Source organism: Mauremys mutica, chromosome 20 (genome assembly GCF_020497125.1).
Source record: "Mauremys mutica isolate MM-2020 ecotype Southern chromosome 20, ASM2049712v1, whole genome shotgun sequence".
Taxonomy (NCBI): domain Eukaryota; kingdom Metazoa; phylum Chordata; order Testudines; family Geoemydidae; genus Mauremys; species Mauremys mutica.
The window spans coordinates 10,825,730-10,897,351 of NC_059091.1; the positions used below are offsets into that span (position 1 = coordinate 10,825,730).

Consider the following 71,622-nt stretch of genomic DNA (forward strand, 5'->3'; position numbering starts at 1 on the left):
GGCATCCGGCTGCAGGTGCAGACGCCACCCAGCGGCGAGGGCGGCGTGATCTGTGCCCCGGCACCAGGAGGGGCAGGCAGCTGCCCAGAGAAATCCCCAGCAAGGGAAGGCCTCAGTTCTGCGAGAGATTGGAGCCGCCCTGCCAGGCCGATGCCCTGGCCGTTATCACCATCCTGTCCCCGCCCCTTCCCTTCTCCAAATGGCTCCTGTTTTGTGACATGGAATCCCCACCCCTACGCGTGAATGGTGCACGTGGACCGTGCGTTCCCTGGGGCTCTACGCTCCCTTTGCCAGTATTCTGGGCCCTGCCCCTGGTGGCAGCAAGAGCAGCCTCAGGGCTGCTCTACTGCTGCTCCGCCCCCGAGAAGCGGAGAACAGTATAGGGCCTGCTGGCCATGCCCCCATCGGCCCCTTACACCGGGAGCAGGGCTGGTGCATAGCCCTTGGGGGGGGGTCAGAGAGACCCATCCTGGAATGGGGGAATCTTGAGGGGACCCTTAAAGGAAGCTGAGTGTAGAACCAGACCCCATCACTTTACACTTGGCCAAAACACTGCACGGCTGGGGCACGACGAGAGTGGCGTTGGTGTCCAGGCTCTCGTTCATCTTCTCGCAGATAATGTCCACCAGGCGCTCAAAGACCTGCTTGACGTTGATGCATATATCTTTTTCCATAGAGAGATTAGGCCTCCATTTTTACAAGTGCTGGAGCCAAACATCATTGCAGTCTCTCCTGTTTTGGATTCGTTCCCAGGTTGTTAGTGAGTACTTTCCCCCAGAACAGGCCACGGACTTTATTGAGGCCACAGTGGATGGTATGCTGTCTGCCAGCCCCACCTGTGCCACGGCAGCTGGACTGTGGATGAAGATCATCCTAAAGGAGTGTGGAGATGCCATGCTGGACCAGGTAAAACGGGAAACTGGAGAGGTTTTCTGCCTAAACCCAGAACTGCCATGTTTGCACAGTGTTTTGAAGATGTGAAGGGCTAGGAATGAATATGAGAGGTCGTCACCTGTTCATAGTCCCAGGCATTTGCACACTGTGTTTAAAGCACTTGCATATTTTGTGCTTGTGGTTGTTTATGAACTGTGCATCCTTCGAGGCAAATGGTGGTATTTGGCTGGTTAAATCACAGCTGCAAAATCTGGGCAAGCAAAGCCTTCTTTTGTGCATGCCAGCTGGTTTATTTAATGCATAGCTGGGCACCACCCCATTAAATTACCTGGTAGGTACAGGGAACCCCGCTCAGGGGCGGCTCCAGGCCCCAGCACGCCAAGCGCGTGCTTGGGGCAGCATGCCGCGGGGGGCGCTCTGTCGGTCTCCTGTGGGAGGTCCACCGGAGCCGCGGGACCAGCGACCGGCACAGCGCCCCCCACAGCATGCCGCTGTGCTTGGGGCGGCGAAATGGCTAGAGCCACCTCTGACCCCCGCTATAATGCACCCCGCAATAACACGAATTTGGCTATAACGCGATTGTAGGATGGCTGGAGCCACCCCAGGCCAAAAAAAAAGTGGCTGCAGCACCACGGAAGCGCAAAAGAAATAAATAAATAAAGCGGCATTTGTTGTGGGTTAAAGTTACACAGACATATTTGAACGTTTGTTTCTTGAGGAATTTCTAAAAAAGCAGCAAATGGCTAAATAAAGGTTTTGATTCTGTAGAATGAATGGAGAGAAAGAAAAAGGGACATTTCTTTCTGGTTTTGTTCCTTCCAGGTGCCAGCTATCCTGAATATAATATATAGCTACATGCCTACTATCCAAGAGGGCATCTTGAGGCAGTCCCTGCTGGAGGCAGTGTCCATTCTAGCTCACCATCACGTAGAAGCAGTGATCTCCAGCCTACTCAGCAACCATCTGCTGATGGACAGGTATATACCGCTACCTATTGCATTCATCTTGGTAAAACATGGATCCCACAGCTTTACTGGGAGATGTAGGGCTTTATTTAAGCAGCAGACATTTTGGGATAATTCCTGATGGTTACTAGCCTGGGTCTTTCTCCAGGAAGGTCCCAGAGCATGTTAAGGTGGGGTGTGGAGAGAAATTAAGTGTCATTCTGTTTCCATTAATTCATAACTGCTTTGACATCCTAAAGACCTAACTTTACTGGTATAACTGGAGTGTATTGTTGGAAACATCGACTTCTCTAGCAGGGCTGGCTTCAGGGCTTTTGCTGCCCCAAGCAGCAAAAAAACCAAAAAACCCTCGATTGCGATGTGCAGCTCTACCACCGCCGCTTCAGTCTTCGGCGGCAATTCGGCGGTTGGTCCTTTGCTCTGAGAAGGAATGAGGGACCAGCCGCCGAATTGCTGCCGAAGACCCAGATGTGCCGCCCCTCACCATTGGCCGCCCCAAGCAGCTGCTTGCTGGGCTGGTGCCTGGAACCGGCCTGGCTCTCTAGACACCTGAATTGACCTCACTTGGGAAATTAGCAGTGGCTGTTGGTTTCCTGGTAGCATGACAGCTTCAAGTCCAATCCCTGGCTGATTACAAAGAATAGGGCCAATATTGTCATCAGACCGCCGCTTGGTATCGGTGAGGGTGTGGCTGCTAGAATAGAGTTGCCGTCCTTGGGACTTAAAACTGGACTGGAAGCAGATCCATCATTTCATTTAAAGATCCCTAACTGAGTTATCAGTTATCAGTGCTGGAATCTAAGACCATAAGAACAGCCATAGTGGGTCAGACCAAAGGTCCATCTATCCCAGTGTCCTGTCTTCCGACAGTGGCCAGTGCCACATGCCCCAGAGGGAATGAACAGAGCAGGTAACTGTCAAATGACCCATCCCTTCTTGCCCAGTCCTAGCTTGTGGCAAACAGAGGGTAGGGACACCCTTTGTGAAGGGGACCTAGGATGGCCATGAATATTTGTTCTCATAATTGTATGTCCAGTTAGTAGGAATGTGGCTTTTCTTTCATCAACTTGCCTTCCAAACCCTGGATCTTTGGGAGCCTCATGCTCATGAGTCCATATTTACTGGGAAGTGGGAAAACAGGAACTGAGGTTGGCGCTCTGTGTCCTGTCCTCTTGCACATGTGCTTTATGGCCCTGCCTGGGGATGCCCTCATGCCTGCGTGTGCCCACGTGTCCTCGGGCATGCGTGGGCATGGTCACGTGCAAGCGTGTGTGTGCCCCCGTGCACACTTTTCTGTGCCGCTAGGCGGCCCTATCTGCCAGGCCCACCCTGCAGCGGCTGGGGGTGAGGAGCAGGCCTCGGCAGGGCTTTTCCAGCTTGGATTGACCCTGGAGCAGGCTGGATCCATTCTGCGCCCCCAGTTCTGCCCCCCCGGCTCCAGCCAATGGGTTTGGCAGGAGTGGCCGGGGGCCCCTCTGCTTAGGAAGCCCAGTGTCAGGGGAAACGGAGCTGGGGGGGTCTGAATGAAACATACAAACATGGGGAGGAATAAATAGGCCCCGACTCACGTCTCTGGCCTTATGTTTAGTCCATTGCTCGCAGGGCCGGCTCCAGACCCCAGCGCGGCAAGCACGCGCGTGGGGCGGCCCTTTCCCGGGGGGGCGGCAGGCTGGGCCGGCGGACCTGCCGCAGTCATGCCTGCGGGAGGTCCACCGGAGCCCCGGGACGACCGGACCTGCCGCAGGCATGACTGCGGAGGGGGCGCTCGTCCCGCGGCTCCAGTGGACCTCCCGCAGGCATGACTGCGGACGGTTCGCTGGTCCCGCGGCTCGGCTGGACCTCCCGCAGGCATGCCTGCGGCAGCTCAAGCGGAGCCGCCGGACCTGCGAACCGTCCGCAGCTGCGGGAGGTCCAGCCGAGCCGCACAACCAGCGGACCCTCCGCAGTCATGCCCGCGGGAGGTCCGCTGCTCCCGCGGCTCCAGGGCGCCTCCCGCGCATGACTGCTTGGGGCGGCCAAAAAGGTAGAGCCGCCCCTGATTGCTCGTGGCCTCTTTACTATCACAGAACTGCAGAGGCTGGGGAGCCGCTGGATTCCCCCCCACCCCGAACCGTGAGCTCACGGAGCATTCTGCCAAAGTCACACCGGGAGTTGGCGGCAGCAATAGGACTAGAACCCAGGAGTCCTGACTCCCAGCCCCCTGCTCTGACCACTAGCTCCTACTCCCCTCCCAAAGCTGGGAATCGAACCCAGGAGTCCTGACTCCCAGCCCCCTGCTCTAACCACTAGACTCTATTCCCCTCCCAAAGCTGGGAATAGAACCCAGGAGTCCTGACTCCCCATCCCCTTACTCCAAGCCCTGGATTACCTAATTTCCAGCCTGTTGTGATTGCACGTGCCTGGAAATGCCTCACGGAACAAGTGCCCAAGCTGTGCCCTCACATCCGCCCCCGCCCCGCCGCCCGGCTCCTCCTCAGCCTCTCACATGAGCGGCTGGGACGTGCAAGCGCGCCGGACCGGCATGTGGAATGTAAACAGAACAAGGCGAAAATAGCTGGGCCCGATCCAGGCCTGAACCATGTCCTAATAACAAGGGACACGTGGCAAAGCCAGAGAGGCCAGCGCGGGGCTCTTGGTTCCGGTCTCCTGGGCCAGGGACCCCCGCCCCGCCACAAGGTCCCGGTGGGGTGTGGGAGGAGCACAGAGGGCTCATATCCGAACCCCCTTTTGGACACTGGTGCTTGGGGCCCAGTGGAATCCAGATCCAAACCAAACCCAGTTCTGGAGTCCTGGGCAAGGGGCAGTATGGGCCAGCAGTTAGGGCACAGGACTGACGGCTAGAGGAGGGGAGTCTGGGAGGCAGGACTCCTGGGTTCTATACCCAGCTCTGCGGGGGGACGGACTGGTGATTAGAGTGCAGTTTGGGGTTGTCTGGGAGTCTGGACTCCTGGGTTCTCTTCCTGGGCCAAGTCCCTGCCCCACTTTGTGCCTCAGTTTCCCTTGGTGGAAGTAGGGATCCTGGCACTTTGTAGAGCTGGGTTTTGTGTGGTGGTGGAGACCTCCCCTGCGACGCTGGGAACATTTGGGCTGGCCAGAGGCCAGGTGTGTGAGAGGTGCCATCAGCTCAGGTACAATAACCGCTCTGTCATTGTCAGGGGGAGACATTCCCAGGGGCACACGGCCTTGGCTTTTCCAGCACCGGCCCCGGTCCACCCCTCTGCCCGGCACACATCAGCCAGATGGGGCTGCCTGGAGCTCCCTACGGGTGGGTAACGCCACCCCCCAGGGCAGGGGGGCAATTCCCTGCAGTTGGCATCCCGGCGCATGGGAATCTGCCCTGCAAACTCTCTGCTCGCACAAGCACCCTTGCACACTCAGCTCACTCACAACCTTGCACGCTCACCTTCCCGCCTACATGCACTCACACACAGTAACACATGCAACCAATCTGATATTTCCTCGGGGGGATACACACCCTCCCCCCATGTGTGTGTTCTGCCACAAACACACCTTCTCCCACAATCCAAGTGTCACACACAGAGGATGCCCCCTTCCTCCTTCCCCCTCTATCCACTAGACCCCCCCTCCCCTCCCAGAGCCAGGGATAGAACCCAGACGTCCTGCTCCCAGCCCCCTCCTCCGCTCTAACCAGTAGACCCCACTCCCCTCCCAGAGCCTGAGATAGAACCCAGGCATCCTGCTCCCAGCCCCCTGCTTTAACCCACTAGACCCCACTCCCCTCCCAGAGCCAGGGATAGAACCCAGGCATCCTGGCTCCCAGTCTCTCTCAGCAGTGGAGGTGGGATGTCGGGCAGCAGGTCCTCACGGCCGCTCTCCCCCCAGGAGATCCTGCGCGAGGGCGACACGGACCGGGACGGTGAGCTGGACTTCGAGGAGTTTGTGTCTTACCTGCAGGAGCGAGAGCGCAAACTGCGACTCATGTTCCACAGCCTGGACCGCAACAACGATGGTACGGCCCCCTGCCCTCCCCCGCCGCCTCTGCCCCTCCGCCGCCTTCCTTCCCTCCGTCCCGTCCCCCTGCCCCCCACCACCTCACTTCCCTGCGTCCCCCACCCCACTGCTCCCCCAACCTCCCCTCCCTCCTCCATTGCCTCCACTCCCACCCTTCTCCCTCCCTCCATCCCCCTCCTCACTGCTCCCCCAATGGCCCCTCCCTTCCCCTTCCATCCCTCTCTCCACGCCCACCCCCCTGCCGCCTCCCTTCCCTGTGTCACCCCCCCGCCATCTCCCCTCCCCACTGCTCCCCCAACCTCCCCTCCCTCCCCCATCCATCCCCCAATGGCTCTTCCATCCCTCCCTCTGTCCCCCACCCCACCGCTCCCTCTCCCCCTTCAATCCTGCCCTCCCATCAGCCCTCCTCTCCCTCTTTCCCCTTCCTTCTTTCCTGTTTCTTCCCCCCAAGCCCTGCCCTCCTCCGGCCTTCCTCCGTCTCCGCTCCCCCCTTCTCTCTGGCCCCGGTTGCTCCAAGCCCTACGCTCAGTGATGGGGGCCAAGACGGCTTGGAGCTTGGGGATCTCCTTGCAGCTGCTCCCTGCAGGGCAGAGAATAGCCAGGGCACAGAGGAATCTGGCCCCACACCTCCCCGCTCCCCAGGGCCACCCGGCCCCACCCCCTCATGCTCCCCAGGGCCACCCGGCCCCACAGCTCCCCGCTCCCCAGGGCCACCCGGCCCCACCCCCTCATGCTCCCCAGGGCCACCCGGCCCCACAGCTCCCCGCTCCCCAGGGCCACCCGGCCCCACAGCTCCCCGCTCCCCAGGGCCACCCGGCCCCACCCCCTCATGCTCCCCAGGGCCACCCGGCCCCACACCTCCCCGCTCCCCAGGGCCACCCGGCCCCACAGCTCCCCGCTCCCCAGGGCCACCCGGCCCCACCCCCTCATGCTCCCCAGGGCCACCCGGCCCCACAGCTCCCCGCTCCCCAGGGCCACCCGGCCCCACCCCCTCATGCTCCCCCGCGCCACCCGGCCCCACAGCTCCCCGCTCCCCAGGGCCACCCGGCCCCACAGCTCCCCGCTCCCCAGGGCCACCCGGCCCCACCCCCTCCCGCTCCCCAGGGCCACCCGGCCCCACAGCTCCCCGCTCCCCAGGGCCACCCGGCCCCACCCCCTCATGCTCCCCAGGGCCACCCGGCCCCACCCCCTCATGCTCCCCAGGGCCAGCTAGTCATGCCCCCATCCAGTCCCTGACGCTCCCCCATCTGTCCCCTGGGCATGGGGCTGGGCATGGGGCTCAGATCTGCCGCCTGTGCCAGGGGGCTGGGAGCAGGGCCCATGCGCCAGCTCTACACCAGTCGGGGGGACCCTTCGGGGTCCCCTTTGCACTGCTGGAGGGGCCCGAGTGACGGAGAATCAGGCCTGTCTCGGTCAGTTCCAGCTTCCTTCCCTGGCTCCCTCAGGCCGTCACCAGCCGAATCTGGCTCCAACGAGCCTCCGACCCCACCCAGGCTCCTGGGTTGCTCCCTCAAGCAGCCCATTGTGTTTGAAAGGACGATCCTGAATGGGACGGGGCCCGGTGCCAGGCTCAGCCCCGCCCGGGGCTGCTCCCGTCCCTGTTCGCCTGCTACCAGGTGATGAGCCCCTGACATCAGCACCTCGATCTTTGCTCATTCTGTCTCTAAAAGGAGGGAGTCTAGTGGTTAGAGCACAGGGAGCTGGGAGCGAGGATTCCTCAGTGCTGTCCCTGGTTCGGGGGGGGGGAGTGGGGTCTAGTGGTTAGAGCAGGGGGAGCTGGGAGCGAGGATTCCTTGGTGCTGTCTCTGGTTCGGGGGGAGTGGTGTCTAGTGGTTAGAGCACGGGGAGCTGGGAGCGAGGATTCCTCGGTGCTGTCCCTGGTTCGGGGGGGGGAGTGGGGTCTAGTGGTTAGAGCAGGGGGAGCTGGGAGCGAGGATTCCTCAGTGCTGTCCCTGGTTAGGGGGGGGGAGTGGGGTCTAGTGGTTAGAGCAGGGGGAGCTGGGAGCGAGGATTCCTCGGTGCTGTCCCTGGTTCGGGGGGAGTGGTGTCTAGTGGTTAGAGCACGGGGAGCTGGGAGCAAGGATTCCTCGGTGCTGTCCCTGGTTTGGGGGGGGAGGGGGGTCTAGTGGTTAGAGCAGGGGGAGCTGGGAGCCAGGATTCCTCGGTGCTGTCCCTGGTTTGGGGGGGGGAGTGGGGTCTAGTGGTTAGAGCAGGGGGAGCTGGGAGCCAGGATTCCTCGGTGCTGTCCCTGGTTCGGGGGGGGGGGAATGGGGTCTAGTGGTTAGAATGTGGGGCTGAGAGCCAGGATTCCTGGGTTCTACCCATGGCTCTCGCAGGGGAATGGAGTCTAGTGGTTAGAGCAGGGGGGAGCTGGGAGCCAGGGCTCCTGGGTTTTATCCCCAGCTCGGGAGAGGTTCTGTCTGTCTAGGAGCTTCTTCCCCTCTCGGTTCCAGACCAGTTTCCTGTTGTGTCTGGCTGCTCGGGGGGTGGCAGGTGTCCAATGCTCCCTGTCGCCGGGGGGATGGGTGCGGAGCGCTGGGCATGGATGAGATCTGGCTCCCAGAGAGAGACGGGGTTGAGGGTCAAGTCCAGGCGGGTCTAAGGCCTGAGGCTGCGTAATGAGTGAGATATAAATATGGGGGCTCAGTTACCTTGGGTGTAAACCCGACGGAGTGGAGCGACTCTGCGTTTACACTGGTGGTGGTGAGAAGGGAATATGTCCCAGTAAGTCTAGTAGTGGTGGGGCGGGGGCTGGGAGTCAGGACTCCTGGGTTCTATCCCTGGCTCTTAGAGGAGAGTGGGGTCTAGTGGTTAGAGCAGGGAGGGTCTTGACTCTGGGAGCCAGGACTCCTGGGTTCTCTGAGAGCCAGGACTCCCGTTTCCGGCACCATGGGCCCCCAGTCTCAGTTGAAGGCTTCTGGGCACTACCATAATAACACACACCGTGCCCCCAGCTTCAAGGGTCTCGTCATACCCCTCGTCCATGGCCTCCTTGCTGGGACTGCCAGCGCATGGGGCCCTTCGATGGGGCCCTGGGGTCAGGAGCTGGACTGAGCCCCAACCCACTCGGCCCACATGGGAAGTGGTGGGCGGGGGCGCAGGGCGTTTGACTGGAAGCCGCTTCCAGCCTGAGACGGGGCTGGATCCGGGCTGGTGCCGGGGAATTAAACGACTCCCGGCCACTTGATCCCCACCCCCACCTTTTTAACCCCCCCTTCTGAGCCGGGAGCTTGTGTGGGGGGGGTGTCTCCCTCAGCCCCATATCAAGGATGAAGCTGGAGCCCCTGCTCCCCGCTCTGGCCCTTGGGATCGGTCCCGTGTGGTGGGCGCCAGCCCATGATGGGGAAGGGGGCAGGGATGCCGTGCCGTGTGTGGGCAGCGGGGAGATGAGAAGCAGGCGCAGCTGGCGTCCCTCCCTGGCAATTTTTAGCCTGGAGGGTGGGTGGCTTTTCAGTCCTCCCTCTGCTGGCGCTGTCAGCTCGGAGAGACACCTATGGGGGGATGGCCCAGCCTGTGAGCCAGCGCCCGCAGGGCACGTCTGCTGCCGCCGGGCCTGTGCCAAGCAGGGCCGGACTGGGTCAGATCTGCTGCCACCGGGCCTGTGCCAAGCAGGGCCGGACGGGGTCAGGTCTGCTGCTGCCGGGCCTGTGCCAAGCAGGGTTGGACGGGGCCGGGTCTGCTGCCGCCGGGCCTGTGCCAAGCAGGGCCGGACGGGGCCGGGTCTGCTGCCCCCGGGCCTGTGCCAAGCAGGGCCGGATGGGGTCCGGTCTGCTGCCGCCGGGCCTGTGCCAAGCAGGGCTGGACGGGGTCAGTGCTTGGATGGGAGCCCTCCGAGTAGCAGGCGGTGATGTTGGGGGGCTCCCTGGGGGCTTTTTTTCCTCCTGGGTCAGGAATGAGCCAGTCCCTTGGGGCGCGCACTAGGGGGCGCTCTCCCCAGGCATGCCGTGTGAACCCCCGTGTGGCACAAGGGGGCGCTGTGCTTCAGGGTGCGGGGTGGCTCTCCCCTCCCCGTTGAGGTCTGGGCAGCGACTGCCGATTCTGTAGCACTTTTGCAAGTGACAGGGATATTATTGGCTGCATTCCCTGATTAAATTCCACCGACCTCAGCTCCCCCCTGCAGTTTCTTCTTGGCTCAGGATTATCCGGCACAGCCCTGCCTATGCTGCAGTGCAGCGCTGGCCTGTGCTGGCAGGCGCCCGCCGCGTCCCACCCCAGAGGTGGCTGCCTCTCCAGAGCAGGTTGGAAACAATCCCTGCGTCCCCCCTGCGCAGAAGTGTCTGAGCACCTCACAAGCCCCATCTTCCTGATAGGGGAAACTGAGGCACACAGCACTACAGGAATCTATAGCAGAGCAGTGAATTGAACTCAGCTCTGCCAAGGCCCAGGCCTCTGCTCTAACCCCTGGGCCATCCTTCCCGCCTATGTAGGGGGTGGGGGATGGGTCTGGATAGGTTAGCTCTCGTCTCTCTGGTTCAGGGGTTACTGGGATAGTAGTGGATGGATGAATGATCTTGGGATGGGAGTGGCACAGGATGGGTGGATGGGGCTGGCGGAGGATGGTTGTGTGGATGGGGCTGGCTGAGGGCAGTGTGTAGATGGGTGGATGGGGCTGGCGGAGGGTGGGGGGGTAGATGGGGCTGGCACAGGATGGGCGGGTGTGTGGATGGGGCTGGCACAGGATGGGTGGATGGGGCTGGCGGAGGGTGTGTGGATGGGTGGATGGGGCTGGCAGAGGGTGGGTGGGTGGATGGGGCTGGCACAGGATGGGTGGATGGGGCTGGCAGAGGGTGGGTGGATGGGTGGATGGGGCTGGCACAGGATGGGTGGGTGGGTGGATGGGGCTGGCACAGGATGGGTGGATGGGGCTGGCAGAGGGTGGGTGGATGGGTGTCTGGCGCTGGCACAGTGTGGGTGGGTGGGTGGATGTGGCTGGCACAGGATGGGTGGATGGGGCTGGCAGAGGGAGGGTGGGTGGATGGGGCTGGCACAGGATGGGTGGATGGGGCTGGCAGAGGGTGTGTGGATGGGTGGATGGGGCTGGCAGAGGGTGTGTGGATGGGTGGATGGGGCTGGCACAGGATGGGTGGATGGGGCTGGCTGAGGGTGTGTGGATGGGTGGATGGGGCTGGCAGAGGGTGGGTGGGTGGATGGGGCTGGCACAGGATGGGTGGATGGGGCTGGCGGAGGGTGTGTGGATGGGTGGATGGGGCTGGCACAGGATGGGTGGATGGGGCTGGCAGAGGGTGGGGGGTGGATGGGGCTGGCACAGGATGGGTGGGTGGGTGGATGGGGCTGGCACAGGATGGGTGGATGGGGCTGGCAGAGGGTGTGTGGATGGGTGGATGGGGCTGGCACAGGATGGGTGGATGGGGCTGGCAGAGGGTGGGTGGGTGGATGGGGCTGGCACAGGATGGGTGGATGGGGCTGGCAGAGGGTGTGTGGATGGGGCTGGCAGAGGGTGGGTGGGTGGATGGGGCTGGCACAGGATGGGTGGATGGGGCTGGCAGAGGGTGTGTGGATGGGTGGATGGGGCTGGCAGAGGGTGGGTGGGTGGATGGGGCTGGCACAGGATGGGTGGATGGGGCTGGCAGAGGGTGGGTGGATGGGTGGATGGGGCTGGCACAGGATGGGTGGATGGGGCTGGCAGAGGGTGTGTGGATGGGTGGATGGGGCTGGCACAGGTTGGGTGGATGGGGCTGGCAGAGGGTGTGTGGATGGGTGGATGGGGCTGGCAGAGGGCGGGTGTGTGGATGGGGCTGGCACAGGATGGGTGGATGGGGCTGGCGGAGGGTGTGTGGATGTGTGGATGGGGCTGGCACAGGATGGGTGGATGGGGCTGGCAGAGGGTGTGTGGATGGGTGGATGGGGCTGGCAGAGGTTGGGTGGGTGGATGGGGCTGTGCGAGGATGGGTGGGTGGGGCTGGCGGAGGGTGGGTGGATGGGGCTGGCACAGGATGGGTGGATGGGGCTGGCAGAGGGTGTGTGGATGGGTGGATGGGGCTGGCACAGGATGGGTGGATGGGGCTGGCAGAGGGTGTGTGGATGGGTGGATGGGGCTGGCAGAGGGTGGGTGGGTGGATGGGGCTGGCACAGGATGGGTGGATGGGGCTGGCAGAGGGTGGGGGGTGGATGGGGCTGGCACAGGATGGGTGGATGGGGCTGGCAGAGGGTGTGTGGATGGGTGGATGGGGCTGGCAGAGGTTGGGTGGTTGGATGGGGCTGGCACAGGATGGGTGGATGGGGCTGGCAGAGGGCGTGTGGATGGGTGGATGGGGCTGGCAGAGGGTGGGTGGGTGGATGGGGCTGGCACAGGATGGGTGGATGGGGCTGGCAGAGGGTGGGGGGTGGATGGGGCTGGCACAGGATGGGTGGATGGGGCTGGCAGAGGGTGGGGGTGGATGGGGCTGGCACAGGATGGGTGGATGGGGCTGGCAGAGGGTGGGTGGGTGGATGGGGCTGGCACAGGATGGGTGGGTGGGGCTGGCGGAGGGTGTGTGGATGGGTGGATGGGGCTGGCACAGGATGGGTGGATGGGGCTGGCAGAGGGTGGGGGGTGGATGGGGCTGGCACAGGATGGGTGGGTGGGTGGAGGGGGCTGGCACAGGATGGGTGGATGGGGCTGGCAGAGGGTGTGTGGAAGGGTGGATGGGGCTGGCACAGGATGGGTGGATGGGGCTGGCAGAGGGTGTGTGGATGGGTGGATGGGGCTGGCAGAGGGTGGGGGGTGGGTGGATGGGGCTGGCACAGGATGGGTGGATGGGGCTGGCAGAGGGTGTGTGGATGGGTGGATGGGGCTGGCACAGGATGGGTGGATGGGGCTGGCAGAGGGTGGGTGGGTGGATGGGGCTGGCACAGGATGGGAGGCTGGGTCTGGCGGAGGGTGTGTGGATGGGTGGATGGGGAAGGCACAGGATGGGTGGATGGGGCTGGCAGAGGGTGGGGGGTGGATGGGGCTGGCACAGGATGGGTGGGTGGGTGGAGGGGGCTGGCACAGGATGGGTGGATGGGGCTGGCAGAGGGTGGGTGGATGGGTGGATGGGGCTGGCACAGGATGGGTGGATGGGGCTGGCAGAGGGTGTGTGGATGGGTGGATGGGGCTGGCAGAGGGTGGGGGGTGGGTGGATGGGGCTGGCACAGGATGGGTGGATGGGGCTGGCAGAGGGTGTGTGGATGGGTGGATGGGGCTGGCACAGGATGGGTGGATGGGGCTGGCAGAGGGTGGGTGGGTGGATGGGGCTGGCACAGGATGGGTGGGTGGGGCTGGCAGAGGGTGGGGGGTGGATGGGGCTGGCACAGGATGGGCGGGTGGATGATACCACAGCAAAGCAGACAGCGCTGAGCCCTCTCTCTGTGCCTCGTAGACCAAGAACTTCCTAGGGCCGGATCCCGCGCCGCCCCCCCCCCGTGCTCTGCCCCGGCTGCTCCATGCCCTGGGATCTCAGCCCGGCCCCGCTGGGCCCCATGCCGGGCTAAGGGCCTGGCCAGGAAATCAGCTGGGGATTAATGCTAAGGACCTTAGTTCCCCGAACTGAACTGAGCCCCTTATGTAAGAGCCCCACAGAGGCCCCTCGCGGCTGGCACATGGGGGTGGCTCACGGAGGCCAGCGGCTGTTTGATCTTGGGGATCCCTGCCCAGGTCGGGTGAGGGCCCCCGAACCGAAGCCTCCGTGGGCCCTGGGCCCCTCCAGGCATGTGCAGGGGGTGAGTGGCTCCCGTCAGCACTGGGCCGGGGAGACCCATCGGCTGCCCCTCCGCTCCATTCGCCTGGCACAGCAGCGCGTTGGCAGAGCTGGCAGCTGCAAGGGCTGGTCCCCCTGTGGGCACGGGCTGTGCCCAGCTGGGACCCAGCAGCTGGCTGCCCCATGGGTGGCTTGGGGCACCGCCGGCTGGTCCCTCAGGGTGGCGTTAATCTCTGCGCCAGGGTGGCCAGTGAATTGCTTCACCTAGATAAATACATTTCTCTCCACTTTCCCCTCTGTTCCCTTTTTCCTTCCCTTCCTCCGTTCTCCCGTTCCCTTTTTCCTCCTCCGCCTTTCCCTAGGGAGGGCGTTTTCTCAGTTATTCTCCATCCCCCTCTCCCCTCGCACGCTTTCATTTTCTTTTTCTCTCACTCTTTCTTCCAGACAGGATTTTCTTTGATTTGCCTTCCCCTCCGTCCCACTCCCTCTCTCCTCCCCTCCGTCCCACTCCCGCTTTGACCTCCTCTCCCCTCTCTGGTCCGACCCTCCACCTTTGACGCTCTTCCACCCCGCCCAGAGTGGTGCCCGCCGGGCAGGAAGCAGCCCACAGATCCGCGTGCGGGCACAGACACAAGCACAGACGTCTCACCGCGCAGGGCCGGAGACACGCGTGTGTTCACACTCCTTGTGCACACACACGCCCGTGCCCACACGCACGCACGGCCCCACGTGCCCGCCCGCAGATCCAGACCTCGCACCCGGAGCCCAGCTGCCCCCATTGGCGTTCCCACCCGCTCGGGACCCCCTAACGACACCAGCTGCGGAGCTCAGGGCAGACTGGGGCTGGGGCTCTGGGGGGCTGAGCCAGGGTGGGTGAGTGCCCCCAGTCTCCCTCCTCCCCCTCTGGGCAGACCTGGGGCTTTAAGGAGCTCCCAGCCCCTGGCAAGCTCACTGACTGCAGCCTGGATTGGCCCCTCCCCGGCTGCCCCCTGCCCATGCCCCAACCATCCCAGCCTCAGCTCTGCCTGCTGATCTCCCTGGGCCTGCAGCGTGGGGCGGGGGGAGGCGTAGACCCCCCCCCCCCGTGTCGCGGTTCTGTTGATACCCCCTGTGTGCAGCTCTATAGCCCAATAGGATCCCCCCCTCCCAGCCCCCCCCCCGCCGAATCCACTCCCCCCACGGTCCCTGCTGACCTGCATGGTCCCTGTGCTTGTGCCCAGGCCAGATCGACGTGTCCGAGATCCAGCAGACATTCCACAGCCTCGGAGTCTACATCTCTCTGCAGCAGGCAGAGAAAATCCTCCAAAGGTGAGACCGGGGCCCCCCGTTCCCCCCAGCACGGCCTGTACGCCCCCAAACCCTGCCCCGCCCCGCGAGATCAGCCTCAGCTGTGCCACGCAAGCTGCATTCGTTACTGCTGCAATCTAGTGGGGTAGAGATGGGAGGCTGGGAGCCAGGACTCCTGGGTTCTCGCCCCAGCTCCGGGAGGGAGTGTGATCTAGTGGGTAGAGCAGAGGGGCTGGGTTCCCGGACTCCTGGGTTCTCTCCCCAGCTCCAGGAGGGAGTGGGGTCTAGTGAATAGAGCAGGGGGCTGGGCTCCCGACTCCTGGGTTCTCTCCCCAGATCCAGAAGGGAGTGTGATCTAGTGGGTAGAGTAGGGAGGCTGGGTTCTCGGACTCCTGGGTTCTCTCCCCAGTTCCAGAAGGGCGTGTGATCTAGTGGGTAGAGCAGGGAGGCTGGGTTCCCAGACTCCTGGGTTCTCTCCCCACCTCCGGGAGGGAGTGTGATCTAGTGGGCAGAGCAGGGAGGCTGGGTTCCCAGACTCCTGGGTTCTCTCCCCAGCTCCGGGAGGGAGTGTGATCTAGTGGGCAGAGCAGGGAGGCTGGGTTCCCAGACTCCTGGGTTCTCTCCCCAGCTCCGGGAGGGAGTGTGGTCTAGTGAATAGAGCAGGGAGGCTGGGTTCCCAGACTCCTGGGTTCTCTCCCCAGCTCCGGGAGGGAGTGTGATCTAGTGGGCAGAGCAGGGAGGCTGGGTTCCCAGACTCCTGGGTTCTCTCCCCAGCTCCGGGAGGGAGTGTGGTCTAGTGGGTAGAGCAGGGAGGCTGGGTTCCCAGACTCCTGGTTTCTCTCCCCAGGTCCGGGAGGGAGTGTGGTCTAGTGGGTAGAGCAGGGAGGCTGGGTTCCCAGACTCCTGGGTTCTCTCCCCAGGTCCGGGAGGGAGTGTGGTCTGTGTATAATTTGCTCTTGAAACCAAAGATTATTTATCTATAAAATAATCTAAGTACAATTCTACAGTCAGGTCTTTCCATATGACTTGCCTGCTCTGAAGTTACTTAACATGCCAAGAACAAAGAAAATTCTTGCTGTAGTCTCCCTTGCCACCTCCACCCCACACACTGTATTACATAACTCAGAAAATTCCATTGCAGTTTTAAAAGAATATTAATATAATGCAGATGCTAGATTGCAAAACCATTAGTGTTCAGAGATCAAAAAGCAATTGTTTTAGTAGATTATTGACTTCATAATGACTCATCTTGGGGGCTGAAGGGAAGAAGCATATTCAAACACTGAAGCATTTTCAGTGTCAATGCAAGTGAATTAAATGCGGCTTTTAAAAATAAACCTTTCCAATGACATCACGTCATTTCATTTCTTTAAACCATATATGATGCCCATCAAATTATGATGATTCATACATTTATAGAAGTGCATGTCAATGATAAACTATGGCCACTGAATCTTGAAAATAATATAGTATGAATGGAATTTCCACTTTGCTGAAGAAGATTTACGTTAGCAGAAAAATCAAATTAATTTTAAATATATTATTACAACCACATGTCCAGATAGGTCTTTCAATTAGAGAGGTTCTAAGTCTTTATAAACATATTTCACTCCTGAATAACTTTGTGCCATAGAAGTTACTTACCAGTGACACATTTTAAACACTTCTTTTGGGTGTACGGTTTTTATGCATTCAGAAATAATTTGCTTTAAAGAAAAAAAGTCAATCTTTACTGCATGTGAATGGTGGAATTTCCCCTCCACAAATTTCTACCCTTCAGAAGTAATATTCTAATTCACATTAAAGTCTATTCAGAACAAATTTGGTAAGCTATATCCTGTAATAACAAATGGAGTTTAAAACAGATGGGAAGAGGAAATTTGGTAAAGAAACTGATTTCACTTTTTAAGGATGTAGAGACCATGGACAATTTGAATATAAATTTTCAAATCCAATTTCATTTGACCCATACATAGTAACTCTAAAAAAGCTAAGCATTATTTCTTGTATGTTCACATGCTTACAGTATAGAAATACAAGTAAAACAAAAAAAGTTGCATAAATGTTGTTCTTCGAGATGCGCGGCATATGTCCATTACAGCAAGGGGCGGGGGTGTATGTCCTCCACGCTCTGGTGCTGAGGATTTAGATGTACTACTGGGGACAGCCACACCCATGCCCAAGCTGCTCTTGCTCCTAAGTGGGAAGTATAAAAGGAAGAACTGCCCAGTGCTTCCCTCAGTTCTTTCACAGCAGAACAGTGCAATAGTAGACTTCACTGCACTAGGAAAGGAGAGTGGGTCTTCATTTGTCCCTGTGAGTATGCAGCTTTGGGAAGAAAACTGTCAAGTATATGTAGACTGATTCAGGTGGAAATCACACACTACTTTGGAGAGAAACGTAGCTGAACTTTGTCTTTGTAGACAACTGTATATTACTGATCAGTGACCAGTGCATTCTGTTCCTCATCCTCCTAATGGAGATAATAGCCATTAAGAAAGCTACTGCTGGTGAAAGGTGCAGAAGTAAGCATGATGTGAAAGGTTCAACAGAAGGGTTCACAAGAGTAGACAACACTAAATTCAAATCTCAAGATACTGCTGCATCTCCACAGGCAGAAATTATCTAAACCTTTCAGGAACCTGTTGTGATAGAGGGAGTAAACACAGTCTTACCATCAATTTGAGCATGAAATGCTGAGATGGCTGCCATGTGCACCCTAATGGAGTGAGTGCTAGATCTGACTCCTTAAGAAGTGAGAGGTAGTCTAGAATCGATTGAATCATTTTCTGTGTAGATGGCATTATGGGAGGCCACCCAGATAGAGAACTGGTGCCACTTACTCAGGTAAGTCGCTCATGTGGAAGGTTTCCTGATGTTAAGGAGAACATTCTGGACAGCCACTGAGCAATAAATATCTTGTGCATTCATTGATGAACCATGCCATGAGGTGTGGCACTAGGATTTGATCGAACACCAAACCATGGTTCTGTGTGACAAGGTCTCTGGTTATTGGTAATGGGCAGGATTATTGGTGAATGGGTTGTGTAGGTCTGAATACCGTGGCTGTCTCAGACAGACTGGAGCTATGAGGATCATTCTGCCATGACCTTATCATATGCATACAGATGGCCCTTGTCCCATGAAAAAACAGAAAAGTGTTGGATATTGATTCTGGGCTCTGACCAACCCTGAAGCAGAATCAGGGACATTTTCTGCTTTGCCAGGTTGCAAACTGATTGGCCAACAGAAACCCTTCTATGCAGAACACAAACTAGAACAGCTGGGTTGAGAGATCATTTATGGTCTATGTTGAAGGATCTGCTCAGACAACCTGCCAAGCTATTTTGAATCTCCGTCAGGCAACATGCCCTGAGAGTGACGGAGCTCTGTATGCAGAAATTCCACAGCTTGACTGCCTCTTGGCACAGGCTGTCTGACCTAGTACCACCCATTTGTTCACAAAAAATGCCACTGTGGTGGTGGTGGTGAGCACCTGGATAGTCTTGCCCTGACGTGAGGCAGGAAATGCTGGTGCATAGAGAACATTGCTTGCAACTTAAGGAGGATATGTAACCTGTATAGTCCACAAACCCCGAGTCTGAAGGTCACCCAGATGTGCTTCTCACCCCATGACTGAAGTTTCCATTACCAAAGTCAAGCAGTGCAAGGGAGCCCACATTGTTTTGACTCATCCACCAGCTAAGAGATGATGCTATCATGTCCAGAATGCATACTAGCTTGTCTAGATAACTCTGAGGGTGATAGACTGATCAGATCCATCTCACAGTGCTCAGAGATGCAGCCTGGCATTAGGAATAATATACGTACATTTGGTCATGTGACCTAGGAGCCTTAAACGATTTCTCTCAGTGGTCTGTGGATGATCCTTGAGGGGGACACAGAGGTCTTGTAGAGTCTGAAATCTGGAAAGAAGCAGAAATGCCCTGGCAGAAGCAGAGTCCAGGACCACTCCTCTAAACTCTATTCTCTGCAGAGGCAATACCACGGACATTTCTTCACTTAGTTTCAGACCCAGAGTATTGAACAGAGTTTGATTCACCATAGCCTGCACCTGGTGTCCAGAGCAACCCCGAAATAAGCAACCTTCCAGGTAAGCATAAACATGGATGTCTCTCTGGTGGAGGTAGGCTGCCACCATTGTCATGCACTTAGATAAAGATCCTCTGTGCCAATGATAGACCAAATGGCAGCTTGGTGAAACTGGTAATGATCATCCCCTGCCACAAACCTCAGAACTTCTTGTGGCCAGGATGGATCATCACATGAAAGTAGGCATCTTGTAAATCGAAGGCAGCATACTCTCTCTCCTGGATCTAGGAAATGCCATGCAGAACTTCATGTTCTTGATATATTTGTTCAGGTTCCGAATGGGTCTCAGACACCCTCTAGCCATGGGTATTAGAAAATATTGAAGGGGAACCTTTTCTATGGTTCCCAAAGAACACAGAGTCTGCACTTCTTGCCTCAGTACAGACTCGAGAGGGCGTTCCTGAAGAGGGACTGGAGGGTAAGGTGGTGTGGACAGAAAGAAAATGCAGAGTATAATCCTGATTCCATCATGCTTTGTGCGCACACATTTGTCTGAGGTGATGGACTGACTGCCAAGCATGTAGGAAATGGGATATTCTGTCTGGGGGTATGGATATGGGAGGAGAAGGATCAGTTTGGCCCAGGTCTGGTAGTATGCTGTCCTTGACATAAGAGTCAAACCAATGCCTTGAGGCCTGGGGATGTCTAGATTAAGAGACCAGGAAAACAGAGGGCAACAGCCTTCTCCTCTGTGACTTTCTTTGCCTTCCCTTAGAGCAGTCAGCCTGATGGAAGGGATAATACTGCTGTCTACGCTGGAACTGAGGATGGTAATTTTGTCTGCTTTGCAGCCAAACTGTAGAGACCCAAGGACCACAAAACCACCCAAGTCCTTGAGTGCAATACTTTGTTTTAGGTAGGAAAAAGGCATTTCTTGAATGGACGGTCCTCAATTGTCTGCTGCACCTCCACAGGGATCCCAGAGGACTGCAACCAGGAGCAACATCACCATAGCTCTCACTACAGAATCTGCCACGTCCAAGGAGGCCTGAAGAGCTGATAGAGAGACAAGGCAGTCCTCAGCAGCAAAGGACTGAAGAACCCTGTTCTCTCAAACCCGCTGTCACATTATTGGCAAACAGATTGCCTCCCAGTTAGAACAGCCACACTCACCAACACTGCATACAGATTGGCAACACAGAGCTGTAAACTTGCCATAGAACACAAATGCTCTGACCACTGACATGGATGGCAAGAAAGAACTCAGGGAGAGGTGGCTCTATCATTTATACCTCTTTCTTCGATGCACAAGGAGGTTGGGAATGGTTGGGGCTGCCCCTGGGTATTGCTAGGGAAAACTCTCCAGCACTGGTGCATGGGACACACGCACACCCACAGCAGAATGGACCTATGCAAGCACTCAAAAACCATCAAGTTACAGCATGTGAAATTAACTACAGTAAAAACTACCTTTATGTTATGCCATATTAATTGAGTTATTGAAAATCCAGAAAAAAACCTTACCCTTCGTGCTTTACTTTGATATTTAACTGCCTCTTTTGTGTTCTCTTTAGCATGTTCTGTATCATCTGATGCATTCACCACATTCTTTTCTATGCTGTTGATCATTTCACCCTTAAAATAAAATTAAGAAAAAAATTTTACACCACTACTGGAATTTTCTGGAGCCCTGCATAATGAACCTAAGTAAACAATATATCAAAATGATTTTAAACATGGAAAAGAATTATGTATTAATGGCTGAACTTTTTATTTTTGCATCCACATGTGATGGAAAAAAGGAATGGGAAGCAAGGTCTCATAGGAAAAATATTTTAACCTAAAAAAAAATATTGGTAAGGGCAGGTAAGGACAAAATACTGATAATTTAAAACATATTCCTAAGTGAAAGGTATGCTTTAATAGCTCATCTACAACTGGCATACTAAAGAGTTCAGCAGTATCTGAAGAAACATATGGAAACGGCAAGGGTACCTACAAAATATTCATTCAAAATTATTCATAGGTTTTCAGGAGGTGGATTCCTCCAAACTAACTACTTAAAATGCCAGTATATAATGAATTTTAGCTCAGTTATGATGAGAACTTTGGGAATGAAATGCAAGATCTGGAAAATATTACAGTAGATCTGTCACCTGTGTTTTTGTCCATCAGAAGAAAATCAGCAGCAGTGAACAGCAAAGCATTAAAAATGATGCACAAATAACTTGTTCATTTCTGTACAAGTTTACAATATGCCAGTAATTTTCACACTTATTCATTTTGTATCAAGGCAACATATCAGATGTATAGAATGTGAAATCCTCCAAAAAGGGATATGCTAAATATAGACTGATTATTCACAATACTACCCACTGAATTATTTCACAGTGGATCTAACACAGTTTAATTTCATGATATTCAAAAAAAAAAGTCAGTGAATCCCAAGAACAGAGTTTATACAGTTCAACTGAATACATTTTTTCATATTTTTATAAATACTGCAAATAGAGTTAATTGTTTTTAACCCTAAATGATCTATTCTTCCCATCTCCTTATTAAGATAACATTTATGAAATTGAGAGGTGGGGACACTGGCTATCACCCTCCCACTTATGGACTTAGTTATAATTTCCATTTGTTAATGGGAACAAAGTATGGGTATGTAGCATGCCAATTTTCTTTCTATATCACTGCCAATACACTTCTCATCCAACATTTAACCCACCACCACGTTAGTCTTCTGCAATAGCTAACAAATTCTGTTAGTTTTCAATATATTAACTGCCTGTTATAGCCTAGTTAGGCCAAATTTACTCTATGATCTAAATATAGATTTGAATTCAGGTCAGTGTATTCACCCACCATACTATCTAGCCCTGATCAGGAAATTACACTATAGCACTAAAAATAGTTTTACACTTGTACTTAAATATATACTGCAAAAATCTCATCCTTTAGAATCTGATACATTTTTGTATATCTTATGGATTACAATGGCAGTTATTCATTATCCCTAGCAGATGTGATCAGACATGGAGCTCAGACTACATGATGCCTTCTGGCCTTTTAAAAAAAAATCTTTGATGTGTAATCTTCAATAGTTTGCCTTTACTTGTACAGGGTTATGATTATAGTGTTTAAACAAAAAATGGTATCTAAAAATGTTGCAGTTATCAAGATTGCTAGATATTTGAGTATATGTCAATGTCCTGTATTGTTTTCACAGGAAAACTACAAAACATGCAAAGCACTTCATTACTAAGACAATATTTGAATTGGTTCAGTTACCTGAGTCTCAACAAACATAGCCATGTCCGTAAACATGTCATGTAGCGCCCGCATATTGGATTCCAGTTTCATAATATCTTTGTGTCGTGACTCAATTTCATTCAGAGCTTGTCTAGTAATTTGGGAGTCCGATATAATCTTTGAAGGAGGAAAATAGGAAATAACTAATAAGTATGTGATTGACGTATTCCTGAATAGAAGAAATAGAATATGTGATAGCCATAAAGTGGGCTGTGAATACATACATCACAAGTGAAAATAGAAGGATTACCACTTTCTAACATTTCTTCCAGTTCTTCATCAGTGGTGTTTTTCCCAGCTAGGAAGAAAGCATATTTTAAGTTTATAAAGTAACAGCAGGGGTGAGCTGGAGCCGGTTCGCACCGGTTCGCATGAACCCGTTGTTAAATTTAGAAGCGGTTTTAGAACCGCTTGTTAACTAGCTTCCCTGCGAGGGAAGCTTTGATGGGCTCTGCCTGGGAAGCCTGTAATTCCTCCTCCCGGCCACCGGGGGGCGCTGCGCTGTGCTGCGAGAGCCTTGGGGGCTGCCTCCTGGCCCTGTTGCTGCTCCTGCTCTTTGGACCTCTGGCCCTGGGGCTCCTGCTGCTGCCGCTGCCTGGTGAGTCCCCGGCTGCGTCCTGCTGCTCCCAGCCTCCCCCCCCGTGTGAGTATCTGCGCCCCTCCCCCGCCTTCCCTGCCCCCAGCCAGCCCCTGCCCCACCCCCTGCCCACAGCTGCCCTCTGCCCCCAGCCACCCCCTGCCCCCAGCCCCCCCGTGTGAGTATCTGCGCCTCTCCCTCGCCTTCCCTGTCACACCCCTGCCCCCAGCCAGCCCCTGCCCACAGCCGCCCCCTGCCCACAGCCACCTGCAGCCAGCCCCTGCCCACAGCCGCCCTCTGCCCCCAGCCAGCCTCTGCCCACAGCTGCCCGCAGCCACCCCCTGCCCACAGCCACCCGCAGCCCGCCCGTCTGCATCACCTGCCCACAGCCAGCCCGTGTCACTCCCTGCCTCCAGCTAGCCCTGCCCCATGCCCCTATCTGCAGCCAGCCCCACATCCACTGGTGCCCTGCAGTTCCCAGGGCAGTAACCCTGCACACCTGCTTTAATGAGGGGGGGGCAGGGAGCAGCTGGGACCCACACATGTGCACACCCTAGAGTGACCAGACAGCAAGTGTGAAAAATCGGGATGGGGGTGAGGGTAATAGGAGCCTATATAAGAAAAAGACCCAAAAATTGAGACTGTCCCTGATCACCACCCACACATGTGAAACGGAGCTCATTTCTAGTTCAGCCCCATCTTTTTAAAAAAGAACTTTAGGTAGGGTTAAAATACATCTGTATTTTCCTGGACATGTCAGGCTTTTCGGTTCTTAATCACCTCCTGGGAAAATATGGACGTATGGTAACCCTATTGGTACAAAAAATACATGCTGTCGCACATCCCTTAAATCAGAACTTTTTATAGGGAACCCGTTGTTAAGATTTTGGCAGCTCATCACTGCCCGTGCCCACAGCCAGCTCGTCTCCAGCCAGGACCGCACCCCATGCCCTGCCCGCACCAGCCCCTACCTGCAGCCAGCTCCGCATCCCCTGCCCTGCCCGCAGCCAGGCCCTGTCTCTAGCTAACCCCGCACACTCTGCCCTGTCTCCAGCCAGCCCCTGCCACATCCCCTGCACTTTCCGCACCAGCACCGCACCCCCTGCCCTGTCTCCAGCCAACCCTTGACGCACCCCGCTGCCTGAAGCCAGCCAGTCCCACACTCCTCTGTCTCCACCCCTGCCAACCCATGCCGCATCCCCCTGTGGCCCTACCTGAAGCCAGCCAGCCCGTCCCACAACCCCCTGTCTCCAGCCAGCCCCGCACCCCTTGCCCAGCCTGCAGCCAGACCCTACCTCCAGTCAGTCCCTGCCCTGCCTCCAGCCAGCGCCATGTCCACTGGTGCCCTGCAGTTCCCAGGGCAGTAACCCTGCACACCTACTTCAATGAGGGGGGCAGGGAGCAGCTGGGACCCACACATGGGCACACCCTAGGGTGACTAGACAGCAAGTGTGAAAAATCGGGACGGGGGGTGGGGTGTAATAGGATCCTATATAAGAAAAAGACCCACAAATCTGGACTGTCCCTATAAAATCAGGACACCTGGTCACCCTAGCACACCCCCAGGGCGTGGCAGGATCCCACATATGTGAAACAGAGCTCATTTCTAGTTCAGGTCCATCTTTTTAAAAAAGAACTTTAGGTAGGGTTAACAAACATTCGTATTTTCCCGGACACGTCAGGCTTTTTGGTTCTTAAATCGCCATCTGGGAGGAAAATATGGACGTATGGTAACCCTATTGGTACAAAATATATCTAGTGTGGCACATCCCTTAAATCAGAACTTTTTACAGGGAACCAGTTGCTAAGAAATTAAAGCCTTTTTTTTACGTGTTTTTTTTTAGTCATCCCTGCCGGGGCCCCACCGAAAATGTTTGAATTGGGCCTCGCACTTCCTGAAGCCGGTCCTGATTGGCATAGTTTATCCACCTCCATGAGAGACGGTAGCTATGTTGAGGGGAAAAGCTCTCCTGGCCACATAGCGCTGTCTACAATAGGGGTTAGGTAGGTGTAACTGCGTCGCTCACAGGTGTGGATTTTTCACACATAGTTCTATCAATGGCATGCAGGGGTAAGTTTACAGTGTAGACCTGGCCTAACTACCTTGCTATCTGGGCACTATTGAGGATTGGAGAAGGAGTCTCATATGAAGCTTCCCTACTTTTTTTGTTCTTTGTTTTGCCTGACTTCTGGGCTGGAAGACAGCAAGAGGACTCTGATTGGCTGGAGTACCCATTTTGGGATTAAGAAAAGGGTGTGACCCAATAGAAGAGGGCCAGACTGCTTTGCAAGAACAAAAAGTGACATAAGGGTGTTGAACCTGGAGTCTAAAGGATTAATAAATGTAGAAATACCATGAAAGATGAATTTGAGAAAGGTGTATGTCCACAGGTATGTTTATGTCGTTCCAGCGCCCGTCAATCGCCATGGTGCCACAGTCCTCGTTGCTGGGCTCCCTGGTGCTCCAGAAGCTGTGAAGAAGAGCAAAACCCCATGGAGACCACAGCGGGGAGCAAGGGGTGGGTCAGGGGGGCATGGAGCCTTTCACCCCACACACCTGAGTTTCAGAGGGGAGCCATCCACCCAGAGCCATTGATTTTCCACTTTCTGGTCACTCAGCCCCAACCAGTATACCCAGGACATTGTGCAGTTCTTCACCAAGAACGCCTGCAATAGACAAGAACAGACTAAGGGGGTGAATGGGTGGGGGACAGGCCACGCACTCTGCCAGTGCCAGGAAGGATGGCCTGGTGGGCAGGGCACTGGCTTGGGACTCAGAAGACTCAGGTTTAAGTCCCAGCTCTGCTACTGACTCCCTGTGTGGCCCTGGCCAAGTCCCTGCATCTTTCTCTATGCCTCAGTTCCCCCAACTGAACAATAACCCTAGCCCTGAGGGTGCTAGTGGAATAACAACACTGAAGAGTGTGAAATGCTGGGGGAGGAGCTTAAATGCCATAGATGTGTCACCATCTCAAATCCAGCAGGAACTGAAGGCTGTTCCTGGCTGATGAGTGGGGGTGGTCTCAGTCCAGCTCTCACCCCTGAGCAATAAGAGGTCTGAAGGGGGTGTGTGGGGCCTGAGCCCCTGTGAGGGATTAAGGGGGATTGTTGCCTGGAGGAAACATGACCTAGTGGTGGGGGAAGATACAGGGGCTGAGGGTGGAGCCACGCTAGGTTTGTCCGGCTGATCGCTTGAAAACATCCCAGCAATTCCCCTCCCAAGAGAAATGGCAAAAACTCCACAGGGAGTCCTAGAAATATGGGGCTGGAAGGGACCCCAAGAGGTCACCTAGCCCCTCCTCCAGTGCCAGGACCAAAGAAACTGAACCCTGCCCTGATGGGTGTTTGTCCAGCCTGTTCTTACACACCCTCCCAGGTCTCATGTAGACATATGGAGAGCGATCCACAGGGGATGGTTGTAGCCAACAGCCTTGGTGGGCCTGAGGTTGGCTTAAAGAATCCCCTGCCCTGTAGCTCCCACTGAGAACAACAGAGAATCCCGCAATGGGAGTTGCCGTGTGCTGAGCTTCCTTGAGCATCTGGCCCTGTGGGCCCGTGTCTGCTGCCACCTCCCTCTAATTGCAGCCCTCGCATGGGCACGGCAGCTGGCACTGTGCTCCTCACCTACTCTTTTCTGTAACGCCGTGATCTCCTCTTGCATTTTACTGTGAGACTCTTTCACAGCGGCCAGCTCCCCAGACACCGAAAGATGGACAGCGTCTGGATTGGTGGAGGAAAGCAGGTTAGCAGCCAAAGTGCAGCATTGTTGTCTCAGAGCTTCCTGCACAGCCCCCAACTTTGGGCTGCTTACAGGCGCCACGGGCCCTGCTTGAAGTCTCCTCTGGGATGCCTGGAACCTGGGCTCCTGGCAACAGTCAGAGCAGCCTTTGGGCTGCTCTAACTTCCTCTCTGCCGACTCTGGAAAGCAGGGAATAACCATGGTGCAGCACGCTCCAGCCAAGCCCCTGATCCATCCCTTACACCAGGGGCTGGGAGCCAGGCGGGTGCAGGGCTCTGACGCCAGCTCCACACCAATCTGAGATTCCCCCTACCCAGGGCAGGGGCAATTTCCATCCCCTGCACACCACCAGTGTGGCCCAGTGTGACACAGGATTGGTCCCTTTAGGGGACTGCAGGGGGTTACGTCCTACTTAAAGACCCCAAACAGGCCTTTGACAGCCTGGGCAGACAAACCAGCTACCTGAGAATTGGTAACAAAACGATTTTCTGTTCGTGTTTCTTTAAAAATGGATCACTCTGAAGGGTTTTTAATTGTTTCAGTGCTAATTAAACCATCGAAGCTCACCCCTAAGAGTTCATCTGAAATGCTTCAGGGCAACCACTGCTCAGCAGAACCCCCCAGAGGGGAGTGGGCACCAAACCTACAGAACTGAGCAATGTGTGAAGGAGGCAGGGTCGGCCAGTGGACCAAGTACTGGCTTGAGGCTCGGGACATCTGAGTTTGATCCCCAGCTCTGTTACTAACCTGCTGCGGGACCTGGGGCAAGTCATTTCCACTTCCCAGTGCCTCAGTTTCCCCATCTGTCAAATGGGGATGATGATACTGCCCTCCTTGCAAAGTGTTTTGAGATCGACGGATGAACAGCACTATAGAAGCACTAGGGATTCTTATATCTTCCTTGCCCTCTACTGTTTAGCTTTGTGTTGTTGTGACGTTGCACTCCAGCCTGAGGGATGCTGTTAGGGTTGCCACCTTTCTAATTGCTGATAACTGAACCCCTATGGCACCGCCCCCTGCCCTGCCTCTTCCCCAAGGCCCCATCCCTGTCACTTGCTCCTCTCCCTCCCTTCCCCCGCCCCCCATCGCGCGCTGGATCCTCTCAAGGAGCCCGTCTGCAGATAGGAGGCTGCCCAGCTGAGCAAGAGCTGGGGCTGGCTGAGCAGGAGCTGGTCACAGTTAATGACCTGGTGCCTCCCCCTGCCCTGCGGAAACCAGACATTTGGTTTGGGTGCCATTTAGGGTTGCCAGGTCCCAAAAACCAGTCACCTGACAACCCTTAATAGCCCCCTGACAGAGAAGCCAAAAACCAGATTGTCCAGGTAAAAACCAGACAGGTGGTAACCCTAAACTAGATGCCATGGGATTCAGCATAAGGACTGATTCGCAGCTCCCAGCTACAAATGACCAGCAAATCTACTGCAAATGGGAGCAGCTCATGGTTGGTGGGTGGCCCTTTAAGAGAGGCTTCAGGTCCAGCTCTGCCCCATTCCTGCTTGCTGCCCGGAGTAGAGGGATTCTGGGAGTTCTAGTCTAGAGAGATTCATGGGAGTTAGAGTCTGACAAGGCATGCTGGGTAAAGTGCCGTGGGGACTGTGATAGACACTAAGAAAGGGTTAAACATCCTGCAAAATAAATAACCCTCCAAAGACATGTGGGGAGATAATGTTTGTGTTTTGATGTATTTACAGATGTAAGCAGAGTCTGAATGAGCTCTCCCCTGACATCTAGTGGTGAGCTATGGAAAAAGACTTCAGAAGCTGATCTTGTTTGCATGGACATACCCACCCTGCCTAGTTGCTCGGTGTGATGGGATTGCTTGCCCAAATGATCACTTCTAGCTGGTGTTGGATCCCCAGTCTCCTTGTTATTGGGGCAGGAGTAATAAAGGGCTGCTACCCTTGTTGTGTGAACCAAGGGCAGCAGAACTGTACCTGGAATCTCCCAATGGAGGGACTCACCCTCAAATGAATGACACTCACTAGGCAGGGGACATGGGTTCCAAAGACCAATGGGAGTAGGGTGAATGGGCTTATTGTGCTTAAGGGTTCTAGATGTCATTTGACCCATGTGCTAATTTAGACTCAATTGTGGGTTTTGTTATATGCTACAGAGCTGAAGTCATTGATACATTGGTCAAAGCATTAGACATACTTTAGAACAGCATCTCTATTGTAAGAGACTGCCTAGTGTGTACCAGCAGTGAGGCTCTCACACGAACAGCTGAAGTCACTGAGAGCTGTGGGAGAGGGGCTTGAAGACCTCTTGGTGAGTGGGCAGCTGGTGGAGAAGCATGGCAAGGAGCTACCAGGGCAGCTGGCGGAGAGGTGTGGCAAGAGGCCAGGATAATTGGTGGTGGAGAGGGTCAGGGCAGAGCCCTGCCGATACATGGCAATCAATCATTGGGGCAATGAGCAAGTGCTGGAGAAGTGTGGCATTTCAGGTGCCTCCTTACCCACCCCTGCCTTCCACACAGGGTGGGAGGTTAACTCTGCAGATGAACCTCTGAACTGTGGGGCTACATTGGCCAAGGACAGCAACTATGAATGGGGTATGGAGAAGGGATGGGCACATTAAAGGGACTTTTGGGTTGCTGGACTTAAGACCCTGAGGGGAAAAGGCCACTGCCCAACTTACTTGAGGGTGGGTTTTTTGCTCATGGCTTGTGTTTATGAACCCTAGTTGTGGTGTTTTCCCAAATTAATGCTGAGTTAATTCCCTTCTTTTATTAAAAGCTTTTTGTTACCCTCAGACTCTGTGCTTGTGAGAGGGGAAGTATTGCCTCTTAGAGGCACCCAGGGGGTGGTGTGTAATTGCCCCAGGTCACTGGGTGGGGGCTCGAGCCGGTTTTGTGCTGTATTGTTGAAAAGGAACTCCTAGATACCGAACCTGGCCCTTGTTGCTGCTGGGTCCACCTGGCAAAACTACTTGCAGTGAGAAACCAGCAGCTAGAACTTGAACAAAAGCAAAAAAAAAAAAGCTGATATGGAAGGAGAAGCTTCTGAAATACAACACCTGTGTTTTGAACATGAACAAAGAATGGCAGATATTCGATTGCAGGAACTAGAAGCTAAGGCAAAAGTGGACAGACTGAAGCTCCAACTCATGAGAATAAAGGAACAACAGGAACTGTATCATCCTGGACAGCCAGCTCCTCTCAACAGCAAAGATGGGGATAAAATCTATCCAGTTTGTAACAATGTTGGTATTTTGTTTGATTCTAAGCAGTTCTCTGTGTGTATCCAAATTTACCCCAACATTTCCGACTTTTATGTAAATGCTTTTACTGTGAGCTCAGGTGAAGGTAAACCCATAACTTGTGCAGAGACTGTAAAAGTCAATGGTAAAAGCTATTTAGGGTAAATTACAGCTTCTAACATCACTCTTGTTAAAGCAGGTCAAAGAGGAAGATTACTTACAAAATAAGAGTGTGAATATTGTGATCCTCTATGTGTTTACTGTATGTGTGTCTTTAGCCAGAATCATTCTTGAATGGAATGGTGTTAAACATGAAGTTATAGCTGATGTAAGGAAGTTATTGCCTAAGGATCTTTTGATTGGGGATGATATTAAAACGTTGTTCAGTCAAGTTGATGACATAAACCAGTCAAAGGAAAGACATAATCCTGAACCTGTGTCTACTAGGGGCAAGGATTTGCCTATGGAGCGTTTCTCCAAATGTTTGTCTGAGGAAGATGGCTGCTTGTCTGTGCAAAGAAGCAGTGCATATGTGGAAAAAATTTCGGAGTGTCTGTCTGGTATCTCAGAAGTGGATCTAATTTACTTTGATTTCAGTAAGGCATTTGATATGGTTCCACATGGGGAATTATTAATTAAATTGGAAAAGATGGGGATCAATATGAAAATTGAAAGATGGATAAGGAACTGGTTAAAGGGGAGACTACAACGGGTCTACTGAAGGGTGAACTGTCAGGCTGGAAGGAGGTTACTAGTGGAGTTCCTCAGGGATCAGTTTTGGGACCAGTCTTATTTAATCTCTTTATTACTGACCTTGGCACAAAAAGTGGGAATGTGCTAATAAAGTTTGCGGATGACACAAAGCTGAGAGGTATTGCTAACACAGAGAAGGACCGGGCTATCATACAGGAAGATCTGGATGACCTTGTAAACTGGAGTAATAGTAATAGGATGAAATTTAATAGTGAAAAGTGCAAGGTTATGCATTTAGGGACTAACAACAAGAATTTTAGTTATAAATTGGGGGCACATCAGTTGGAAGTAACAGAGGAGGAGAAGGACCTCGGAGTATTGGTTGATCATAGGATGACTATGAGCCGCCAATGTGATATGGCCGTTAAAAAAAGCTAATGCGGTTTTAGGATGCATCAGGCGAGGTATTTCCAGCAAGAGAAGGAGGTGTTAGTACCATTACACAAGGCACTGGTGAGGCCTCATCTGGAATATTGTGTGCAGTTCTGGTCTCCCATGTTAAAGATGGATGAATTCAAACTGGAACAAGTACAGAGATGGGCTACTAGGATGATCCAGGGAATGGAAAACCTGACTTATGAAAGGAGACTCAAAGAGCTTGGCTTGTTTAGCTTAACCAAAAGAAGGCTGAGGGGGGATATGATTGCCCTTTATAAATATATCAGAGGAATAAATATTAGGGAGGGAGAGGAATTATTTAAGCTTAGTACCAATGTGGACACAAGAACAAATGGATATAAACTGGACACTAGGAAGTTTAGACTTGAAATTAGATGAAGGTTTCTAACCATTAGAGGAGTGAAGTTCTGGAACAGCCTTCCAAGGGGAGTAGTGGGGGCAAAAGACATATCTGGCTTTAAGACTAAGCTTGATAAGTTTATGGAGGGGATGGTATGATGGGATAGCCTAATTTTGGTAATTCATTTGGCAATTGATCTTTGATTATCAGCAGGTAAATATGCCCAATGGTCTGTGATAGGATGTTAGATGGGATGGGATCTGAGTTACTACAGAGAATTCTTTCCCGGATGCTGGCTGGTGAGTCTTGCCCACATGCTCAGGGTTTAGCTGATCGCCATATTTGGGGTCGGGAAGGAATTTTCCTCCAGGGCAGATTGGCAGAGGCCCTGGAGGTTTTTCACCTTCCTCTGCAGCATGGGGCCCAGGTCACTTGCTGGAGGATTCTCTGCAGCTTGAGGTCTTCAAACTATAATTTGAGGACTTCAGTAACTCAGACATAGGCTAAGGGTTTGCTACAGGAGTGCATGGATGAGACTGTGTGGCCTGCGTTGTGCAGGCGGTCAGACTAGATGATCATAATGGTCCCTTCTGATCTTAAAGTCTATGAGAAGCCTGGCATTAGATAAGGCTCAGGAAGATGTTTCTCTAGAGCAAATTCAAATTGGTGGTCAGGTAAAAGCCCTAACTGAGGAAGGAAGGGGACATTCTTGGTGAGTGATAAATTGTTGGCTAGTAAAGCTTGGGGAAGTAAGTCTGACCCAGGTAAAAGTGATGTGCTTAAAGTAACTCAGTGTAGTAAGACACTATTTGTGGAAAACAGCAGTTTATCTGTTAAGGGAAGGAAAGACTAAGTTACATGAGCCTAGGCTGCCTTCTGAGCTGATGGCTTTGTCTAATCAGCAGTTTGGGAAGGTAAGGTTAGTGGAACATGAGTATCCCTACACCTTACCTGTTACCAGAGTGGGAAACTGTGATAGTGAAGGAAATGTGCCTGTGTCTGTTAAGGGTAATGACTTGCCTATGAAGGGAGCTACTCCAATCTCCAAGCAATTGTCCGTGAACAGCCATGAGTGCTGGGACAAGAGAAATGATATCCCAAGCTGTGGTGTCTGGTAAAGGGGTATGTTTCTCTGGCACTTTTCAGACAAAAGAAGCCTGTCAGCCTATGATGGTTAAAAATGTATCAGTTGATCCAGATTCTGGATACAACTAAAGCCCAAGAAGGAAGTGGTCCTGAATTTGTGTCTGCTAGGGATGATGACATTGTAACTATGTTGTATCCAGTTAATGTCATAAATAACTCCCAGAGACCAAGCGATTCTGGTGCTTCTATTTTGCCTGTTGCTAGTGCGTTGCTGGGTAAACAACCACCTTGACTGATCAGGGCACAAGGAAAGCATGAAGGTAATTTAATTCTGAGGTGTATAGAGCCGCTGACTTTGCTTTAGAAAGACCCCAGAGTCCTCACCCTCAGCCAGAACCTGCACCCCTTCCTGCACCCTTGCCCCAGTCCTGATCCTCTGAACCCCTCTGTCCCAGCCCAGAGCATCCTCCTACACCCCAAACTCTTCATCACCAGCCCCACCCGAGAGCCTGCAGCCCCAACCAGAGCCCTCACCCCCTCCCACACCCCAACCCCAATTTTGTGAGCAGTCATGGCCCACCATACAATTTCTATTCCCTGATGTGGCCCTCAGGCCAAAAAGTTTGCCCACCCCTGCTTTAGTTTAGGAGCCTCGAATGGCGCTCACCATGTTCTGTGTGTCCGAAGCTGCCAGAAGCTAGCCAGAGCTGCAGATGTGTGCAGCTCAGCCTGGCATGTCTGCGTACGGACCGTAAACACCAGGATTTGGGTGACACTGAAACGGGGACCCTTTCTCAGCAGCGGGAGGCACCGAGCTTGTTACAGGCAGTCCAATACCGTCGTTAGGGACTGGATCCTGGCTGAACACTCCAGCAGGAACCCAACCTTTCACCAGGGTCAAATTTATTCAGCTCAACCCAGCCCAGCCCAGCCTCACAGGAACAAAGGACACTGGCCTAGGCAACCTCAAAGAATCTGTTGGACTCTTGAGTGGGTCACCCCCCTTCCTTTGGTCAGTTTGGGACTGCGATGAGGTAATGCTCACCTGACTCGGGGGGTGGGTGGGTGGGAGGGAGGCAAAGCCAAGAGGAAAGAAAGAACATGATACAAGGGAGATACTTTGTCATGCTCTTCCCCTCTCTTCCACCTCCACCTACAGACATTGCCACCAAGTGACCGAAGCGCTGATCGAAGGGGAGAGCCTGGCCGAAGGGCAACCAGCCAGCCTGTGGTGAGAAGCATCTGAGTTTGTAAGGGCACCGGAAGTGTTACGATCAGCTTAGAATGTGTTTTGCTTTTGTTTCAGTTGACCAAATCTGACTTGTTCTGCTTTGACTTATAATCAGTTAAAAATCTATCGGTGTAGTTAATAAATTTGTTCGTTTATTCTACCTGAAGCAGTGCGTTTGGTTTGAAGCCTGTCAGAGACTCCCCTTGGGATAACAAGCCTGGTACATATCAATTTCTTTATTAAATTGACACACTCGTATAAGCTTGCAGCATTCAGCGGGCATAACTGGACGCTGCAAGAGGGAGGATCCTAGGGCTGTGTCTGGGACTGGAGATATTGGCTAGTGTCATTCAGTTGCGAAATCCAAGCAGCTTACATGCCAGAGGCAGTGCGTGAACAGCCCAGGAGTGGGGGTTCTCACAGCAGAGCAAGGTAAGGCTGGCTCCCAGAGTCAAGGATTGGAGTGACCTACCAGATCACCAGTCCAGATAACACCAGGGGAACGTCAGAGGGGGCCCGACCCAGGCACCGGGAAATGTGGGGGGAAGGTGTTTTCACTGGGAGCAGCAAATGGGGAGAGGAGCCAGGATACCTCAGGCAGAACTAGGATGTGTGTGAGATTCAGCCCTGGGCAACGGGTCAGCACAAGAGCACAACGGGCTGATGCACAGGCCATGAGCTGTGCCCAGGCCTCCTGGTGGAGGGATGAATTTCAGCCTGTGTTCAGAGCCGGGGGGAGAGGGGGCTGCTTACACAGTTGCGGCCCTTTCACAGATCCACCTGTAAGCAAAACTACAGGGTCCATCATTCCACAGGCCGTTGTCCAACAGGTGGGCGCAGTTCTCATCACCATTTTTGCTCGTGAACAGGTTATTGGGCTCCCCTTCATTCCACTTCCTGAATGAGAAGAGAGAGATGAGCTCTTAACCCGCTGACTCCCCGTCCCAGAGGAGATACACCCCCAGTAAGCTGGGCCCCACCTTCAGTGTAACCTACAGCAGCCTTGGGGTTCATTTAACTTATGCTCAGGCCCTGGTGGGGTCCTGGAAAGCTTAGAACAGCCAGAGCCCAGCAGGGCTCCAGCCCCTGCCCCAGGAGCTGTTGTGCCAGCTCTTCTCCAGCCTCTTTATGCTGGTTATATCCTGGGCGAGGGTCGGGGAGGAGATTAAGGCTCCTTCAAAATCCCTTGATGCTGCCAGAGCAACGTAAAGAGCCCTAAAGCAACGGAATATTGGGCCCATTGTGATGTTGCACCCATATGATTAAATGTATAAATGTATCATTCTTGTACCTGAAACTAGAAATATGAAATATAACTCTGAGGTCCTATTGTAATTATGCAAAGTGTGGGCCATTAATGGTGGTTTGGAATCTTGATGGCTCCCATCACTTAGGACAATTGGTTGTAAATGGCCCTGTTTACTTGCAAGCCTTCCTGTGAGTCAGGCCAGGCAGAATGAAGGCTTGGGGGGTCTCACAGGACATGCGACCATGTCACCTGGTACTGGCATCCATCTTAACCCTGGGGCTTTTCCATTTGGAAGGAGGGGTGGGGTCCCAGAGAGACAAAAGATTCCTGCCAGGTGCCAAAGCTATCTAAGGGAGTGGAACAGAACAAAGGAGTTTCCAGTCATGAGAAATCGCCTAGTTACCACCTGAGCTGGAGCTAACAAGAACTGTACCAGGGGAAAGGATTAGCCCAGACAAGGAAGGAGTCCAGTCTGTGAAAGAAGCTTATTGGAACATCTCTGAGGGTGAGATTTTATCTGTACTCAGTTTCTTATTGTCTTAGGCTTAGACTTGCGGGTTTTGTTTTATTTTGCTTGGTAACTTACTTTGTTCTGTCAATTATTACTTGGAACCACTTAAATCCTACCTTTTATACTTAAGAAAATCACTTTTGCTTATTAATTCATACCTGGGGGAGCAAACAGCTGTGCATATCTCTCTATCAGAGTTATAAAGGTGGACAATTTATGAATTTAACCTGTATAAGCTTTATACAGAGTAAAATGGATTCATCTCGCTTTTGGATCCCATTGGGAGCTGGATGTCTGGGTGCTGGAGACAGGGGCTCTTCTTAAACTGTTTTCAGTTAAGTCTGCATCTTTGTGGCATGTGGATCAGACCCTGGCCCTGTGCTGGAGCAGACTGGCATGTCTGGCTGAACAATGCAGTGTCCTGGAGGCCCAACCTTACAGAGAAAATGGGCTCAGAGATAGTCTCAGCACATCAGGTGACAGTCCCAAGGGGGTTTCTGTGACCAAACCCGTCACACCCATTCCATTACTTTAATCCAGTGCTAGCGGGGATTAAAGCAAATAGAGGGACCAATATGGCTGCCCATGATGCCAGGCTGAATACTCTGCATGGGGAGTGGGGGGGGGTGTTGAAAAATTTGCACCCCAATCTCAAGAGTATGTGACATTCCCCCTAGAGGAGACAGATCTTCTATACTGAAGTATCCAAACGAATGTGGGGCCAGAGACAGCATTACCTGCTCACAGGGAAGGCATCGTGATTGGACCACTAGAGGATAAGAGCCTACTACTAGTTAATGGCATAAGTGTGGGAGGGCTGCGCTGTTGAAGGCCCTGCTGCAAGGGTAGAGGCTGCTACTCACACACGCCGTGGCAGCACGAGCTTCCCCTCACCACAATGTCTCAGACCAGACCAGCCTTGGAGAGACCCCTCTGTAGGCTGAGAGGGGCGCTCTGTCCCTGTGACCCATTCCATCCTGCAGACAGCCTGCAGTTTGAACATAAGCAAAAACTGGCAAAAACTTGAATGGAAGAGGAGCAAGCCTTAGCCCAGCTGGAGAAAGAGGCTGATAAAAGAAAGAAAGAAGCTGCTAAGAGAGAAGAGAAAGCTCGTAGGGGGTGTCTGGAGCTGCTGGCTGCTGAGGAGAAAACTCGACAGATGCAACAGGAGACGGCTAGACTCCAGCTCCAAGTCAAAAAAGCAAGGGGAGAACAGCAGAAACTGTATCTTCTTGAAAGTCCAGTTTATAACAATGTTGGTATGTTGTATAACTCTGAGCAGTTGTCTAGGTTTAACCAAATGTACAGGGGTGAGCTTGAGCCAGTTCGGACCGGTTCACAGGAACCGGTTGTTAAATTTTAGAAGCGGTTTTAGAACCCCTTGTTAACCGGCTTCCCTGCGAGGGAAGCTTTGATGGGCTCTGGCTGGGAAGCCTGTAATTCCTCCTCCTCCTGGCCGCCAGGGGGCGCTGTGCTGCGGGAGCCATGCGGGCTGCCTCCTGGCCCTGTTGCTGCTGCTTCTCCTTGGCCCTCTGACCCTGTGGCTCCAGCTGCTGCCTGATGGGTCTCCGGCTGCGTCCTGCTGCTCGGGCTGCTCCCAGCCCCTCCCCCCGGGGGAGTGTCTGCACCCCTCCCCCGCTCCCCCTGCCCCAGCCAGCCCCTGTCACTCTCCCCCAGCCCCCCATCTGCACCCCTCCCCCGCTCCTCCCGCCCCAGCCAGCCCCTGTCACTCTCCCCCCGCCCCCCGTCTGCACCCCTCCCCCGCTCCCCCTGTCCCAGCCACCCCCAGCCAGCCCCTGTCACCCTCCCCCCGGCCCCTGCCTGCCCCCCTCCCCCGCTCCCCCTGTCCCAGCCACCCCCAGCCAGCCCCTGCCCCCCTCCCCAGCCCCCTGCCTGCCCCCCTCCCCCGCTCCCTCTGCCCCAGCCACCCCCAGCCAGCCCCTGTCACCCTCCCCCAGCCCCCAGTCTGCACCCCTCCCCCGCTCCCCCTGCCACAGCCACCCCCAGCCAGCCCCTGTCACCCAGCCCCCTGTCTGCACCCCCTGCCTGCAGCCGCCCCCTGCTAGCCCCTGTCTGCATCACCTGCCCACAGCCAGCTCCTGTTGCAGCCAGCCTGTGTCACACTCCCTGCCTCCAGCTAGCCCTGCCCCATGCCCCTGCCTGCAGCCAGCCCCATGTCCACTGGTGCCCTGTAGTTCCCAGGGCAGTAACCCTGCACACCTGCTTCAATGAGGGGAGGGCATGGAGCAGCTGGGACCCACACATGTGCACACCCTAGGGTGACCAGACAGCAAGTGTGAAAAATCGGGACAGGGGATGAGGGGTAATAGGAGCCTATATAAGAAAAAGACCCAAAAATTGAGACTGTCCCTGATCACCACCCACACATGTGAAACGGAGCTCATTTCTAGTTCAGCCCCATCTTTTTTAAAAAGAACTTTAGGTAGGGTTAAAATACATCTGTATTTTCCTGGACATGTCAGGCTTTTCGGTTCTTAATCACCTCCTGGGAAAATATGGACGTATGGTAACCCTATTGGTACAAAAAATACATGCTGTCGCACATCCCTTAAATCAGAACTTTTTATAGGGAACCCGTTGTTAAGATTTTGGCAGCTCATCACTGAGTAACAGTACATATTTTGCTACACCTAGAAGCCTGAGAATTCACCATGAATAATAATTACATACAACACAAAAACAACTTAAAATTTGTTAACTAAACATTAACTAGTTGACTCTCTCAAACCCAAGTATTCACTGTGTTTATGGGGAAGTGGTAGTAATGAAGTTATATTACAATCTTAGGAAGAAAGTGCTAAATACAGGATAAGGATTCAGGAGTTGATGACTCACAACCTTGTACTCAGAATTCCACTCCACAACAAGTAACAGGTTTTTAATAACAATTAGCATCCAAACCTCATGCCAGTGGGGGGTCTCACAGCCATTAAGCACATGTATGAGAGATTCTGTAGCATGAGAACATCTGCAGCTGAGGTAACAGGACAGAAAACAAGGGAAAAAACTCATCTCCTGAAGGTAATGATTCTAGATTGTTGCGCGGTCAAAACAATGCCATTTTTAAGAAAGCTATTTTTCATAATAATGCATTCCCCTATCATGGTGTCTCTATAAGGCGGAGACTGGGAGCTAAGAAACGTGAGATTTATAAAAGAAAGTTTTCTATAGAAATTTGTCCTTGTGCAATCAAACTGCTATTCCTCAAGCTGTTTCTGATGGTAAGTAGTATTGTAAGAATCAAATATTTTTTTGCAGACACACAATAGGAGGTTAAATATAATGAAAAAATAAAATCATGAAATTCATTTTTCATGTTTTTGGTAAGCACAATAGGAAAAATTACTTTAATATAATATGAAACTATTTAACATTCATGTTTGTAAAACTCCTATATTATACTGAAGATATTAATTCACGTGAGTATCTAGGGAAACTATTTTCAAACTAAGAATCTAAATTTTTCTTTATGTAAGTAATGAAACCATATTACAAAGATGAGTTTAAAATTATTTTATTACAGGATTCAGTTCACATTAGCACACGGGTACTCAAACTTCATTGCACTGCAACCCCTTCTGAGAACAAAAATTACTACATGACCCCAGGAGCAGGGACCCAACCCTGAGCTGCCCAAGCCCCACCAACCTGGGATAGGGTGCCCCAAATCTTAAACCCAAGGGCTTCATTTAAGTCTTTAGTGCACACAAGACTTAACTTTAGTCAGAAACAATAATTTAAACAACTTTAAATAAAAGTAGCCATAATTCGTGATATTGCCAAACTGCCAAAAAAATTAATCAAGTGCCATTACCTTGGCAGGAGAAGCCAATGGAAAGCAGCAACTCAGTTACAAAAGGACTCTGTTACTACAACGACAAAAGGAGCAGCAACAAAGAGTTTTAATTCTCCACTGCCTCATGAGATCTTCCCTCTTTCCCTTAATATGGTAGAGAGCTTATCAGATTTGCTGTCCTAGATTCACTTTAGATCTCTTTGGTTTTACTGCTTTCCACATAGCTCCTCCCACTGAACAGTTGGGTTGCAGACCTTCCACTCAGATGTATTAACTTGTGTTTATTTATATTGCTTCCTGCATATATTTCTAATTCTACATACAAGTCTCTGTTTTGTTCCTCTAGACCCACTGCTCTTTGCAACACCTCCTAATCAGTGTTGGCATCATAACAAGGAGGACCCCAAGCTAATGGAAGGAGATTGGCAAGGAAAAACACCCCCAAAAACAAAGGCCTGAGTTTCCCTCTTTAGCAGTACCACTGCCAGAAGAGGTTTGGGGTAGGATTTCTAGTAGTAAATTGTTTCCTCACTCTCTGGTTTCACTGGTGCAAGGAAGACTGGGTTGAGAAGTTCATCTTTTCTTTCCCCCACTGAATACCATTCCTGAGAGGGATACAGGACCATCCTGTGAAATGCAGAACTTGCACGGGACACAGGACCCCCAGAAGACCTTGCTTAGCTAGTGCTCAAGCAAGGCCTAGTTTTAATTTGGCATCATTTGAGTATATTTATCTCTTCTGGTTATACAAGTACAAAGTTTCCCAGAGATCTTAAATGTTAAAAGTTAACATACAAATAAAAGCCAGGGAGAAACATAAGGGATATTTATTTAGTTTAAAGACCATCAATTGTTTTCATTTCTATTACTACACCAGTCATATTACATTTTGGCCACAAATGATTGTCATTTGTTGGCTGGTTCATCCTTGAATTATTTCTTCATTCATCACTAATAAACAAATATTTTACTTAAAAGAATACAAGTATGAAACACTGAGTGGAGAGCAACAAGTTACAATGAAGTAATGCATTGGTGGCAGCCTGTTAAACTCACAAGAAAAAGATTTCAATGATTTAGGATACTGCAGCAAAACCAAATGACAATCATTCTCAATTTCTGTATAGTATCTGGAGATGTTTTACAGGTTCAGTGCAGGATGAGGTAGTCATTTATGATCATTCAGTGGCAGAGGCAGGTTGAAGTGTAATAAATGCTCTTAGTGGTAATAAGAACAGATCATGAACGAGAGTGAAATTCAAGTTCTAAATAGCACTTAACAGACAAAAGAGACTCTTGGTTTTTAGATCTATATATTACCAGATTGAATGTAACAGGAATTTCACATAGCACAAAGATCTAATCCTGGATACAGAAATTTACAGACTGGTTTGTCAAACTTTGGTGGTTTGCTAATAGCTGGCCAGTCATATGGTGCTGGCTTCTTCCGCCTTACTCCAGAGTCCAAACAAGTTGTGGTGCATCAAAACTTCCTGACCCCATTACTGGATTTGGCTTTAGTCACAAAAGGACCTCCACAAAATCCTGCCCAAGCTATGCTTCAAGGCTTGGCTTCTCCTCTCCTAAGCTCCTCTCTGTAAGGACTGTTCAGCTACACCATACATGTGCTCCAGAAAGCCAGTGACTTAATTTCCTGCTAAATGGTGGGGTGGTCAGGCAAATACAGCCAGACTGCTACCAATGCATTAAATAATTTCCTAATATTACTTTTTCATATAAGCAATTGCCATAGGGAATGTAACAATCAAAAACTAGAGAGGTGATGGTCTATAAAATCATGAATGGATGGGCAGGAAGTCCACAAGAACCTCTGTATTAAGATGATGTCCAAAAATATCAGAGTGTGTGTTAATTCCTGCTCAAAAAGTTTATTCAGTAATTTCTTTGAAGAATAAGTTGTTGATTTTTGTTATAACTTGACATGATTCTGGTTAAGAATGCAGAGAAAAAAGCAGCTAGAAACATATTTCACAACTTTCTAATGTGGAAAACTTTGCTCCTCCATTAACTTAGGTGAAGGTAACAGAAAGAAGTGATCCCCCACAAGTTTAATCATTCTGTATAAAGCACTTACAGCAACCGATATTGTAGCCAGGCAATGATAAACAAAGTTGAACAAACCAGAACAAAACAAAACCTCAGATGTGATTTACACTTCCCATGAACCTGTCATTTCAATTTATAAGTTTGGATACAACACAGTGAAGCTTGTTTTATCCAATTCATGCTCTTTTAGATCAAATATACAATGACTTGGGCAGCATCCCTACCAACATAGCCACACTCTGTGTGGGTGAATCATTTAATGCTGGGATTTTTAAAGAAGCTTAAGGGGATGTCCACAACCCACTGACTTTCAGTAATCTGATTCCCTTAGGCTTCTTTGAAAATCCCTGCCTTAGATTATAAGAGATGTACCTAACTAGTGAGGAAGGGAAAGTTAGTAGTGAAATGGTGTTACCAAAATAGTGATATTTCACTTCCTCCAGAGATATTCATGGATGGTTTTATGAATTACACTAATTGTTAAATAGTGGAAAAAGTTCAAGAGAAGACAAACCAAGTTTTAGCCCCTTCCACCCCCCCCCCCAAACAGGATATCCAGTATCTTCTGTTTTACACAAATGACCACCTTCTTTCAGTGGGGAGTGTCTGGCTTGCTGGGGGAGAGGGAATAGTGCTTTATGGGCCAGGGAGGGAAGGGGAACAAGGCTTAGAAGCTACTGCAAAAGGGGGAGTGAGTCAGCTTTGCAAAACTGACACACTCAGGGACTAGAAAGGCTGGGGAATTCAAAAGGGGCAAGCCTGGCAGAGGAAGCCTCTTTTCCCCAGACCAGGCGGAGCACAACTCACCCTTCCTCCCACTGAGGTGGCAAAATACCAGGTTCGGAAGGACCTCCTGTGGGCATCACACTAGCCACTTCTTTCTAGGGGGGCTGGGAAGGAATTTTTCCCTCACCACCAGATTGGCCTAGGTGGAGTGGGGGTTTTCCCCACCTTCCCCACAGCAGGTTCAGGAAGGGCTTTGTTATGGTGAAGAAGGAAGGGTGTTAGGCTATTATGTCACAACTCATCATGTAAGTGGGGGTGGATGTCCAGGGCTAGTACTACAGGGGGAAGGTATACAGTGACTGGATAAATGGCTTGGTAAAGGACTTAAAAGGGAGGTGTTGGTTAAAGGAATGGAATTGGGGGAGGGGGGGAGAAATCGGGGCGCCTATGACTGGTATGGCAAGGAGCCAACCCCACTTTCTTATAGGCCACCTTAATCCTCATTTGAGAGTGGGGGGAATAGTAAAGTCGCAGGATTGGGTTGGCTGGTGGACCTGGATGGAAAAAAAAGCAGGGCTGGCACAAGCCCGCCAGGTAGCTATTGAATGAACATGAAGTTTCCTGCACGTACACTTATCTGCCCGGTTGTTCCCTACATCTAATAATAAAGTTGTGGCCTGATTAAAACCATACCAAGTGTCTCCTGTCCTTCTTTCGGTATAGCTGTACAATACAGGCTACAATTCTAAGAAGCAGGAGAGGCATAAGAACATTCAACAGCACAGGTCAACAATCTTTCTGGGTGATAATCTGGCAATACTATAGTGAGTGAAATTCTGGCTCATTGAAGTCAATGGGATTTTTTGCCACTGATTTGACTATGTTCAGAAACCATGACGGTAACTTTAGTAAAAGAATGATGATGTCTAGAAGTATCTACTGAGAACAAAATCAATGTTTAAACTAACCTTAATCTGCAGAATGATCAGTTCTTCCATATCGGAAGCTATTAGACAGTTACACATAATATAAATAGCTGGTTAAATTGTAACATAAAACAAACAAGTGAAGCTTATTTGTGTTCATCATCTAAAGAGTTAAGTTCCAAAGGAACAGTTACAGAGAAGTATGCAGGACTACACTGCCATTTTATTGAAAAAAACCTTGTCTGGTGGTACAAAGTAAAAACTGGAATAGAGGAAAATAAAACTAGAAGACTGGGGGTATTATTTCAATTCTGTATAAACCAAAGCAACAAAAAGATGTAAAAAAAACCAAACAAAGACCATTAAAAAAGTTAATTCAGCCACCTATATCAGAAGAAAATTCAGGTCACTTACTTATTTCTAACTGTCGCTGTATCCGTCCTTTGCTGCGTTCTGGAAACTGAGTCTGGATCTTATTGTATTCTGTCATGACCTCCACAAGCTTCCAGGACAATACCGAGTGCTAGTTTTGAGGAGTAAAAGTATATAGTACATTATTTTACAACAAAATGCACTTGCCCTTCCCCTTCCCTCCCCCCGCCCCAAAGTATAAAATAGTATGTAGGCTCCAGCAAAGTCCAACCCTTTCCTTTCCCCACCCCACAATATTGTGTGTCTTCTGGAGCTTAGTTGATTTTGTTAAAATCAACAGATTTCCCCATGCGTACTTGATGATCATACCTGTGTTTTTTGTATCCTGACTTCAACTGATGTTCGATTAGCATTCCCATCTTGATCAAAACTTTGTTCAATAGCTAGGAAGAATATAAGAATTCATGTTGTAAGGTGTTAAGAATGCAACATATAGTAAAAGTTTTAACATAAACATTTTATAAATCACAATTAGTATTGTTTTTCTGTTTCCTACCCACAAAAAGGTAGTTTCTCTTTAAAAAGAGTTTCACCACATAATAAAAACTAAACCTATTAATGATCTATTCTTAACCTTGCATTCTATAACTCTTTACACAGTCAAATTAAAAACAAAATTTTTAAAAGTATCTGTTTGTTGATGGGTATTATGTCATCTTTTGTGCTTGGAAGGAGCCTAACAAATTGGGGTTGCTACTACAATCTGAATAATAAATGTTGTTTGCTGGACAGAGGGATTTTATTAAATATTACCCTTAAACCTAGAAATCTACCATTGAAGAAAAGAATGACCTGAATGTAATCTAGTGGCACTAGAAAAAAAACAACGTAGTTATGTTTGAGTTGACATATGCTGAACAATTAAGACTCCTAAATACTTAATTAGCTGCCTAAATAAGGGGCCTGATTTTCAAAAGTACTCAGGAGTAGATATATGAATTTTGGGCCAGATTCTCAGCTGGGGTAATTTAGCATAGCTCCACATCAGTTTGTACCATCTGAACACATCGCCACTTAGTTTAAAATTGTTGATTAAATACATTAAACACTGGGCAAATATGTTTAATTTACAATTCTTTCCTTGCATCTGATAAAAGGGCATGTCTTGATCATTTCTGATACAATAAGTGAAACTAATTTTAACATTTTGAGTTCCAAGATTTTCTGTAATATATATTATATTTTCTTAAAGTTTGGAACATCCCACTATGATACTATGAAAACCAAATTTGTATATGCATATATTGACCCCATTACATTGAAGGGCAAATTCCAAAGTTCTTGAGATACATATAAAAGGCTCTATATAATATTTAAATCATGGGAGGGGAGGTTGTACTTACCCTTTAACTTAGTGTGAGTGTTTTTAGCAATTTTCTTTATTTCTTTGTTCAGGTCCTCGAGTTCTTTTTTTTTTTTTTTTTTTTAAACTCACTTCCTCTCCTCTCACAACCCTGCAGAAGCGGAGCCACGGAGCAGCTGGGGATCCAGCATGAGAACCCACGGGACCCTGGGAGCTGTAGTTCCTTGCCTAGCTCCCTGCCTATAGAGACAGCCCTGGAGCAGGGAAAGAACTACATTTCCCAGCAATCCCTTGGCAGCTATCAACAGGAAAGGGAGGGGTAGGGAGTGAGGTAGCTGAGCCATGCTGCGAGTCGAAAGGGGTGGCACTGTGAATGGGGAACAAGTGTGCCCAAGGAGTAGAAGGCTTTGCCCCAGATATCCCCTTCAGAGGACTTCCCCAGACTGCATTAGGGATACTGGTGTGACCTCACCTTGCAGCCCCCAAAGAATGAATTGGGTGGACTAAATGGACAGTGCCCTTCTCTATCTGAAGCCAAGCAAGGGAGGTACATGGATCCCACTAGAATTTAAAATGGAAAGTAAGGGAGGGGAGGCTCTGCTAGGGGACTTTAGCAGCTTTAGATACAGTACCAGGCACGTAGGAGGATTTCCACTTCTGAGCCATGGAAGCAGAAATTGACTTTTCCTTTCCAGATTTAGCTAATATTCAGAAAGCGAATCTAGCACCTGCCTTCCAGATTTGAACACCCTCAAAATTCAGGAGTGCTCAAGCTCAATTTGGGCAGCTATTACTTCATTTCTCCCAAATCAAATATACTGATCCACTGTAACTTGCTGTAGAAAAAGTAGGATAAGAAATGAAGAAGCAAGAAATGCTTCCCAGTGGTTTTTAGGACTGGAATTGCTATTTTCAACAGCTTTTGCCCTTTTTTTAAAAAAAGTTTTATTTGTTTAAAAGGAAGACAGTGATATTGCATTGGCAAATTCCCCATAGAAACAAAGAGTGGAACAAGAGAATAATAAAGGCACCTCAACTTTTCCTCATTTATGTAGGACAGTCTTATAATATGCATCCAGATATTCTCCAATCACACAAGCTGAAAATTGTTCCACTTTACTGCAGTTCTGTAACCATATGGGAATCAATCCTGTGTTCTGTGTACATCCAAAATTCCTGCTGAATGACCCGCCCTGGGAGCGAGTTACCAGTGACCCAGGGCTGGGACAGCAGAAGGGTGCAGGTTGTGGGGGAGAGCCCAGGGCTGGGGTGGCAGGGGAGTGTGGGGGGGAGCCAAAAAATTTTTTTTGCTTGGGGCAGCAAAACATCCTAGAGCCGGCCCTGGTCACTGGATGAGTAGTTTTCTGTTCCCTGAGTGACCAGAGCAGGGGCTGCACTAGAGTAATCAGGAACCTGCTAGAACCAATTAAGGCAGACACGCTGATTAGAACACCTGCAGCCAATCAAGGCAGGCTAATCAGGGCACCTGGATTTAAAAAGGACCTCACTTCAGTTTGTGGTGTGTGTGTGTGTGAAGAGCTGGGAGCAAGAGGCACAAGGAGCTGAGAGTAGGAGGGTGTGCTGCTGGAGGACTAAGGAGTAAATGTGTTATCAGAAACCAGGAGGAAGGTCCTGTGGTGAGGATAAAGAAGGTGTTTGGAGAAGGCCATGGGGAAGTAGCCCAGGGAGTTGTAGCTGTCATGCAAATGTTACAAGAGGCACTATAGACAGCTGCAATCCACAGGGCCCTGGGCTGGAACCCAGAGTAGAGGGTGGGCCTGGGTTCCCCCCAAACCTCCCAACTCCTGATCAGACACAGGAGATGTTGACCCAGACTGTGGGTTCCACCAGAGGGGAAGATCACTGAGGTGAGCAAATCTGCCAATAAGTGCAGGACCCACCAAGGTAGAGGAGGAACTTTGTCACCCCACATAGGAGTAAGGATATTTTGAGTTCTCACATAATGTTGCTTGTGCTAACAAATGGGAAAATAATCTTAGCTAAAATTATTTTAACAAGGCAAACAAACAATAGAAACAAAATTGTATTGCTGATAAACATTTAGATAAATTTTGTTTAAATGAAACTAATCACTCAAATAGTAATTTTATAACCAAGAAAGCTGAGAGCTATGTATGCTCAAACTTGTAATGTCACAGGATTGAGATTCAATGGAAGGCACAGAAGGAAGGATCCTGGATGTCCAAATTCAAAGTCGTTCTTTAACTTTCATTATTTTTAAAGGGCCTATGTGATTTCACATTAGGAGCAGGTTAGTGTTTATATTTATGTTTGTCATGGCAGGTCTTTAAGCTTGGGATACTTTACAAATAAACTCACTAACCAAATCAAGTCACAGCAATTCAAACCTAGTTCATTAAGAAGGTTACTTTAAAAAAAAATAGGATTTACTTTTTGGTCCAAATTTAAAGTTCACCAACTTAAAGGGCACTGAGTTTTTAATCAAGGGAAATTTTCAAATAGTTTTTTTCCCTTATAAATAGTGCATTCTATACTTCTGTCCATCACTGATTCATTGTTTTGCCCCTAATCACATCACTGTACCAGGCACTGCCCATTTTTCACTAGAGAATACTGTATACAGTCTAATAAGGAGAGATTTAGCTAAGCCTCTACAGTGAATCTTGGCACAGACAGCTATAATTAGCTTATGAATAATACCATTAGAGACATTAACGGGTGAGATTTTCAAAGGAGCCTAAATTACTTGAGAGCACAAGCCTCACTGAAAGGTAGCAGGACTTGTGCTAAGTCACTTAGGCACTTTGGAAACTCTGGTCAACAATGCTGAACTCGCAAAAAGGGGTGAAAACTGCATTTAAAAGCAATCTAGAATGCATACAAGTGATGTTTTAGGCAACTGCATTGTAACAAGGCTTTTTTTAAAAATATGCAGTATTACAGTTTTAACTAGTTTCTCAATGCTTGCTCTATGTCAGCATCTTCCACTGATTTTGAAGGCAACTTTATATTATAAAGCCTATTTCTCACCAATGACCGCACATTGTCTCCTGCATGTGAAAACAGTATCTAGCTATTAATAACACTTCACTAATTACAGTAAGTGTATGAGAGAAACATTGAGTGAAAGTAAATGTTACCAGTACCATTCAAATGAAAGCAGTGTCTTATGCGGTATAATTTTCTTTGCAATACACACACAGAGACGTTATTGTAAATATTCAGGTTGAAAACTGAAAGTTTTCAAAGATTAAGGATTCACAAATGGGCAAAACGGTAATTCTTCACTACTGAAAAGTAGTTTGTGTATACGACTACAAATGCAAAACATGCATGTAGGTAGTGACACTGAAATTAAGTATCCCTGATCCTTTTATCCATTAAAAAGAGTGTGTTACACACTTTACCGAAGGAAGCTTCAAAACAAATTTAAGACGGGTTACCAAGGTGACTATTTTGGGCCGATTCTCAGGTCCAGTAAGACCCATTTGGGCTACTGACAGTGCAAAGGGGCTGTAAAGCTGGTCTAAGAGGCCAGCTAAGGATTCCGCCAGTATAGAGTAAATCCTCAACTGGCATATCCAACCCTACACCAGCCCTAGAACCATTGGGATAAGGAGTGTGGCCAGAGTGCTTCAATGATCCCCACCTGCCAGAATGGCCATCAAGGGGGACAATGAAGCTTAGAGCAACCGTGAGACTGTTCTAAATTCAACCTGGAGTTAATTCAGGCCCCTGCCACTTCTTAAATGTAGATTTGCACCCATCCCCCCACCTTGATTATGTCAAATACAGCTCAGTATGATCCAAGAACGGTGCCCATCTTATTTACATATCTTCTAAAAAGTCTTTATCTTGAAGCCTGCCAACCATGTACATTGCCAGTTTATGTAATTATGTGCACCTATCACTGTTTCTTGCATCCTCCTGCCTCCAAATACTCCAACAGTTTGTTCAAACCCATTTGTTGACTCTCGTCTTAAATAAATTAGAGTTCAAATACTTTGGGGGCAAGGACTGCCTCTAAGCTATGTGTTTGTACTGGTTCCAGAACAATGGAGTAAATATCATCGTGATTGGTTTTCTAAGAAGTCACTAATGTGATGAGGTTTAAACAGTTATTTAGCAGCAACTAGTTTTGAAGACTCATTACATGCTATGATGTGAACAGAGCCCTTCCCCATCTAGTTTAAATTAAAAAAAAATACTTAAAGAAAAAACCCTTCTTCCCCACCCCCACATCATGAATTGATACTAATTCATTTAAAAACAAATAAAGGGGAAAAACAGATCTGACCAAAAGAGATTCTAGAACAGAATGCCAGTTGGTAGAAAAAGTCTACTAGCGAATGGAAAGAAATCAGCTTAGAAACTTCTACTCGCATCGAAAAGTATATAATTTTAGTAGTCTTGCTATCCTCTATATAATGAATACTTATATTAACATTTTATTTTGTGGTTTGTTTTGCTCTCAACATCACAAATGTCTCTTTCCCTATGGCCACCTTCAATATATCTGGTAAATGTGTTCCTTTGATAGATGAGGTCAAGGTGGTGGGCAGCTTTCCCTGAAGACAAAGTTTTTTGTTCTGAAAGTGCACCTTTGTCTCTAAGCTGAGGGCTACTACTTCCCAAGTTGGTGCTCCTGATCTGGGACTTGACCATTACTGAAGACCCGTAAAGCACCTTGAGTGGGACAGTAGGTTCTCATTGTTGGAAAATGGAGGAAGGAGTATCAGTCTCACAGTTCCACCAATGTGTCCTTGACTTGAGATGTGAGGCACTTTCAGACGGAAAAGAAAGGTTGTCTTTGAGTTACTGCTTTTGGAAATTGATTAGGTTAAGTTTTAGACTAGCTTCTTGGAGAATTATGGAAAATGTTTTGAAGACATTCCCTTTTTCAAATGGGATCTTAAAGCTGAAATGGGCAACTTCAATTTATTTTATATCTGAGGTGTAAAAAATGTACATTTCATAAATTTTGCAACATTCACCTCCAACTTAAAAGTTCTCAGTGAATATGGCTGCATACCTATTAAGAGTACTCATTCAGGATAACTATCCATACATATGAAATATCTAAAAAAAGTAAAATATTTACTGCCTTCAGAATTTGGTGCAGACAAGATAATGCTGTGTTTCTTCTTAACTTCTTCCACATTTTGTGCTATTTTAGCTATATTGTTTGAGTTCCTCAACCTACAGGGAAAGAAAAATGTGGCAATAAAAACGCTAGAAAATATTTGCTACCAACAGATTAGGAAGAAGAAATGCATCTTTGATTCTAACAATTTCTGGAGTGAAAGGATAACTAGTCATTAGGATTGTCAAAAGTAAGGAAATACCATACCATAAAGAGGTCAAAAGAAAAATATCAGTATTGTAGATTCTTATAATACAAACCAAAGTTATTCAGATTTGAATACCAGGGACAAATGCTGATGGGCCAACAAAACATAACATGAGAAAACGCAAAGAACCTTCTACATCTAAGGAGCATGATTTGTGTCTTTCCCAGACTGAGGGTACATCCAATTATGGTTTCCCAATATGGGGAAGGGGAAATCCCTTTTTTCAAATATATACCAGATTTTGTCAGTATTTTAAACACAGATAATATATAAAAAAAAAAAGGTTTAAAAAACTACATGTTTAACATTAAGATCTGTAGGTAGGGTCAGGAAGAATCTTTCCAACCCCGCCACACCAATATTGCACAATGAAGTACATTATGGAGGTTGTTATTCCTCTGAAGCATCTGGCATTCTTAATTACTTAAGACAGTATACTTTGTCACTTCCAGCATGAAAATTCCTACATCCCTGAAACTGAAGGCAAGATATAGTAAAGGATGTTACTTTGAAGTTTCTACCAAACAAATTTGACTTATGTATTTTGGGTTGGATTTTTTTGTATTGTGAATAGACTATTTCAAAGATCTCTCTTTTACAGTGTACATTAAAGTCATGGGAACCTCAAGGACTTAGTGGCGAGTTGACTTACCCTGAGGACCTGTTTGAGACACCAGTTCAGAAAATATTTCCTATTCAGATAAGCAATCAATCATATCTTTAACTATGTTTTAAACAAACCCATCCTTATAGAGGGCAATACTTAAAGGTGTTTAAGAGCTTGACTAGTGGGTGTCACCCAGGTGTGACTACATGTAAAATATGAATACATAATCAATATTTATTCAGATACAAAATGATACATGCATACAAATAGGATAATGATATTCAGCAAATCATAACTTTTCCAATGACTCCTTACATGCCCCATCTTGTATAAAATGCATCATAATGATGCCATAATCACATCCTATCATCATTATGAAGAATGTGAGGTGCAGTGTCACAAGGTGAACTAAACAAAAGTTGAGCATCTTGACTGGCTGGAGTCTTCTAGAACAAACACTGTATATCTTTATTCGTATACCAGGCCATCAATGTATATGGTGGTTAAAGCACATTCAACAAGTTAAGACTCTGTTCTTGCCACCAAAGAGTTTACAATCTAAACTGACTAGATAATACACACAAATTAACTCAAATGGGAGTGGGGGGAGACAGAAGAGGGTTCACGGTCGTCATATCCCTCCTCTCCCAAAGAGGAGATACACAGCCTTCAACAAACAAAAGTATTACAGCTATTAAATCCCAAACACGTCCCCACCCTTAAAGCAAACAACCCACATTAAATGCTCATGTAAATTAACTCCCCATTCCTCCCCCTCAACAACAGTCCCTTTCCCTAACCCCCACTCCCACATCCCCAGCCAAAGCTTGCTGATAATATGAAAAGTTCTATGCTAATAAGTGATATGTCATCACATCTCTGTAGATGTCCCTCCCATTCCTGCTCAGTTCCTTCTAATCACCCTGCTGCTGCTTGAGCCCACTGTGTTTGCTGCAGGGAGGAGGGACCACCTGCCCCCTCCCCTCCAGTGAGATCTGGGAATCTGTAAGGCTCTTGGGAGGAAGAGGGCAGCATGGCTGAAAACATTTTGATTGGTTGTAATCTTCTGAAACAGCAGCAGTTAGAAAAAGAACTGAATGGCTACTGGCTGACTAAAATACAAGAAATACTTCATAATCTAGACAGCATGCCAGAAGTAGTAAGACATTAATAACAGTGACATAATAAATTATTCAGAGTCAGGAAAAACCAAAATAATTTGTATGGATTTTTTTTTTTTTTTACACTAAATATGAAGAAACTTAAGCCAAGTTCAAATTCTGTTCTTAGTACATGGCACATGTAGAAATACTTTTTGAATTATGTGTTCAGCTACGGTCAAAGACAGATTATTGAAGTCAAAGAGAAAAAGGGAAAACTGGTCTGCATCAAATTTCTTTTCTTGTGTGCATTCTCCTTCGACTTCATCTTCAGCAGCATCATGAAGCATGGAGTCTTTTGACAATGGTAGTGATCTCAGTGACAATAAAAGTGATGCTAATTCCATTTCTTCATCATCTAAAAATAATTTTACTACTCCACCTGTTTCAGTATCATAAATTCCTACTCCTGGAAAGTTTTCATATGTTCATTATATTGCTATTAGAAGGTTTTTGGATAGACAATCCCACAACCAGAAGAGTGAACTTAATTGTACATTTGCTAGAGGTATTCATGACAGCAATACACCATTTTATATAGTCTAAAATCTTTATCTTAGAATTTGTTCATAATTTGTGCCCAATTTATAAACTACTAAATAAGAAACAGTTTGCAGGAAGTCTTTTGAATGTCAAAATAGATTGCGTGAAGAAGAGCTGGTGTTCTTACTGCACAAGCTCCTCATGTGTCGCTAGCATCTGCTGAATGGAGCAATACTCATAATGAGGGTGCCATCAGCTAATGATAACTCCACAACCAGTGGTTTACTCATTCCATTGCACAACTGAACATCACCACTGAGCAACAATTCAATATGTTGCTGACCATTTTAAAAATGTAATCAGTTACTTGGGTTATTTCAGTTGTGACCGACAGCGCAGCTAATATTAAAGCTACTTCAGCTTTGTTGATAAGAGTGTCCACACCTTCTGTGTTATCATGTGCTGTGCATACGATGCACTTTTTCCTCTGGTGATATTGAAGAACTGACACCTTTCTCATCATGTGTCAAAAGTGCAAAGCATTGTCAAGTTTAAAAAAACAAAAACAAAAAAAACCAAGTACCAGCAGCCATTTTTCAGCATCATTTAGTGCAGCACTCAATTTCATCCACATTGAGTGAGCCTGGTCATACTCACTGGGCTTCTTTAATTAAATGTGTCAAAGATTTTCAGATATGTAAGAAGGCCCTTTAATCAGCTACTGCTGAAAAAGTGGTGGCTAGGTGCCACCAATGAATAATCTGCGCTGATATTCTTGACCACGATGTCTTCTGGATGCAAAACTCAAAATTCATTTTACTGCTTGAACCCATAGCTCAGTCCTTTCAGAATATGGAAAATGATAATTCTACATTTTTCATACAAAGAATGAGTTCCTGAGCATTAAGTAAAACTTGTGAGAATAATGAACACAGATGATTTACAAAAGCAAATTCTTTGAACAGGATTAAAACATAATCCTGAAAATACATAAGTTTTTCTTGCTGAAAAATCTCTTGCTCTGTAGTATCTGTTCACATTTTTACTACAACTTTTTGCTTTAGCACTGAGCAGCACTTCTTAAAATAAATCAAATACATAACTACCACATGAGAGCTTCCATCCATCTGTAACAATGCAAAGCTTCTCTCACTTACATGATCTACCAGAAGTACATGCTAGGTATATGTATTCACCATACGTTACAATAAGACTGATGAAATCATAGCTATGTTTCTGCTTTACATTCCTAGAGGGAAGCTATGCAAGAGTCATTTTAGTAGGAAGTCCTGCAATATATTGGCAAATAGTACTCTCAGTTTTGCTATTTGTGTTTTTGTATAGTGATTTTAGCCATCATGGTTACACTATAATTTCTGCAGTATTATTTTTATGTAATGGACATTTTCTTTATATCATGATGCCTCAGCTTTTCCCTGACAAAGCTGGTTAATGTAACAAAAGGTAAGGCTTTGTTTATTTCGGATCATAAAGAAACAGGAATAATTTACAGAATATGGTATTAAAAGCTTTTTTTAAAAGTTGATTAATAAATACACAAATCAACAGTTAAGGGAAGAACCATTACCAAGACACACATTTTAAACTGATAAGTGTTGGAAAAATTATCTGCCCCTTGTTTCATTTTACCTGCTGGAAGAAGTCAGCCAAAAAATGATCTTTTTCAAAAACAATAGTTGTCTCTCCATCTTCATCTTTTTGACACTGTAAAACAAACAAGTTATTTAATTTGAGCATGCCTATGAAATGAAGCACAGGGATGTGTTCTGAAGCAGAATTAAGCAACTGATTACTTCTAGTAAATAGTCATAGGTTTGTTGCTATGCCAAAGTACTACTGCTTTACCCTCTTTCCATTTACACTTTCCATTCGAAATCTTCACCATAGCAGTCAACATTTACGAATGCTCACAAAAAACTCCTCCCGCCCAAGCCAAAAATTCAGTAACATAAGCTAATGTTTCCTCTGCCATACTTATGATTCTTCTTCGAGTGCTGTCCCTGTGGGTGCTCCACTCTAGGTGACGGTGCGTCCCGGCGCTGTCGATCGGAGATTTTTGGTAGCAGTGCCTGGTTGGGGCGCATGCACCCAGATGGTATCTCCCGTCTAGTTGGAATCTTCCTGAGTGCATGCGCCCCACACCCTCCTCAGTTCCTTCTCAACCGTCCTCGGCTGAAGACGGGACTCGGAGCAGTGCTGCCTTCTCTTCCCTGGTATCTATAGGAAACAGTAACAAAGAACATAGAAATAATTATTAATTACTTCCCAGTTGTTTCCCTTCCTTTAGTATAGTTACATAGTTAGTTACTTAGTTTAAAAAAAAATCACTTCAGACTTGTCTCTCACTGAGACACTCTCCCCTGCCGTTTCTAATTTACAATGCCAGGGGCTTCAGGATTCAAGAGGTGTGTTTTTCTGGCACGACTCCATACCAAGGTTGGATGGGCACTCACATTGTGTGAAGTGCCTCGCGGAAGCCTACATCCCCGCAAAGTGCCTCCACTGTATGAGCCTCGAGTCGAGGGCTCGGCACGACAGAGACCTGCGGCTTAAAATGCTTCTCCTGGAGAAATCCCCGCAGCCGCTTTTGGAGATGGGGAAAGTTAAACCCACTCCCACATCCTCCCCAGCCAGATCGAAACCGGTGGGGAGCGTTGCTTCACCCTCCCTGGAGCGGAGGCAAGAAGCAAAGCAGTCTCATAGGAGAGACTCTAACAAGGGTAAAGGGGTCTCCTGCGAGATCCCTACCCTCTGTGCTGACAGCGCCAAAGCTAGGCGCCTCAGCCCTGGATCACGCCTCAACAACGGCTCCCACAGACCATAGAGGCGGAAATTCAACCTCCCGAACACAGGAGGATTCCGCGGCACCAAGCGCCTCAGCGCTAAAAACAGCCGCGAAGCCAACTGCGCGGTCTGTCCCGGTGCCGACAAGGACATCGGCACCGCAAGCCCCAGGGCTAAAAATAGCCGCAGAGCCGGCTGCGCGCTCTGCACTGGTGCAGACAAGGATGTCGGCACCGCAAGCCTCAGGGCTAAAAACAACCACGGAGCCGGCTGCGCGCTCTGCCCCGGTGCCGACAAGGACGTCGGCACCGCAAGCCTGAGGACTAAAAATAGCCGCGGAGTCGGCTATGGCTCTGCCCTGGTGCCGGCAAAGCCATCGGCACCGCAAGCCTCAGCGCTAAAAATAGCCGCGGAGCCGGCTATGCGCTCTGCCCCAGTGCCGACAAAACCGTCGGCACCGCAAGCCTCAGGGCGAGGGGGAAAAAAAAAAAAAGCCGCGGAGCCAGCTGCGCGCTCTGCCCCGGTGCCGACAAGGACGTCGGCACCGCAAGCCTCAGCGCTAAAAATAGCCGCGGAGCCGGCTATGCGCTCTGCCCCAGTGCCGACAAAGCCATCGGCACCGCAAGCCTCAGGGCGGAAAAACAAACAAACAAACAAACAAACAAACAAAAAAACGCGGCTCCGACCGCGTGCTCTGCCCCTGTGCCAGGAAGGACGTCGGCACCGAGCCTGCCTTTCGCCCCTGCACCAACAGCAGACCCCCTGCAGGGCACCTCCAACTGACCCACTGCACCGCTCACACTTTCACTTTCGCTTCTTAACATGACACAGCGCAGTCCCACCACCTGAACTGGCTACCTTCACTGAGCGCGAACCTGATCTACAACGGCAAGCAGAGTTCTTCGCACCTCCTTCTCCTTCCCCACTGGAGCCTTTTTCCACCTCAGGCTAAGGTCCGCAGCCTCCAGCCTCAGTTTCCCTACTTCGCTCCCTATAAATGAGGCACTCTTGGAACCAACTGACTTCCTATTTTTTTATCAATGCAGTCGCACAAAGAACGAAACAGCCACAATATCAGTCCACCCCGCAAGACATGAACCTTAAACGCCTTGACGTCTTGTGTTGCAAGGTTCACACATCCTCCACTCTACAATTCTGGATCGCAAACTACCTTGCACTCCTTGCCAGGCATGACTTTGATAACTACAATAAACTTTTGAATTCGCCTCTTACATTCCAGAGGACAGGACAGCGGGCTTTAAATCAATTCTGAGCGAGTGCCAATTGATTTCCAGAACAGCCCTACAAGCCTCTTTAGACACGACAGACAGCAGCCCGTACAACTGCACCGGCTGTGGTTATGCGCAGATCTTCATGGCTTTCTGCATCTGGCATCCCTAAAGACCTGCACAACAAAGTGGAGGACCTCCCTTTTGATAAACATAAACTGTTTTCTTTAAAAAAACAACAACAAAAAAACAAAAAAAACCCACCTGATGAACTACTTCATACAATGAAAGATTCTAGAGCGACACTGCGCACCCTGGGCATTCACCCATCTCTTCCCAGGGGTCAACGATATCAACCCAAACCTTACCACATAAATAGGAATCGCGCTAGACCCCCTAAGCCAGAGGTGTCCAAACTACGGCCCGCGGGCCAACTGCGGCCCGCGGGTCAGTTTTTATTGGCCCGCAGCAAATTCTGAAAATATAATTGAATATGGCCCGCACATGGCGCTTGAGCTCAACTCTGTTGCACTTCTCAGTTTCAACACTAGATGGAGCCAGTCACAGAAAAGGTGCTTCTCCACTAAACAAAATTAAGCAAAGAAAAATAGTTACCACGAGTCACCAGAAATGGCAGCACCGAAGAAACGCAAGATAGCAAGTGAGTGTAGAACAGGGGTGGGCAAACTATGGCCTGCAGGCCACATCCGACCCGCGGGACCGTCCTGCTGAGCCCCCGAGCTTCTAGCCCGAGACGCTCGCCCCCGGCCCCTCCCACACTGTTCCCCCTCGCCCACAGCCTCAGCTCGCTCGCTCGCTCCACTGCCGGAGCCGGCACAAGGCTCTGCTGTGAGCTCCTTGGGCAGTGCAGCTGCAGAGCCCGGCCTGACCCAGTGCTCTGAGCTGCGCGGTGGCGGTGGTGGCATGTCCCGGCTCCAGCCGGGTGGCGCGGCTGTAACACTGCCAGCCACTGGTGCTCCAGGCAGCACGGTAAGGAGGCAGGGAGCAGGGTGGGTTGGATAGAGGGCAGGAGAGTCCGGGGTGGTGGTCAGGGGGCGGGGGTGTGGATAGGGGTTGGGGGGAACAGGGGGTTGAATGGGGGCAGGGGTCCCGGGGGATAGTCAGGAAGGAGGGGGGTTGGATGGGGTGGCAGGGGGCAGTGAGGGGCAGGGGTTCTGGGGGCAGTCGGGGACAGGGAGAAGGGGTGGGTGGATGGGGCAGGGGTCCCGGGGGGTAGTCAGGAAGGAGGGGGGTTGGGTGGGGTGGCAGGGGGCAGTGAGGGGCAGGGGTTCTGGGGGCAGTCGGGGACAGGGAGAAGGGCTGTGGATGGGGCAGGGGTCCCGGGAGGGCCGTCAGGAATGAGAGGAGGGGTTGGATGGGGCGGCAGGGGCCAGGGGCAGTCAGGGGACAGGGAGCAGGTGTGTGTGGATGGGGCAGGGGTCCCAGAGGGACCATCAGGGAATGGGGCAGTTGGATGGGGCAGGAGTCCTGGCCGGGGGGGGGGGGGTGGTAGATAGGAGGTGGGGGCTGGGCCATGACCCCCTCCCCTAACCGGCCCTCCATATAATTTACGAAACCCGATGCGGCCCTCAGGCCAAAAAGTTTGCCCGCCCCTGCCCTAAGCGCAGACAAAATCAAGCTCAAGCAACCACTTCCCATCCATCTGGGAATAAACAACAATTTTAAAAGGTTGATTCAGGGGCTGTGCGACCATTCCTTGATTCCACAGCCTATTTGCCCATTTCGCCACCGCCTCCAGAGTTTCCAACATGCCTGTCAGCAAATTACACAGGACCGCTGAGTCCTCGAGATAGTTCAGTCCGGTTATTCTAGCCCATTCATATCCTATCCTCCTCCCCTTCCCCGTCCTTCTTCAGGGACCCCTCTCATGAGCACCTGCTTCACGCAGAAGTTGCTTATCTTCTACAGCTAGGCGCAGTGGAGCCTGTGCCAATGCTACATCCAGGGAAAGATTTCTACTCCCATTACTTCCTGACCCAGAAAAGGACTGGGGGCTGGAGACCTATACTAGACTTACGCCAGCTGAACAAATTCGCGAGGATACAAAAATTCAAAATGGTCACACTGGCCACATTAATTCCTGCACTAGATCAAGGGGACTGGTTTTCAGCCCTCGACCCACAGTACGTCTCTCTTCATATATCAATTCATCCAGCTCTCAGACGCTTTCTAAGCTTCACAATCGGTCACGACCATCTCCAATACGGAGTTCTTCCTTTCGGCCTCTCCACAGCACCGGGACTTTTTTTTCCTAAATTCTAGCTGTACTCGTGGCTCACCTCCACAAACATGGGGTCACGCAGTTCCCCTACCTGGACGATTGCCTCATCAAGGGCAACTCCTATGGCAAGACACTCCAAGCTACTCTTTCACTATCGCCCTCTTTCACAGCCTAGGCCTCCAAATAAACGCCCAAAAATCCACCCTGACACCTACACAACAGATTGAGTTCCTCGGAGCTCATCTCAACTCAATCCATAACAGAGCCTTGCTCCCATATCACAGATTCCTCGCTATCACGCAGCTCAAACGCACGCTCTCTATTCATCCAAGGACACAGGCAAGACTCTGCCTACAGCTCCTTGGTCATATGGCATCCACTACCTTCATACTCCAGTACGCCAGGCTGCACATGAGATGTCTTCAGGGCTGGCTCAATTCCAATTTCAAACCCAACAGACACACCTTAGGGATGTTGTTAACTCCGCCTCCCAACTTTCTAGCTTCCCTACAGTGGTGGACAAGACCAGAGAACCTCTACACTAAGGTTTCCTTCCAGAACTGATCCCCAGCACTCGTGCTCACCACGGACGCTTCCCTAATTGGTTGCGGAGCACATTTAGAGGGACACAGGGCACAAGGCTAGTGGTCTGCATCAGAGTCACACCTACACATAAATCTCTTATTGCTCAGAGCTGTGAGATGAGCGTGCCTTCATTTCTTCCCCTCATAAAGAACAAATACCTGCGAGTCTTAACAGACAACATAGCATGTATGTACTACATCAACAGACAAGGGGAAGCATGCTCACATTCTCTTTGCATGGAAGCCATCCGTCTATGGAATTGGTGTATATAACATCAAATACAGACCACCGCTTCCTACCTGCCAGACTACCACAACACTACTGCCGACGCACTCGGCAGGCACTTCTCGACGGAACACGAATAGGAACTGCACCCCACAATACTTCAACAGCTCTTCTCCCTCTGGGGCACCCCGTCAGTAGACCTCTCTGCCACAACTCAGAACCGAAAATGTCCCCAGTTTTGCTCCAGAGTGAGACTCAGAACTGCATCCCCAGGAGACGCATTCCTCATCCCGCAGAACACCTCTCTCCTGTACGCCTTCCACCAATCCCTCTGCTACACCGGGTTCTTCGGAAGATTGTGGACCATAAGGACCGGGTCATACTTATTGCCCCGGCTTGGCTGAGACAGACGTGGTATCCCTACCTACTCTGCATGTCCTCCCGTCACCCACGGGCTCTCCCCAACAGGCCAGATCTCCTTTTCCAGAACAATAGACTGGCTCTTTACCCTGAGCTCCTCAAGCTCCACCTCACAGCGTGGTTCCTTCATGGTTCCAAACCCATGAACTAGCCTGTTCTGAGCAAGTCCGATATGTCTTCCTGCACAGTAGGAAAGACTCCACTCATAAAACCTACCTGCAGAAGTGGAAGAATTTCGCCCTCTGGTGCTTACGTAATCACTTAGCGCCCAATATGGTAACCCTCCCTATCATTCTAGACTACCTCTTGGAACTAAAACAGACGGACATTCGCTCAGCTCCACCAAAGTGCACCTGGTGGCACTTACCACCTTCCATGACCTCTTAGCAGGTTATTCACTCTTTACTCACCCAACCATAAAACGATTTCTCACAGCCCTGCAAAACCTCTACCCTGAAATTCACCCAATAGCTGCTTCATGGAATCTTAACCTCGTTCTATATGCTCTCATGAAGCCTCCATTCGAGCCCTTGGCTACCTCCTCTCATCTCCATATATCCATGAAGGTGGCTTTCTTAGTTGCCATAACATCAGCAAGGAGAGTAGGTGAAATGAGTGCCCTGATGGCCCACTCTCCCTACACAATCTTCTCCAAGGACACAGTCACTTTGAGACCACATCCTAAATTTCTTCCTAAAGTGGTATCTACCTTCCATCTCAACCAACCTATATACTTACCTACTTTCTATCCCGAACCTCACAAGACTCCACAAGAGGCAACCCTGCATACTCTCGATGTCAGGCGAGCAATTGCCTTTTATTTAGACAGGACTAAACCATTTTGCAAGTCTCCGTGACTCTTTGTTTCCATTACCGAAAAAATCAAACGGTATGGCTATCTCTAAACAACGTCTGTCCAAGTGGATCTCTGACTGCATCAGATCCTGTTACCGTGCGAAGAATCTTCAACCGCCTGAAGGCGTTAGAACTCATTCCACTAGAGCCACGTCGGCATCCATTGCCTTCTTACACAATGTTCCCATTCCTGATATCTGCAAAGCGGCTACTTGGCCATCTAAACACATGTTTGCAAAACACTATGCTCTAACGCAAAACACCACGGCAGACACAATAGTAAGTCATACAGTACTATCTTCAGTACTCCCTGCCGTATCTCCAAAGTCCCACCAACCGTAGTGGGTACTGCTACACATTCACCTAGAGTGGAGCACCCACAGGGACAGCACTCGAAGAAGAAGAGAAAGTTACTCACCTTGCAGTAACTGAGGTTCTTCGAGATGTGTCCCCCTGTGGGTGCTCCACTCCCCGCCCTCCTCCCCTCTACTTTGGAGTACTAAGATTACTCTCCACGGTAGAGAAGGAACTGAGGAGGGTGTGGGGCGCATGCACTCAGGAAGATTCCAACTAGACGGGAGATACCATCTGGGTGCATGCGCCCCAACCAGGCACTGCTACCGAAAATCTCCGATCGACAGCGCCGGGACGCACCGTCACCTAGAGTGGAGCACCCACAGGGACACACATCTCGAAGAACCTCAGTTACTGCAAGGTGAGTAACTTTCTCTTCATGGGCAAGTAGAAACAACAGCTGCTGCTGCAACACAGACACATTGGGGAAATAGTTATACATCAAAAGCTCTCTCATATAGTTACAGTTCAATATATTTTCCCAATTAAACAATTCTTAGTGTACAGGTTAAAATCATAATATAAAAATCAAGTATTTTATTTTGTAGTAATAATATTTTTCTTTTTTCCCTTTTCTCAACAGAAAACATACCAAAAAAGTTAGAAGTCACTGGGAAAATGTTACTATGGCCCAAATCCTGCAAACATTTACATACATGCTTAACTTTACTGTTTTCACTGAGACTATTCACAGCAGTAGTTTAGCATATGCATAAATGTTTGCAGGATTTGGGCCAGTCTATCATTTGACTTCTTAAAATATTACACCTTAAATATGTATGAGATAGGCTGTCACTTTGCCAGCCAACTGGTAATAGGGAAAAATGACAACTCCTCAGATATTATATTTGAAAGTTGTAAACACCCAGGAAATGTAGATAATACAATGGATTAAAACTAAGAGTAACAGGATGAAATCAAGTAAAGTTTAGTAAGGAAAAAATCCTAATGATAGTTATAAAACTATGGAAGAGTCTCCAATAGGAATTAGCAAAATCCTGACTGCTTGAGATATTTATAAACAGACAAAGCAAAGCACTAAAAGATATCATAGGGATCCACTATGCTCTACTGTCAAATTTATTGTCCTATCTAATAGGCTTCTTCCATGTTCCTATGTATTTATGTGTAGTATCATCCATTATGTGTTAAGTGCTTTTCAAACATGTAAGAGCAAAGTTTCTGCTAAAAAGGGGCTCGTAATCTAAAAGAAACAAGCAGACACATTGGGGAAAACCACATCTGACCACTACAAAATTTCAAAAGCTAGAGTATATGTTCCCTTTACACAAAATACCTCAGACCAAAAAAAAAAAGTCTATAAAATCTACAGTAGGTTATGATTCAGAACCACCACCAAAATAAAACCACACACCAAAAGTTGCAGTTTCTGTATCATAACCCACATTTTACAAATATACTAATGGACTGACATAAGCACTGAAGGTATTTTCATCTGACAAAGCCATTCACATCAGATAGGATAACAGCCTGCTTCACTAATTTCCAGATATGAGGGGGTGTCAGCTATTTTCACAAAAGCATGTGCCAAAAATGATGCAACTGCCTTCTCCATAAACTAGTCAACCAAATCTCTATTCAAGCCAAGAACATCTTAGCCCAGGGGTGGGTAAACTTTTTGGCCTGATGGCCACATCGAGGTTCCGAAACTGTATGGAGGGCTGGTGTAGTGTATTAAATTTCTCCCTGTAGGAACGTGCGACTTACGGTGTACTGCTTATGGCTGCCGGTCCTGGTGCTCTGAGTGGCATGGTAAGGGGGTTGGATAAGGGGCAGGAAACTGGGGCGGTTGGATAGGTGTGGGAGTCCTGGGGGTCCTGTTAGGGGGAGGGGCTGTGGATAGGGGTCAGGGCAGTCAGGGGACAGGGGCGACTGGATGGGGCAGAGGTTTGGGGGGGGCAGTCAGGGGACGGGGAACCGGGGCAGTTGAATAGGCATGGGAGTCCCAGGGGGGGCCTGTCAGGGGGCAGGGGTGTGAATAGGGACTGGGGTACTCGGGGGGGAGGGAACAGGGGGGTTATACAGAGGGTGGGGTCCCGGGGAGGCAGTTAGGGGTGGGGGCAGTCAGGGAACAAGGAACGGGGGGGGGGATGTTCTTAGAGGGGCAGTTGGCGGGTGGGGAGATAGTGGATAGAGGGTGGGGCCAGGCTGTTTGGGGAGGCACAGCCTTCCCTACCCAGGTGTAGTGTAATAAATTGCTCCCCGTAGGAATGTAATATTTATGGTGTACTATCTACAGCTGCCAGTCCTGGTGCTCCACAAGTAGCACATTCCTATAGGGAGCAATTTAATACACTACACCCAGCAGCTCTCGCAGCCCTGCTGCCCAGAGTGCTGGCAGCATGGCAAGCTGAGGCTGCAGGGGAGGGGGCAGGGGCTAGCCTCCCTGTCTGGGAGCTCAAGGGCCGGGCAGGACGGTCCCGTGGGCCAGATGTGGCCCGCGGGCCATAGTTTGCCCACCTCTGCCTTAGCCAATAGAAGAAAATGGTGTTAACCTTTGCTTACTACCTTTAGTTCTTGGGTGCTTCATTCAGAACTGACATCCTACAGTAATTCAGATGTTTGTTGTGCCCATCCGAGGCTATTAATGTATTATAAAATTTTCTATAAAAGCCATTTTAACATTACACCAGTGTCCACTTAAGCCTACGCCCACTGACGACAAGATCTACTATATCTTTCCATCACTGCTTTAGCACGTATGTTAAATGATAAATGTCTTATTCAACATAAGGGCTAAAATATTACAGTAAAAGCTGTTTTTTTTGTGTTACCAGAAAATTCTATTAACTGGCATTTCTGATATTTCCCAATACAAATCTTCAATCAGGACTAGTATATTTCTTAGGTTATGCAATTGCGCATTCTGCACTCTTTTATGCAAAAGAGGCAGAAGACAAGCAAGCTGCTCTTAGGGATTTATTCAAAAAAAGCAGCTTCCAGGTTGTGTCATAGGGTCATTACAGATTCAGCCCAATCTCCTACTTCTTCTACATCTACAATGGTAATTGATGTTGATAATGATGACCCTGAGGCACTGCAAGATCCTGAAGTGCTTTCTGAATCATAAAAGAAAGATTAAATTATGTTCAGTATAGTTGTAGTGTTAAGTGTACTTTTAGTGATCTGGGTGTACCTACTCTATAGAAAACTTTACCTGTATACAGTACACCTAAGTGCTTCAAGAAATCAATCATTCTGCAGTGCAGTACTACTACTGGACTGGTGATTAGCTGTATACTATTTTAGTTTATTCATTTTATTGTATTCTAATTCTTTGAAAATTGGTATTCCACTGGTAACTATAACTGTTAGTTAACCAGAATTTTTGACTAACTGGCACCCCCTGTTCCCTCAACATGCCGGATAACAAAGCTTTTACTGTAATCGTGTCAAATGATAAATGAAAGTTAATATTTGTATTTCTAATATGGTTCTTTCTCCTCATAAATTCTGAGAAGCCACCTGAGCCCAATGCCTATGCTAGCATCATAAGCAATCCAATTACCATGTTCAAGGGGAGCTATAATGTCCAAATTAAAATGAGCAGAAACTTAGGGTACGTCTACACTACGGGACTATTCCGAATTTGCATAAACCGGTTTTGTAAAACAGATTTTATAAAATCGAGTGCGCGCGGCCACACTAAACACATTAAATCGGTGTTGTGCGTCCATGGTCCGAGGCTAGCGTCGATTTCTGGAGCGTTGCACTGTGGGTAGCTATCCCGTAGCTATCCCATAGTTCCCGCAGCCTCCCCCGCCCCTTGGCATTTCCGGGTTGAGATCCCAGTGCCTGATGGGGCAAAAATCATTTTCGCGGGTGGTTCTGGGTACAGCCTCACCCCTCCCTCCCTCCCTCCCTCCCTCCCTGACAGCGGCAGACAACCGTTTCGCGCCTTTTTTGCTTGGTGAACTGTGCAGACGCCATAGCACAGCAAGCATGGACCCTGCTCAGCTCCATACCGCAATCGTGGATGTTTTAAACACCTCGCGCACTCTCGTGCAGTATATGCTGAACCAGGACCTTCGAACCGAGGCGAGTAAGAGGCGGATACGGCAGCGCGGCGATGACAGTGATGAGGACGTAGACACAGAATTCTCTCAAACCGCGGGCCCCAGCGCTTTGGAGATCCTGATGGTAATGGGGCAGATTCTATCCATTGAACGCCGATTTTGGGCCCGGGAAACAAGCACTGACTGGTGGGACCGCATTGTGTTGCAGGTGTGGGACGATTCCCAGTGGCTGCGAAACTTTCGCATGCGTAAGGGCACTTTCATGGAACTTTGTGACTTGCTTGCCCCTGCCCTGAAACGCCATAATACCAAGATGAGAGCAGCCCTCACAGTAGAGAAGCGAGTGGCGATAGCCCTGTGGAAGCTTGCAACGCCAGACAGCTACCGGTCAGTCGGGAATCAATTTGGAATTGGAAAATCTACTGTGGGGGCTGCTGTGATGCAAGTAGCCAAAGCAATCACTAAGCTGCTGCTACGAAAGGTTGTGACTCTGGGAAACGTGCAGGCCATAGTGGATGGCTTTGCTGCAATGGGATTCCCTAACTGTGGGGGGGCGATAGATGGAACCCATATCCCTATCTTGGCACCGCAGCACCAGGGCACCCAGTACGTAAACCGGAAGGGGTACTTTTCAATGGTGCTGCAAGCACTGGTGGATCACAAGGGACGTTTCACAAACATCCACGTGGGATGGCCAGGGAGGGTTCATGACGCTCGCGTATTCAGAAGCACTACTCTGTTTAAACGGCTGCAGCAAGGGGATTACTTCCCAGACCAGAAAATAACAGTTGGGGATGTTGAAATGCCTGTCGTTATCCTGGGGGACCCAGCCTACCCCTTGATGCCATGGCTCATGAAGCCATACACAGGCAGCCTGGACAGTGGTCAGGATCTGTTCAATTACAGGCTGAGCAAGTGCAGAATGGTGGTGGAATGTGCATTTGGCCGTTTAAAGGCGCGCTGGCGCACATTACTGACTCGCTCAGACCTCAGCCAAACCAATGTCCCCTATGTTATTGCTGCTTGCTGTATTCTCCACAATCTCTGTGAGAGTAAGGGGGAGACCTTTATGGCGGGGTGGGAGGCTGAGGCAAATCACCTGGCCGCTGATTACGCGCAGCCAGACACCAGGGAGATTAGAAGAGCACACCAGGAAGCGGTGCGCATCAGAGAAGCTTTGAAAACGAGCTTCATCAATGGCCAGGGTACAGTGTGACTGCTGTGTTTGTTGATGAACACCCACCCCGCCTTGACTGACTCATTCCCTGTTAGCAACTCACCCTCCCCCTTCGAGTACAGCTTACTTATGCAAATAAAGTCACTCATTTACAAAGCATGAATTCTTTATTGATTCATTATAAAAAGAGGGAGAGAAGTAAGGGTGTGCTTTGGGAGGAGGAAAGGAGGGATGGAGAAGGCCATTAAAAAAAAAATTCAGAGTAACGACATCCTTCTGGTTGGGCTGTCCACGGGGGTGGAGTGGGCGGGTGCACGGAGCCTCCCCCCACGCGTTCTTACACGTCTGGGTGAGGAGGCTAAGGAACATGGTGAGGGGGGAGGGTGGTTATACAGGGGCTGCAGCAGCACTCTGTGATCCTGCTGCCGTTCCTGAAGCTCCACAAGACGCCGGAGCATGTCAGTTTGATCACGCAGCAGCCCCAGAGTTGCATCCCGCCACCACTGATCTTCCTGCCGCAACCGCTGATTTTCCTGCCGGTCTTCCTGCCACCACCTCTCATCTCGGTTGTCCCTCCTGTCCTCACGTTCACTGGCCTCTTTCCTGTAATTTGAAACCACGTCCTTCCACTCATTCAGATGAGCTCTTTCATTGCGTGTAACTTCCATAATATCCGAGAACATCTCATCTCGCGTCTTCTTTTTCCTCCGCCTTATCTGTGCTAGCCTTTGGGATGGAGGAGGGATGGTTGAAAAATTTGCAGCTGCATGAGGGAGATAAATATTTAGAAAGATACATTTTACAGAACAATGGTTATACTGTTTCACAGTGAACATCACTATTCACCTAGCACATGTGATTTCCCTACAAGGTCGCATTTTTCATCTTAATAGTGACTGCTTGCAGCTCTGGGGTTACAGATCTCACAGACACATCAGGTCCAGGCATCAGAATTCAGCTTGCATGCGGCCATGGTAAGCCACTGTCTCAGTGATTTACCCCTCCCCCCCAACGCATGGCTAATACCACGCTAGCTCCCTGCTAATCAACAACCTTCCCCCTCCCCCCCACCCACTGCTTGTCCGGTAGCTTGGGGAAGATCGCCTCGCCGGTGACCAAACAGAAAAGATCATCGGCATTTCACTCCTCCCCTCCCCCCGCTTCGCTACGTGCAGGAAAGTGTTTTTTTTAAGCTGCTGCATTCCACGAACCCAGTAGAAAAATGGCCACCCCCCTTACTTAAATTCCTGATTTTTAACCAGGTTATCCTGAACGATATCACTTTGCTGAGGATAACAGAACAAGATAAAGAGCGGATGCTTCTTGAATGTCAGCAGTCACCGGGACCATACGCTGCTATGCTTTGCCACGCAATGATCCCTGATTACTTGCTACATGCATGGCATGGTAAAGTGTCCTACCATGGTGGGCGGAACAAGGATGCCTTGCCCAGAAACCTTCTGCAAAGGCTTCTGGAGTACCTACAGGAGCGCTTCATCGAGATGTCCCTGGAGGATTTCCTCTCAATCCCCGGACATGTTAACAAACTTTTCTAAGTAACTATACTGTCTGCGAATGCATCCCAAGTCCTCAGGGCAAATCAATCATTAAAAAAGGCTTGCTTAAAAAACACTGTTTGCTATTTGCAAAGGTACACTCACCAGAGCTCCCTTCCATGGCGTCATTCTCTGGAATAGTTGCTTGTGAGGGCTGGGAGCAGGGTAATTCCGTCAGGGTGATAAAAAGCTCCTGGCTGCTGGGGGTCACGGAGTGCTGTGTGCTCTCTGCTACGTCTTCCTCTTCTTCTTCCTCTTCATCTTCCCCGTCTGCATAATCCTCAGACATGGCAGAGATTACAACCCCCACCTCGGAATCCACGGTCAGGGGTGGGGTACTTGTGGCGCAGCCCCCTAAAATTGCATGCAGCTCAGCATAGAAGCGGCATGTTTTTCGACCTGCCCCGGACCTTCCGTTTGCTTCTTTGGTTTTCTGGTAGGCTTGTCTGAGCTCCTTAACTTTCACTCTGCACTGCACGGAGTCCCTGCTGTGGCCTTTATCCGTCATAGCCTTAGAAATTCTTTCAAATACTTTTTCATTTCGTCTTTTGGAACGCAGTTCTGTTAGCACTGAATCCTCTCCCCATATAGCGATCAGATCCAGTACCTCCCGAGCGGTCCATGCTGGGGCTCTTTTTCGATTCTCAGGAGACTGCATTGTTACCTGTGCAGATGAGCTGTGCGTGGTCACCTGTGCTGATGAGCTCTCCACGCTGGGGAAGCAGGAAATGAATTTCAAAAGTTCGCGGGGCTTTTCCTGTCTACCTGGCCAGTGCATCCGAGTTGAGAATGCTGTCCAGAGCGGTCAGTGGTGCACTGTGGGATACCGCCCGGAGGCCAATACCGTCGATTGCGGCCACACTAACCCTATTCCGATATGTTAATACCGATATTAGCGCTACTCCTCTCGTCGGGCAGGAGTACAGAAACCGATTTAAAGAGCCATTAAAATCGATATAAGGTGCCTCCTAGTGTGGACGGTTGTGGCGTTAAATCGGTTTTACGCTCCTAAAACCGATTTAAACGCCTAGTGTAGACCAGGCTTTAGTTTGTTATCCTCCCTCCACAATGCTTTGAAGCAAGGATTCAACCTGTTAGTATGAAAAACACAGCATATTCTCCTCAAATGTATTGAATATAAAATGAATTTTCTGAAAATTTATAAAAGAGCCTGTTTGTTTAGTTTGTGTGTTAAAACTGGATCATCTAAGAAATTTAGCATCTGAAGGATCTTACTAATGGAATACACAATCTTTAAACTTTCCATTTAGTTAAAACTCACTGAAATCTTGTGCAAAGGCTATAGCTGAAGTTGGATTGCAATTAAGCTAATATATTTACAACTGTGTTCTAGGTATGGCCCTACCAAATTCACAGTCCATTTTGGTCAGATTTGAGGTCAGATTTTAAAAATAGTAAATTTCAAAGTTTCTGATATTTAAATCTGAAATTTCTCTCTTGCAGCGGGAGGATGCTAGGCCTCAGAGAGAGCTGTGTACTGGTGGATACTCTGAGGAGACTAACCCAAATTATGGATTATATGATAAAGAGCCTTGTAGCCCCGACGCTAGTTATGGGTTTTATGGTAAAGAGCCCTGCAACTCCTGCACTGTAACCAATTAAATGCCTAGTACAGGAGATGGCAGGTAGCAAACCCTCCCCAGCGTTAAAGTTTAATAAAAGTTGCAGCCTAGTGCTTACTTGCATGTATGGGTTCTCATTTTGCAGCTGTGTCCACATCAATTACTCACTGTTCACTTTTAATTATCTCTTCATTAAGAGAGCTGTGCATTAATATAGCACTCCCGTAAGATTCCAGTTTGACAATCGTGGATAATGACCTCTATTTATCCTAGATCCACTGCTCCCATTAAAAATACTCGAGGCTTTTGGCCCTTTTTACCCTGGGCCAGGACCTGTTTACTGAATCTTTATTTTAGAATCTTAAACATCACCACACACATTGTTTAAGGCTGGTTCAGTCTAGTGCAAGTTAAGCACTTTGGACAGAGTGAACTATACCTCTACCCCAATATAACGCTGTCCTTGGGAGCCAAAAAAAATCTTACCTCGTTATAGGTGAAACAGCATTATATCAAACTTGCTTTGATCCACCGGAGGGAACAGGAAGGGTTGGGAGTGGGAGTCCTGGGGGGGGGGGGGCCTGTCAGGGGGCAGGGATGTGTATAGGGGTCAGGAGGGCTGTCAGGGGACAGGGAGTGGGGGGTGTGGATAAGAGGGTGGGATCCCAGGGGGCAGTTAGAGATGGGGGGTCCCGAGAGGGGGTGGTCAGGGGACAAGGAGCAGAGGGTGGTTGGATAGGGTGTGGGAGTCCAAGGGAGGCTGTCAGGGAGCAGGGGTGTGGATAGGGGTCGGGGCAGTCATCGGGGGGTTGGATGGGGGTGGGGGTCCTGGGAGGGGGCCGTCAGGGGACAAGGAGCAGGGGGGGTTAGATGGGTTGGGAGTTTTGAGTGGGGCAGTCAGGGGGTGGGGGGCAGGCTGTTTGGGGAGGCACAGCCTTCCCTACCCAGCCCTCTGTACAGTTGCGCAACCCTGATGTGGCCCTCGGCCCAAAAAGTTTGCCACCCCTGCTGTAGACAGTTTAATAGGTTTATCTGTATGTTTTGATTTAATCTACTAGTTAGAGATTCTGTAGAGATGAGTATTTTAAAATATTTATTTTTTTTAAACAAAGGAGCTAAGTAAACTGAATTCAAAGAAAGCCACCCAACTATTTTCTCTAAGCAAAGGATTCCTGCCGGAAGTTGAATGCTTTTGCATTTTCTTTGCACTGTTGCAATTCTACCAATTACCACAGTATTACAGGGATTTGTGGTTAATTTCTTCTTCTCCCTCCCCAACAAATACTTCCACACAGATTTCACCAGGCATTAGTTAAATGTACATGAAGTAATTTATGTTAAGCTGCATTGTATTAAGAAACTATCAATATCTTCAGTTCTGTTCACCAAGTTACAATCCCTTTATATTTTAAAAATAAAGCATGGAAAAAAAATAGAAATGTATTTCCCAAAGGCATCAGTTACACTAAGAAAAAGACACAGGATAAGTTTATGCAGATAGCAGGATGCATTTAACATGATGTAAACAAAGCTCAAAGTAGACATGACAGATAATAGGATAGTAAGCTTTACACCAAATTGAGAAAAAATACACTAAACATTTAGCTTCCTTAACAAAGAGAAGGTTTATATCTAGACTTTTTAGAATGACTTTTTTAAATAGAAAGAAAAAGGTTTGATCATTTTATTGAACAGATTATTAAACGCTCATTGGATTTTAAACCTTTATATTGAATGTGTATGCTGAGCTTGTTAATTGAATACAGACTATAAAAATACAAGATTTCTAAAATATATTACTATTCCTTTGGTGGGGCAGGGAGAAGAAATCCAAGACTGAGTTGGAATAGGGTTAAAGATATTTAACACAAAGCTTTGGATTTGAGCTCCAGTGAAGTTCAATTCTTTCTGGGATGCAAAAGAGATCACTTTCACATTTTTAACTATCCACAGAGCAGACAGTACAACACTGCCAAGAATAATTTGGAAATATCCATACAAGAGAAATAAGACATAACCCCCAACAAAAACAACAAATGCATCCAGACCCATTTTCCTCTGAAAGGACATGTGTGACTAATGGGTATTCCTCAATACAATGAGGGAAAACTATATACATTCTTTTCTGAATGTTGTAGTTGCTCTTTTCACATTTGTTCTGCTTTAGGAACTGTTTTAGCTAGTGTTCCCAACCTATCCAAAAATTACATAATTGTATTTGTCTAGAGACTAGACTTACAAATAGGGAAATACATTCATTTGATAAGGTTAACAAGTACTATCTACTTAAAAAACTAAGACCCCCATATATAACTTAATATTATAGTTGACAAAAAAAAGAACATTTGCTCTCAGCAATATTTAAAGAACAACCAAAAATTAGAAGTCCTAAATTTAACTAGAGAGAATCTAGGATAGAAGCTTTCCCAAGGAGGTTGAAGTACTTTCACTAAAT

General features: G+C 49.2%; 1 protein-coding gene across 1 annotated transcript; it reads right to left on the reverse strand.

Annotated features, from left to right (window-relative positions):
* Positions 1 to 5,642: 5,642 nt before the first annotated feature.
* LOC123353390 (syntaxin-2-like) lies at positions 5,643 to 54,141 on the reverse strand. Its single transcript, XM_044994421.1, has 10 exons — positions 54,095 to 54,141; positions 53,750 to 53,824; positions 49,600 to 49,697; positions 43,523 to 43,596; positions 43,196 to 43,304; positions 22,387 to 22,460; positions 22,142 to 22,279; positions 20,375 to 20,485; positions 14,704 to 14,789; positions 5,643 to 5,768 (listed from the first exon to the last, which is right to left on the reverse strand). Exons 2-10 carry the CDS (start codon positions 53,812 to 53,814, stop codon positions 5,765 to 5,767), a joined length of 759 nt encoding a protein of 252 aa, XP_044850356.1. The 5' UTR covers positions 53,815 to 53,824; positions 54,095 to 54,141; the 3' UTR covers positions 5,643 to 5,764.
* Between the last annotated feature and the right edge of the window lie 17,481 nt (positions 54,142 to 71,622).

What these genes read in the sequence shown, in the direction of transcription:
- LOC123353390 (XM_044994421.1), bottom strand. Translation starts at nt 53,814, where the DNA reads ATGAAGATGGAGAGACAACTATTGTTTTTGAAAAAGATCATTTTTTGG. An exon ending in TGGCTGACTTCTTCCAGCAG is followed by an intron (nt 49,698 to 53,749) that starts GTAAAATGAAAC and finishes CTTTCCCTGTAG; the next exon opens with GTTGAGGAACTCAAACAATA. An exon ending in CTATGTTTGTTGAGACTCAG is followed by an intron (nt 20,486 to 22,141) that starts GTAACTGAACCA and finishes TTTTATTTTAAG; the next exon opens with GGTGAAATGATCAACAGCAT.